Raw genomic sequence first — 72,089 nt, forward strand, 5'->3', positions numbered from 1 at the left:
TTTCTCAGACAACCACATTGGGGTCCACGCTCTACCCAGCTATTATTCTGCCCTTTCAGAAGTTTTCCAAGAGAGTCTGCATGCCAAGCTGCCGCCTCATCGGCCAGAGGACTGCACCATCGATCTGGAACCGAATGCCCTGGTTCCGTTTGGTAGAAGGTTTTCCCTCACACAGACGGAGAAACCGGTGCTGCGTAGGTACTTGGATACCAACTTGGAGAATGGTCTAATTCAGCCTTCTAAGTCCCCAGCTGGAGCCCCCTTATTTTTCATCAAGAAGAGGGGTACCAGTGATCTTAGGCCCTGTATCGATTACTGGTGTCTAAACAAGGTCCCTATACGGGACCGGAACCCGATGCCCCTGCTAACTGACATCATCGAGGTAGTGCAGGGAGCGAAGGTATTTACAAAACTCGACCTCAGGAACGCATACCATTTGCTTCAGATAGCTAAAGGAGACGAGTGGAAAACTGCCTTCTGCACCCCATTTGGCTTGTATGAGTATAAGGTGATGCCTTTCGGACTAGTGAATGCACCAGCAGCTTTCCAAAGATTCATGGACAGAATGTTCTCAGATATGCTGTCAATCTCAGTCATCATTTATCTTGATGACAATTTGGTTTTCTCCTCGAATATGAAAGAACACGTGCTACAAGTTACTCAGGTTTTGAATCGCCTTCAGGAGAACACATTGTTGGTCAAGGCCGAGAAGTGCAAATTTGAGTTCCATCTGTGCAATACCTAGGATATGTGCTATCAGAAGAGGGGATTTCCATGGATCAAGACAAGGTGCATGCCATTCTCAACTGGCCTGCTCCTACTACTGTCCAGGAGGTGCAGAGATTCCTAGGGCTCTCTAACTATTACCGAAGGTTCATTCCTAATTTCTCTGAGGTGGTTTATCCCATTACCCGACTGCTAAAAAAGGACGCTTTCCCGTTGCAAGGGTCCACCGAAACAGAGAAGAGTTTTCTTTATCTCAAAAGACTCTTCTGTTCAGCTCCGATTCTGCAATATCCGGATCAGACGCAACCCTTTATTTTGGAGACCGACGCCTCAGCCATTGCTATTGGGGCAGTGTTGCTCCAGGCAGTTAAGGGGGTGGAGCATCCTGTGGCTTACCAATCCAAGACTCTCACTCTCAGTCAACTAAACTATTCAGTTCTGGAAAAAGAGTTGCTTGCTATGAAACTTGCTTGCAAAGAATGGCGTTACCTACTCATGGGGGCCGACACCGGTTTCTGATCAGAACTGGTCAAAAAAATTTGAGGGTCTTGCAGGAGATGGAATGTTCAAACTCCAGGCAGGCAAGATGGGCCTACCTCTTCTCTCAATATGACCTCCAGATCACTTACATCCCTGGAACATCTAATCGGTTGACTCGAGCAAAGAGAAGGCCTTGTTCAGTGCCGAGCCTATGTTCCACAAGGATCGGATCCTAGCCCTGGTAGGATCTTTTCTTCAAAAGTACGAGCAGCGGTCATGCAAGAGCTGCCACAACTATCCTTGCATCCCAACTCTCTCTACCAAGAAATGGATGGCTGGGTTTTTTATTAGAAGCGCTTGTATGTTCCGGAAGGCCCTTGGCGCAAAAAGATCTTAAGCTGCTGCCATAACTCACATACCGCGGGACATAGAGGATGGAACAACACCTTGGAACTCATCTCGAGATCTTTTCTCTGGCCTACTCTAAAAGAAGAAACTCGGGAATACGTGAAAATGTTTTCGATCTGTGCAAGGACTAAATATCAGTCAGGCAAACCCGTGGGACTGTTGACTCAGGCAGACCTACCTATCTGTCCCTGGGGACTTCTCTCTACAGACTTCATCGTGGATCTTCCGGAGTCCGAATCCTGTACTTGCATAATGGTTACGGTAGACTCCTTCTCCAAACTGGCACATTTCTCCCCTCTTCCAGGTCTCCCAACAGCCATAAAAATGGCGGAAACTTTTGAACGAGACATCTTTAGATTGCATGGCCTACCTGATAAGATTGTCTCTGATCGTGGAAGTCAGTACATCTCTAAATTTTGGACAGCCTTATGTAACCGATTGGGGGTCGAAAGAGCTTTTTCCTCTGGGTTCCATCCGCAATCCGACAGCCAGACCGAAGGGTTGAATGCTATGCTTGAACAATACCTGAGGTGTTATATCACTCAACATCAGGACAATTGGGTCTCTTTGCTCCCCACAGCTCAGTTTTCCTACAATAACTCCAAACATTCTGCCACTGGTTACTCTCCATTCTACTGTACATACGGAGTTCACCCAAGTCTGTTCTGCCAAGAGTACCCAGTTTTACCAACTCCCCGGCTGTAGAGGAGGTGTTACGGAACATAACGGAAGCTCATGCCACCTCCTTACATAGCCTGGAAGCTAGTAGGAGACGTACTAAATTGGGAGCGGACAAACATTGCAGGGATTGTCCTGACTGGAGGCCGGGTGACAGGGTGTGGTTTTCCACAAGGTTCTTACCTAGGTGGACCTGTCCTTCTAAGCTATCCCCTCGTTTTCTGGGACCTTTCCCCATTCTAATCAAGGTCAATCCAGTGGCTTATCACCTTCTGCTTCCCCCCACTCTCAGTCGCATTCACCCAGTTTTTCATTCCTCTCTTCTCAAGCCATACTTTCCTGATCCACATCACAGATCTTTCCCCCGTCTTCCTTCCTTACCGAAACAGGACATGAGAGAATATGAGGTCTCAACCATTCGGGACACTAGATTTTACCGAGGCCGTCTGGAATACCTCTGGTCTTGGAAGGGTTACCCTGAGTCGGAGGACTCTTGGGAACCGGCTTCTCAGGTTCATGCCCCTCGGTTGCTTGCCAAGTTCCTTCGCTTGCATCCGGGGAAGACTGGTGTTCCGTGCACTGGTGGGGGGCATACTGTCATCCGCCGCCGCCAAGATTGGTGGTTTCTTCCGCGTTCTGGGTGGCGGCACAGGGGCAGAGTGTTTTAGTCCCCTTTCTATGGTCATGGTGCACGACTCTGTCTTTCATAGGCGGTGCCTGCCGGGAGCTTAAAGACCTCCTCATCCCTGGCAGACACACCGCGTTGCAACCCCAGTCGGATGTTTCCGCTTCTGGGTTTTTCGCTCCTGAGGCTTGGCGCTCTGTTCCTGTTACTGCTCAGCCTCTCTTCCCAGTCCCTGTCTTCGCCACTCTTGCAAAGCTTTCTTCTCCTCGTTCCTGTTTTTCTCCCGCTGTCTTCCGGCAGTTTCCTGTGCTTTCCCGGGTCTCGTCTCCTTCCCCGGCCTGACCCGCCTCTCCTTTCCTCTCCTCGGAATTCTCTGCTTTCTGCTCATTCTGCTTGACACCGGGTTTCCGGTTCTGTCTTCTTTTCATTCTCTTACATCTCTGGTTCCAGTGTTCCGCTCGGAGCCGCTGCTCTACCACACCCTCGCCGGCAGTCCTTCCGGGCGTTCCTGAACGGCAGCATTGTTCCTCCTCATCGCTTCCCTCCAGGGATCCGTGCTTTACACCATCCAGCACCATCGCCTTTCGATTCGGCCACGATATCTAATCTACGAAGAGTAGGAGGAGATTTCACGTGATACGAAGGGTTTTTTCTTCCCCATTGGGTTTTTCCCTTCCTCCGGCTTGATTCCGTAAGGGAGCCGCAGGACTGCTGTTCCCTAGCGGTCACTGTGGCTTCCTTCTGTGACAAGCACATCCACCCAAGAAAAGAGAAGGACTACTTAACCAGGCGACACTTACAGACTACAGACGATTCCAGCAGCTCACGTGAGGAGAGTCCAAAAGGAGGGGGAGAAGAGGGAACTAAGGGACCAGAATTGCCACTCTTTCTGCCATCTCCAAGTCTCATCTCAACATCTGTGAACAATGTGCCTACATCTCTAAAAGAAGAGTCTGACCATCAAAGATTAACAACTGAAAACCTACCCTTTTCCAGGCTAATAATTATAAATGGGACATTAGCTCTGCTAACCCATTTTATAACCAAAATACGCATTCAAGACATACATTGCACCTAATTTGATGTAACTAACTAAAACTAAACTGAAACAAGGCCATTTCAACTAACAAGCTATACATTGCACAGTGACACCTAACAGCCGTTCCTGAATGTTCACCCCCACCTCCGGTTCAGAGTCATTAAGCAAATCATTATGGGTATTTTACAGGGCTAGCAATAGCAACATTGTAGCTATGGTTAAGTTATTCAAGTTATTCTCCCCAAAAGAAGAACACATTTTGGGTAACCTATAACCTTTGTGCCATTTGACAAATGTGAACACAACTTTGGAAAAAAAAATATAGGTCTGTCCCTGATCATCATGGGGAAGTCTTTGGTGTCCTTTTGTCAAGGGAAGCAAAGTTATGCAGCATCCTGACATTTATTGAAATCCTGATTGACATTGAAAAATACATTCTGTTGCAACTACAGCATGAAACAATGGACAGATTTTCAGCAAACTTGATCAATGAATGGTGGTCTGGTGTTGATGGTGTGCTATTGCAAATTTGGGGTAATGCATCCAGTGGATTTTTTGAAAATTGTCAGGAAGTGTCTAAAAAACAATCAGTGATTTTACTGTCCTGTCTGCAGATTCACTTCCTGTTTCAGTGCCAGCAGATGCCTGTCAACAAATGTGAATACTGTGTGCTATTCGCTGTTATTGCGAATGTGTGCTAATTGGTTAAGAACATGAGCAACTTCACAAATGTTGAAAGCAACTTCTTGTTGAATCCACAAATAGATCAATGTGATTGTACACATCACTTTGAAAAATGTAACAGAAACATAATGTTCGAGGGAGTATGTTTACAGTACAAGTTCAGGGTGTGAGGTGAGGTCACTATTTGGTGGTGTATGTTTACAATGGCTTGTATGAAGAAATGAATTTTGTGACAGTGTTCGCAGAATGTACCGCTAGACCACGGACAACACTCGATTCACATTGGGCAATTACATCTTTAGAACAGTATTATTATGTATTAGACTGTCAGGGAGAGTGAAGACTACTTACTGTGTGTCTGTAGAAGTGGCAAAAAGGAACAAAATATGCATTAATTATCTCTCGCGTTGTCTGAAATTATCTCTTGTGTCAGTGGACTGACAAACTGCAGTCGAATCAGGCCAGTTTTGAGGTGGAACATAATGAAGACGTGGTTAGTTGTTTTCAAGATAATTGAGGAGCTATCTTTGTGGATATATGAGGTAAAGTGGGCTCAGGGCAATTGATGATATGGGCAAATAATGAAGCTCTGTTTGTTGGCTGTGAAAATGTTGAGGTTTCAGACCTTTTTACTGGTACTAATGATGCATTGATTGGTGTGTGTTTACCTTTGAGAAGTAGCCCTTGGTTCTGGCAAAGGCCATGCCCGAGTTCCACTTTTCCCTAGCACTGATGTTGCATTTCTTATCCATGGACCTATTGGGGAAAGAATATACATCAATGTAAATGTGCTATTCTGGGCACAGGACACTTATGATGTAGATTATGATGATGCTGCAGTTAGTGGTTGGTAAATTGGTGTGCCCCTACATTTTGATTGTCCAAGACCAATGTTGTTAGGCATTGATTACAGTGATGAAATGCATCAACTTCTTGAATCTGTGCCTCTTAAATTGGTTGGGCCTTGCTACGATCTGAATGCTCTATGTAAGACATTTGTTATGTCAAAGCTATTAAGCTTTTACGAAAGGATTTTTTCAGATATAATGTCAACCCCGATTTATTTTTCTCAGATTTGGTGGGGTTGTGATATATCTTGCAATTGAATTTGAATTGTCTGTGTCAAATTGACCACCTACATTATCATTCCACATGGATGTAATTATTTGATTGTAATCAACAGAGCACTTGCAATCTTCATCGCTTTTGAATTTCTATGCATTCTTGCAAGACTGTGCTTAACAGTAGGCATTAAACTATTTACCTGTCCTTTGGTACATACAGGTCTGAAAAAACTAGCTAATGTGGACTTTTGACCAAGAATGAGGATTTCCGTCTTGTCCCCGTTGAGGCAGAGACCTTTGTGGCCATTGACCTTGGATGGTGGAGTAGATTTGCTGTAAAGTAGTAGCGTCTTGGTGATAGATCCCTGTCAGAGGAAGGAGCACCTGGGTATCATCCGCTAAGTTTGTATATGTGATCCCAAGTGCATCCAGTTCATCAAAGAGTGGCTTAGTAAAAAGATTGTAAAGGGTGGGTGCAGTACAGGATCCCAGAGGGACACCACAATTAATGATAGTGGACTCTGCATTTGCAATATTGGAGAACACTTTCATCGCTCTACCTTTGAGGAAGGAGGTGACCCAAGTCGCTGCTTGATTGGAGAAGTGCACAGCATGCATAAATAATAATAATAATAATAATAATAATAATAATAAGGCATTTATATAGCGCTACGAACCCTCAGGTATCTGAGCGCTGCTTATTATTACCCATTTATCGACCTCGGAAGGATGAAAGGCTGAGTTTGGCCCTGCCGGGATTCGACCTGCATTTGCACAGATGTCAAAGCGAGCACTCCTACTCGCTGTGCCATTTGACCGGCATGAGATGGTTGGTGAGGGTGTTGTGATCAACCAAGTTGAACGCTGCTTAGAGGTCTAAGAGGAGCAGGAGGGCAGGCTTGCCCTTGTTGAGGATGAGTGATTTGGTTCTTTAAATCTAGTAGGGCGGTTTCAGTACTGTGCCCTTTGTGAAAGCCTGACTGTCTCTTTCCTAAGATAGAGTTAGTTTCAAGGTACAGTTGGACCTGCCTGTGGGCTGCCATATCTAGAATTTTAAGGAGAAATGGGACTGTTGTAAAGGGTCAGTAGTTATTAGGTTGAGTAGGGTCTAGCTTAGGTTTTTTTAAGAGCGGGCACACCCACGCCTCCTAAGGCTGTTAGGGACTGAGCCTGTCTTGACTGAAGTGTTGATGAATGCGGTAAGGAGAGGAGCGAGAGGCTCTGCACATTCCTTAATGATTTTGGGGAGGCATACATCGCCTTTGCATTGTGATGGTTTGAGATGTTTGTGCATGTCTATGACATCTGCTTCAGTGATTTCAGTGACTTTGAATTTGGGAGTGTTGCTGTTTATGGAATTAGGCTGGGTCTGGGTCGGGTCGTTCTGCAGGGCCTTGTAATGTTCTGAGATTTAGTTTCGGAGAAGGTCTATTTTTTTAGCATAGCTGATTGTATTCTGGTGCACCAAGCTACATCTTTAACACTCTCGCTGGTGCAGATAGGAAGAATAGTATGCTCTTTAAAGATAACTGAGTTCTTTTGTTTGGGAGTTAGCCTCATTGATACGATGATTGTAAGCTTCGGATTTAGCCTTGAAGATGTAGTCTTTGTATTTTTTGCAATGGCTTGGAAATTTTCTTTAGTTGTGTCACAGGGGTTAAGATGTTAGGGTCTGGAGCGAATGGTGGTGCTAAGCAAGGAAGGTCAAGAAAGGCACAAATGTTATCAGCAGTTAGTTTTATTGCACTTCGAGCTAAGGTAGCAGGTGCAGTTGTAGTCTTTTTAGTCCACGGAGTTAATGGGACAGTGAATTGTAGGCATTTGTGGTCTGTCCATGGGAGGACCGTGTTAGAAATGATGGCTGAGTCACAATTATGGTCTATGAACCAATCTAGGATACGTCCTTTGGAGTGAATAGGAGATGTGATTTTCTGAGAGAAGCCTAGGTCGAGGAGGTCTTTGGTGAGAGAGGTGGCAGTTTTATCATTCTGATCGTTGAATCCCAAATTAATGTCACCTAGGGCAGTGTTTTGGTCGTTTTTTTTAAATATTGTTTCTGAGGAGGTGGGTGATTCTTTCCTTGGTGAGGTATGGGTCTAGTAGATATGGTTTCTTTGAAGATTAGAGCCACCCCTCCTCCCGTTTTGGATAGCCTGTCTTGTCTAAGGATTGAGTAGCCTTCAGGTAGGGTTAATATAATGGTCGGGCCGGAGGCCTCATGAAGCCATGTTTCCGTGATGCCTATTATATCTAGGTCCTGACTGGTGATTACATGTTTTACTTCTATCGCATGAGAATTAAGCGAGCATACATTGAGTAGGGCGCATTTGAGGTACAGAGGCTGATGGTTCTTTTTTTTTTGGGGTGGGACGCCTGTTATGGGTGAGGAGGTATGCTGTTTAGTGGTGTTGATGCTAGGCAATAAGTGGAACAGCTTGGTATTGGTGAGTTTGTGGGCAGTAGAGTAGTGGTGACTGGTGTTTGTGTGAGTGTGTGAACCCAAGTGGGTGTTTCTGTGTGCAACCTGCGTGGGAATGGCAGAAATGTTCATGGGGTGGGTGCGTGTGCTGAGTCTGTATAGTCTGAGCTAATGGTTAGCTGCGTGTTCGAGTACATGTGTGATGTGGTGAGTGGGGTGTGTGGATGTATGCATGGAGTCCATCATGTGGGTGATGTCAGGCTCTAACCTGTGATTAAAGAGTATGCTATTATAGGTGAGCAAAGTGCCTAGTATGCATAGGTAAAATGGCAAGGTGTACATGCTGATGTAGGGGTGACAATGGGCCTCATTACGACCCAGGCGGTAAGGGGTTAACGGCAGCGTTAACAGCGCCGACCCTTATCGCCTGAGTACGAGGTCCCTTAGCGCCATGGCGCTTTTAACACCTGCTTTTAGCAGGTGTTAAAATCCATGGCGCTAAGGGACCATGGAGTTAATTACGCCACCGTAATTTACGGTGGCGTAATTAACGCCTTCCCCACTCCCATTATGCCCTATGGGGCAAAAATGGGAATGGGGAAGGGTAAATGGGGATTGGGGACTTACCGCCCCGCCAAGGTCGGAATGGGGCGGTAAGTCCGCCAACCACCATGGCGTAAGCGTAGTTTACGCCATGGTGGTAAAGTCACGGCCCAGGCGGTAACTTACCGCCTGGGTCGTAATGAGGCCCAATATAGATAGTGGCTAAACTATATAAAAGCTATGCTAGATGTTAAATTTCTCGTAAAGTGAGGCTAGCTGGTGATGAATCTAGCAGTATGAGGCAGAAACTGACTACACTGGTAGAGAGAGCTATGAGGGACCCTAATGTATGTAATTAGTAATACATGTGGTAGTAACTATGTGTGTGAAGACATAAAGACATACATGACTGTGATGGGAAGCTCAACCCTTTCCTATAAATGTGTAGAAGTTGGTACAACTTTGATTAGCATTTCTTCAATACATGGTTGTTATAAAATCATATATTTGTTACATGCGGCAACATCTGGGGGCAAACAGTGCAATCACAACTTTGGGAATAGTTAAATCATGAGCATAAAACATAGCAGTAATAACGTTTTGCATGACATATGGGGTGGTGAATACGGTTGAATTGGTGTGCATAGAAAGCAGTATGACTTTTAAAAAGGCATCTTTACATTAGGCAACCTAGCATAGTAGGCATATGTTCGTGGGCAGTCAGTTTAACTGGGTATTGGTTGAGCTTATAGTTCTACAATGGCGGCCAGCGGTTGGGCACTCTTTCTTACCTCATCTGGTCAAGCTGGTTATGGTCTGGCAACCGAGCAACCAGTGCACAGACAGGGGCCTTCTCCTACTTGGGCCTTACCTGTAAATGTAGCACTGATAAGCTACAAGTGTTGCCTAGCAAAGCAGATGCAAGATGGTGCATCGGCAAAGACCAAGTACGTAGCATACAGATTTCAGATTTATCACACTTCCGGTCTCTCTCAGCCTGGCGCAGAGCTTTTACTGATGTCGAAGACCTTCGAATGTGCAAGGCTTTTACCATAAACCTCTGTGGGACCACTTTAACTTTGCCTTCAGTTGCACTCTTATGTTATTTACCCCAGTGTCTCTTTGTCTTCATAGTTCAGTACCACAAGCACAAAAGTTCAAAGAAATCTTTCTCTTCAAGAAATCACCTTTTCACTTCCCCTTTAGACAGGGTCAATCTTGACCATTGCACATTTCAGAGTGCATTCACATTGCCGCTTTATAACAAAACATTTCACATTTCGTGGAGACATTCAAATGGGTTACTTCCTTTCGCTGGACCAATCTGCTACTCTATATCACTGGATTCACAGTTATCAGCCACATAAAAGTTCATCACTGGTTAGCTTTCTTTCACGTCGCATCAGCATGTGTGCAACCTTCACTTGTGAGATACACCGTTGTGGCTTCAATCTTTTCTTGACACAAACCAGCCTTTCATGTCTTTCACTAAATCACTGGTTCTGCATGTTCCTTTATTGTCTCTGTGGCTTTGCTTCATGAGTCAATGTTTATACCACAGGCTTGGCCTCGCCTCCCATCTCTGTCGTTCATCCGGGAGGGTTACTGGTGTCCTTGAAACACAATGCAGGTTTCCTCTTGTTAGCAATTTGGTGTTCTTCCCATTTCCTTCATGGTTTCCCGGAAGCAACAATCTTCTGCATGGATCTGCAGGGTTTCCCTAGTGTTTGCTCGAATCCCTCAATCAGTTGTCCTGCTCCAGTAGCTTTGACTTCACCCCAGAAGTTCTGCTGCTTCTTATGTTCCACCTTGCTCAGAGTGTGTCTCTATGTTCTGCCTTTTATCCATGTGGGGAGGGCTAATGGGTATCAGATGTATGTGAATAAAGTGAAGTGCCTGACTTTGCCTGACCCGATTAGCGGAACATGTCCAATGAGATATGAAAGTGTTAGCCTTTTTACTCTCAGTCAACCTCTTCCACAGCCCAGTGTTTGTGTAGAAAGTGGGTGGGGGGGTTGGGACGTTGGAGGATCCATAAACTAGGATGAAGCATGAGTACGGGAAAGAGGGGAATACTGCATCTTTTTAGGGAGAATTCTCCAGAATGGCTAATTTCCCTTACCTACTGAGTACCTCAGCAGCTTTGCTGGATTTCTAGGATTATTTGTTTTCACCTGGTAAGAGTGTGAGCCTTTGTTTCCCACTATTACATGTGTTTTGCTGTGTGTTTAACATTTTTGTGTTCATAGACTGTGGAGCCTCACCTACTCCATAGGCATCATCTGTTTACTGTGTGTCACACTGCACCTTTAGTGCAGTGACACAGGGGTGTCTTTGTCAGACTTCCCACTTTAAACTCCATTTTCTGGGACTGACTACTGTCTCCCAGAACATGTAATTTTGCCATTGACTGTATTAGTCTTTTTAAATTCACAGACCCAGTACAAACTATCTTACATAAATTACTAGAAAGGGTTAATAGTTATCCCTTTTTGTCTGTCTCTCATGGAACATTATTTTGTTCCCCTTTAAGATTTGGCTGGTGGCAGTGGTATCTACCATATTTTCCCTACCGCTGTCTATTAAAATAGCCCTGGTACTGTTTTAGGCTATGTTGTCCCGGGAGGATAGCTCCGCGGCAACGTGCTCGCCTTGGAAGCAAGATGACACGGAGCAACACGGGTTCGATCCCCGGGTCCGCGCTTAGAAACCTCTGGGTATTAAGCGCGTTATAAATAACCTATCATATCATATCATATCATGTTAGTAGCCTCGAACTTTAAACCGCTGGACCCCATTTACTTTTATTTGGTTCTGCTTGGTTTATTCGCCATTTCTTTTTGTAAAGGTCTTTCTCCTGTTTTACTCTGCGCGACAACCAGGTTTGGCTCCTTTGTTCACTGTCCTTCGGCGGGCTTCAGCACAGAAGCCCTCCTTAAGTGCCTGAGAGTCTAGGTAGACAGGATGTGAGGGAGGGGTTTTAGGACCCCTGCACACGGTCTCCTTGGAGACCCAAGTCACACTGTTGTTTGATTGGCTAGGTGACTGTTCTGCCAGGACAGCCACCCTGCTATATGATTGACAGCCAGGCTGTGTGAATGGGGGACAGCTGCATAGAAAGCAGGTCTCTGGGACTTGGAAGGCAGAGTCACCACTGGATCGAGAGAACTGAAGAGAAGCTGAAGGAAGAGGACTGCTGCAACTACTGAACTTCCCGGTGAAGCCCTGCTGCGGGTTCGAATCTCCTAAACTTTGACGACAGAGAAGATCAGTTAGGAATCTTCTTCCGTTGAACTGGTGGGACCAACCAGTTCGCCAAACACCAAGCAAGGCCTCCCTCCCCTGGTTGAATTTGATGTGCATCGCTGCAGTGAACCGGATAGCCAGGAGGACTGGACCCTGTTTGGGTTTTAAGGAGCGCACCTTTTATTCGTGCATTGCTCTGCTGCTGTTTTCTTCCCTGGGCAGTGCAAGACCCTCCAGTCTTCCTCCTTTGCGTCAGTCCGATATTCGCTTCAGGAACCTTGAGCCTGCAGGACCGGCCAGGAACTTCTGCCTCAGCTACAGCATTCTTCTTCTTCTAAGGTACTGTTCAAACCCGGTTGTTTGTTCAGTCCGACCACGGTGAACGTGTTTTGCCAATCCGAGGGCTTGTCCTTCCCTACTCTTTTAAATAATGTTTCCTTCGACCAACTTCGTTTCAAACTCTTGGCAAAGACTTAACCGCAAACTACTCTGAACTGTGGAAACCTCTGCAAAGACTCTCAACCATTAACATTGGCCCAGGTCTATTGATTTGAATCCTCATTGTAGCAAGCCTTTTCTAGATTTCCCTGCCTTCTTACTTGTTGGTGCTGTTTGATTTTGTATAAGCTTGTCTTTCCCTCCCTTTTTAAATTGTTGGAGTGCAATATTGCTCACACTTCATTTTGAGCTTAACTTGTCCAGAATTGATTGGGTGTTGTGTAGTATATTAAGATTGTGATTTTTCTGCTGCTTTACTTAGTGAACTGTTTTGCAATGAATGTGTAAATAAATGTATATTCTTTTACTCATAAATCTTGAGTCAGTGTTTCTTTGAACCATAGCAATTGCTGTCCTTTGTGTAACTTCTGATACTGCTCACTTTACCCTTGAGATAAGTCTGGCTGCTCAGCCATCGCTACCACTTTACTGCGTAGTACAGGCTTATACCAAGGTGAATTTGTACTGTCACTTGTAGAGTGTGGTGTTCCAAAAGGGTACTGCATATGATTCCGCCTAACACATCTCACCATCAGTTGCCTCACCCCCAGTCCCAGAAGACCACTCACCCAGGTGATCCTCCCACACTGGTCCATGCCCATGGTCTGTAGCCCAAGGCGATGGCCATGCCCTGGCCACCTGCAAGAGAGATACCTGGGGACTAGACACCCTTTGGCTTTTCATAGCTCTAGAAAATGGCTGCCGACATCGGTCCTGGAATATGTTGACTCATTTGACTATTTAGGCCTATTGGTGCGCAGCAATAGTGAATAACCATGATACAAAGGGGAAGAAAGAAGAGGTGAGGGCAGTTGCTATGGTGATGAAACTCTCTCCCATGCATTAGCATTTTATAATATCCTGACTCTTACAGCTGCTCTCTATGGGTATGAGCAGTGGATCAACCTTGGCAACCTTGTAACTGGAAAAAGCAAAATAATAAAATAATTGGTGGGCTTTCTCTAGAGTGCCTTTTCTGTCAAATTGGAATTTGGATCAACAATAATTGATTATAAAGCCAGGCTGTAACCTCTTATGTACTCAGACTACCTCCTTCTCCAGTGTTTCACCAGTTCTTAGGCCCACGACACTGACAAACAGTTGTGTCAAGAGGCATAAACACGACTCAACACCTTTTAGATCTTACAAAAGAAAGATCTACACTCAGCATCTGGCATCTGAATTTTCGATCAACGGCACCAGCCCACAGTCTTCCGGAGTTCTGGACAGTCCCTAGACTGAGACGGATGAAAAATGACAAGAAGAAGCCCTGTCGCTCTGATGTGCCCAGTGACATTAGGAACTCTGCAAAGACTGAGAGTTCAAAATATTGGCCTGACTAAGCGGCTCTGAAATAAGAACATTGTCCCTCTACCTGTCTACTAAACAAGAGTGCTCAAAATAAAGGGTTAGGACATTAAAGGTTTACTAATGGCACTACTATCTGTCCTGACGAAGGCCTCTCAAACCATCGTGGAAACCTAATGAGGATGGGGTTTATCCCGCTATTATAGGCCGAAACTCTGTGCGTGACATATAACCTTGATGAACATCTAGCCCAAACAAAAACTTGTGGAAGTAACGGACATTCAGTACTTCATATAGACGAGGAAAAGCAGTTAAGAGATAGGGGTACAAGATAGAACATGGGCAAGGTGCCTTATATCGGAACATTAAAACCATGTGATAAATAGAGACTATTGATGCAAAAAAGTCCTGTTGAATAAGAAATCACATTGTGAAAGTTCTCTACTGTATCTAAGTTTTTCAAATCGCTCTGTTACAAGGTGTTTAATAACTAACGCAAACTTCTAAAAAAAAATGTTTTCTGTTGTTGTAGAATTTATGACTAGATGGCATTATAGAGATGGCAGTCTTTCTTGTATAATAAACCATGTCGAATGATTTATGATTGTCTTTTGTACTTGTGAATATTATGTTGTAATTTATGTCTTTTAACACTATATCTTGCAATAAGGAAACTACTTTGTGAAATAAATGTATTTAGAGTGTCTTTTGTAAGATCTGAAAGGTTTTGAGTCTTGTTTATGTCTGTTGACACACGTCAATTGTTTTTCACTGTCTTGGGCCTAAACACTGGTGAAACACAGGAGAAGGAGGTAGTCTGTGATTCCTACATATTTCACGTTGTCCTCATCGTATTATATCACAGACCCCTCAACAACAACATTTCTGGGGTGTGACCTGTTGTATAACCTATTATGTACTTACTTAGCCAGTACCGAAGATCTGCATTGCTACCAGGCAGTTCTTCTAGATGTCCAGATGATTTTGGAAGCCAGAAATCTTTAAAAAAGTTTGCCATATTTGCGAATCGTTTAAGGCTTTAAAGCTTCTTTTTCCTTGGGATGACCCATGCAAATATCACAAATCTTATGAAACAGTCTTAATCCCAGCCTGTAATGATTGGGTGACCAAGAAGCATCTGGACATGTCTTTGAGAAAAAATTCCCTTCAAACTATTTGAGAGCTAAAGGTTCATTAGAAACAGAGAAATAGTAGTTTGCAGGTCGATAAAGATCTGAAAGTCGCATTTGCGAAATTTCACATAGGTATTCTCCCTCTCAATATGTACTCTAGCCACTGGAGAAAGGGGTCATTCACAAAGTGTCCTTTTTGTGGTATTTGGGACAAAGACAAAAACAATTTTTGTTTTCGTGCCCCCTAAATGATCTCAGTGGTATGTACTTGTTTCAAACCTTCTGATTCACTTAATATATTTCAACATCATTTATATCAAAAGCAAGGACAGTAAGACAAATCTATTTTGATTTTGTTAATTGTGTCAATTATCATGTATACGTTTAAGGATTATAGCCAGAATAACGCTAAAATGAAATTGAATGAATGGGTGCAATTTGGGGTTTGAGCTGTTTGACAATTTGTAGACTGGACCTAAAGCATGGACATGATAGGATTGGGGTAAATAATTGTTAGGTGAGGTTTTTTGGTCAAATGTTTAATCTCATAATATTTCTTTTGACTACCTCATAGCCTTCACCATGTTTATTTAATCCAACTGTGGATTTTCTTTCTTGGTTCTATTCTTCTTGATTATTGAAAGGTTTTGTGTTGGTAGATTGATAACATTCGCCCTCATAAGTGTTGCAAAAGTTATTTAGTTTGACATTGCACATTTTCTCATTTTAGGTTCTACTGTGTTCACCAATTTTGTTAATGGTTTAATTCTATTTAAACTTACCATAAATCATTCATTTTTTTCAGTTTGAATATTCTGCCAATCATTGCTCCCCAAACAAGTTTGCGTTTCAAAGTTTTTAAGTAAACGTGACTTGTCAGATATTTGCATAATTGCCCTGCCATTTGGGGAAATGGGTTCCCTGGCTGTTTTGGGTGATAGTCTGTTGAAATTGTTTTGGATACTAATTGTATGAATTTCTTTTTTTTGGGAGGTAATGGAAAAAGGGCTATTGTGAAGTTTGCCATATTTCTATGCCATCTCTACTCTTGTTTACACATTTCTTAGGAATTGTTTCAGTGTCGAGTGAGGGCCACACCCTTTTTTGCCCTGCATGTTGATGTTTTATTTATTTTCTTTTCATTTCAGTTTTTGTGGGCATTTGTTTTTTATCTGTTGAAAAAGAAGAATTTCTAAATGTGGTTTAATGAAAGTATGTGTTTCTTAGTGCCAACGGGGAGATGTTGAGGCACCTCGTATCTAATTCGAGTGCTTGGAAGGTGGCCTGTTCCTCAGGGTAGTGACTGCCTTTCAAGCTCCATGAGCAGTAGGAGTCTGCCATCTCGTCTCCCAGGGCACAGACACTTATGTTTGTGCCTGCATGTGGGTCTTTGTCATTCCCTCCTCTTCATTTGCAAACTTATTCGTTCTCTCTAAAATGGAGAAGGACCTACTAACACTTGCCATATTCATGTTCTTTGACAGCCATTTCTTTTTGCTGTTTTTTTCTTTAAAATTGAGAAACTGTCACTATGGCATTTCCTAACTTAAAAGTAGGTTATGGCACCCTTAAAATGTTGCATATCGTTTTATCTTCATTGATGGGGAGGCATTATTGGTCGCTCTGTGGAAAGAATCCAAAGAATTATGTTCAGAAACTGGAAAATCCCTGGCATAATGTGAAGAAAGTTGTCACTGCATTTCTTGGTAACTACATTGTGGTATCTTTTGAAATGACATCATTCGGCAGGATGAAATGAATATTATTTTTTTAAATGTGAGAGTACATTTCACTTATCACAGGCATTATCTGTTTACAGTTAATATTCCAAGGGCAGTCCATCTGTTTTTTTTTTTTTTTTTAAAAGAGATAGTGAAGATGCCTTTTTAGAGGCTCCACTTTTGGTTTTAAAAATAGTGTTTGGATTTATATTAGTGGTGATTACATCCTCCTTTTTTTTAAATCATCCAGCCCGCAGTAATTTGGCCTGTCTGCGACATTCATAAGAGGAGCGCACATGGAGGCGAGTTTGGATTATTCAATTTTATTTTTAACAGAAAAAGGTGATTCTGAAAATGACCTAATTTATTCAATTTTCTGTTATTTTATTTGTTTGCATTTTTTTAAACCACCCATATCACAGAAAGGCTAAGGAATGAAGGGTGATACTGGGTTACATTTGATCAAAAAATACAGAGGGATTCCTTTCATGTGCCTTTACTGCAACCGAAAAGGTACTTTGTTCCCCCTGGCAAAAACACATTTCACAACATTTAAAAGACAACTGTTTTCCTTTCAAAATATGGATCAACTCCCTCCTGCCTATACTGTGTAGTGTCAGGTGGACATCCTAATCCAAAAGTGATGTTTCTAGTGTGGGCATAGATGTAATAAGAGGATGGGGTGGAGGAATTTTGTGGACATATTCTGAAATGAATGGCCTTCCTTAAGGCAGGCGCATGAAAGGTGTGGGTGTGGCAGACAGGGAATTAGTACCAAATGATTACTGCACTTGTTTGCCGTGACTGAGGGTGGAACATTAATAAAACCTCCACTTTTGGCAAGTTCTCAATTGTGGTACACCTTCAATTGCTTTCAGCTACTGGATGTCGCTGGAACTCCTTCCAAATCATCCTCTTCATCTTTTGGCTGATTTGCCTGTGAGCCCCTGTTATCCCCTTCTCATTTGTGTCCTCCAGGTTGTGGACTGGTGGTGGGAGTGTCCCCTGTAGGGAAGCTGCTGTCATGGCATCTACAATGTTTCCAGTTCTTGTTGCAGAGAAATTAAAAGCGTTGCTGCTCTGAAGTTTTTTTGGAAATAAGGGAGAATACATGGGTGGGTCCACTGGGTGTGCACTGTGCGCAGAGCTGGTCTGATTCAGATCTGCTGAATTATGAGGCTGAAAATGGGCAGGCAAAGTTGAAAAATGTGACTAAACTGATAGAAACGGTTATTGCACGTGTTCAGGGCAAGCGATTGTAATGTAAAGTTGGAAGGATGTGAATGACTTTACATGTGTTTGTGAACTTCGGGTACCAATAGCAGACTACGTAGTCACATCAGATGTGCCTGGCTGCATTCTGACATCCACAACCATCTGTGATCATGTTATGTCATTCATGAATGCCAGTGTGCCCAAAATGTCATTGACGGGATGTGTAAATGTGACTGTAGTGGCACACATCTGTCTGTGCACAATATATAAGAGTACCACCGGAACATTGCCATTGGTGCATATTAGCAACCATGCTTGGAGTGGCCAGGCAAGTTCATAGTCATGGATAATGAAACATTAAGAGGGATTGGAATACTGCAGTTTTATAGTGATACTTCACAAAAGTTATGTAGTAAGATGTGGGTTGAAAGTGCAATTTATTTGAGTGTTATTGTGTATGTGTGTTAGAGAGAACTCCCAGGCAAGTAGAGTGGGTTGGGGACTCCGAACTCATGGAAGGCCTAACTCCTTCCCCTTTCCAAAAAGGAACACAAGTCCAGATAGGTAGCAATTTCAACTGTGGTTTATTACAGCCAACAAACCATCAGGAATTCGCACACGGGTAAAAGTCCAAGCACTCTCTCAGTGAACACTGGCTCTCAGGCCAGTTTTCAGGCAGATCTATGTCATAATGACATTACAACCTGGGCTATTCTCCAGCAAACCTATTGCCATTCAGGATTGGGTGTTGAGGTGTAGTCCCCATATAGCAGACCCTATAGAGATTAGCTTACTGGCTCTCCCATGTCAGTGTGTGGACCCAATGATTGGTTGGTCACCCCCACTTTCACCCCTAGGTCCATGAATTGTGATTGGTTGAGCTCCTACACCCCAGGCCTGGGACCCAAGTTGGTTCTCACCTCACAGTGTACCTGTTCAAGGTAGCATGTGTAACTATGTGTCTGCGTTATACCCGTCTGTGAACCACCATCAAATATGAGAGTGCTCTTTTCCCATCGTGTAACTTCAGCTCTCGTTGTAACAACTTTGTTGCCAGCTGCTTTCTAGCTCATGAGATCTCTGCTCTTCTCAGCCATCAATTCTTGGCTCATCGTCAGCTCTGCCAGACCACGTGTCCAGAGACCGCGTTTGTGAGCCTCTGGAGCTCTGGATTAGTTTGAATTTAGGAGAATGATTTGGGTCTGCCGCACTGGTGTTAATTCAGTTTAGGAGAAAGAATGTCATTCGTTACAATGTGACCTTGGGAATGGTCTTGTTCCACGCATGGCAGTTCTTTGGTTCACTCTGTTTTCAGCTCAGCCTTAGCTTTCTGAGATTGTTGTGGCCTACTGTGACTTCCTGAGCCATAGTCTGGTTTCTACTGTGTGTGCCTTTCCATAGTATCCATAGGTTAGTTGACCCCAGTGTTACTGGGTCCCTGGAGTGTTCCTGTGCTCTGTAGGGTTATTTGCATGTGGGCATCTGCAAGCATTTACACAATGTTGTCTTTGCTACTTGCAGTTTCTGCGTTGCTGCGATAATGAGAAAATAATAAACGTGCAGGCATTATGTACATGTTACTGTCCTCTAACTTATAGAACTGTACGCTTGTGTTCTTCACGATTTTGGGTGCGTGATGATGTCCCGATGTGCGGATGGCACATATGCTTTATGTCTAATGGTACTATGTTTTGTTGTCTCTAACTACTAGATGCATGACTTCTTGGAGCTTGTCTTTGGTTTCATCCTGTGGGTCTTTTTCCACCTTGCGTAATTTTCACACTCCTCTTGTGTTGTAAGGTTGGCTATGAAGGTATCTTTCATTGCACTTGTCCATCGGAGGTGCAGTGGGGAGTCGGTACGAGCTCTTGCGATCGGTGGCAATATTGTATTTGGTTTTTCTTCCAGTTCAAGGGGTTTGCTTGTGGGGGAACAGTGCCTGATTTCGACCTTCACTCTTCATGCGTGCAATAATAAAGTAAATGATGATATTTTATTCAACATATTTATAATCGTTTCTGTCTGAATTTGCTGTTGCGGATTTTTACCAAAATCTAAAAAAAAGTATGGATGTAGATGTCGGTCTATGTGCATATAAATATTGATATATATCGATATATAGCTTATGTATACATATTATGGTATGTCAGAAGAAGGAGTAGTGGCATTTCAAACTCAAGGTTTTATTCAAATAATATGAACATTACTAATCTTTCCCTAGACCTAGAAGGTTTGCCCTACCTAACTGAATTCTAACGTGGGTCCTCGTAACCGTGGTGGTTGTCAAACTAAAGAATCAGTCCTCTGTCCACAAATATCCTACTCTGACCCTTCCACTAACCAAAGGTAATCAGCAAACAGACATGTTTTTCTGGTCCAACTGATTCAGCCTTAAGGGATGATTTCTGATAGTCTCTTTGTACAGTTCTGATAAGCCTTTATAATTCCTCCAGGGACTTCTTTGGGCTTGGTTAAATATCCCAAAAATGTTTCTATCTCAGTGTTTATTTATGTATCTATTTTTTATTTATTTATTGTATTTGTTGGTAGCGCCCAGACCCTTAGGTATCATGGCGCTAGGAGGCAGTACATAATATGTTACAAAATGGTTAGAAGCAGTAGGGTTACATATCGACAGAGGCAGTATTCAACATTGTAGATAGGCTGTGGCGTTACACATATTTGTTAAAAAGTAAATTTTTTCTTGCTTTCAAAAGAGTGTGTAGGATGGTTTGTTCTATATAGTGTTATATATACCTTCCCGGGCTTTCCTTCTCTTCCTGTCTATTGCAACAAGGGAGACCACTCCTGTAATGTCCTTGGCTTTTTCCGCAGTTTCCACAAGATGAGGGAGACTACTTCCATATCAATCTTTATCCTTGATATCTCTCTTGTAGTTATTGTGATGAGGGAGATTACTCCCGAAGCACTCCTTACTTCTTTCCTGTAATTACTGTGATGAGGGACATTACTTCTGAGACATTCTTCACTCTTTCCCACAATCCTGTTACCTTTTTTCTGGTGGGGGTATGTCACTGGCTCGTTCCGGCGTGTTGCTCTTGCTTGCGCTTGTCAAATGCTCTTTGTTTCTCTCTCTCTCCGCTTTCCATTGCCCCCGCGCTGGATCCACAGGTTTCTGGCCTCTCGGTATTGGCATAGTTGAAGGACCCCATGGTCCAACTCTTCAGACCACTGTCAGCCTCTCCCCAGCTTCTGCAGAGGTCGGTCTCCATCTGACTACAAAGTGCTCCACCGACCACTGCAAGGTGTCCCCATGACCGAGGATCAGCTTCTTCTGCTCACTTCCTGGTTCCCAGGTTTGAATCTCCCAGGGCTCACAGGCTTCATGCCAGATTATCTCTTCATTGAGTCCCTTCTTGGTTTTTATGTCCTGTAGCTGGGCCCTCACCAGCATAGTATCATAGTCTTTCTTTTGTATCAATGGGGTATTCTTTGTGCCTCCTTGGGGCCATCTGTTCTCAGTACTGTCTAGACTTGGAAAAGGAGACATTTGTATGGATCCTTCATTTATTATTTTCCCCCTCTCATCTTGGTATAAAGTCTTAAGTGAGGAAAGGAGGGAATATTGCTGTAACAAACAGTAGTGGTTTCAGCTTGGTTCTCGATGGACCTCAAGGATTTCATGGTCTCAAAGTCTAAGGAGTTAAGGAGTTCTATCATGGAACGGGAGTACCTAGCACCATGAGGGGAGTCTCTCCATGTGAGTTCTCACTTTCCGCCACCCCCAGGGGGATGGTTGCATAGTGGGTTCACCTCCCTAGCCTCTCTGCGGAGAAGTGGTGAGAGCCTCTGGATCATCATGTTATACAGACATAAATAAATCAGACAGACTATGTTGATCAGAAGTTATAATGTGCCATGTTCTATTCCTCCCAAAACATGTTCATTAAACTTATGATCATCATAGTTTTTACTACTGTGAAAAGGAAGGTAAATTGGCAATAAACATGTAGTCTGAACTATTACAGTTACAGTAATGTATTTCAGATACTAACACTACATATATTTTTATTATAACATGTTTTACAACTGAAACAAAGAAGGAGAAGCACTGTGAGTCACAAAAACAGAAGATTAGGGAAGAATAATGGGTTCATGAAGAGTGGAAGAAGGGATGGACAAGTTGTCAAATCTTTGATCGCATGCGTCTTCTGTAAATGATTGCAGAAATTGTTGGCACCATTGTTCACATGTGCACGTTTCACAATGAAACTCAATTTTTCTTTGAAATAATTGTTCATGTCCTCACATAATAAGGGACTGTTGGACTGGCCATTGGCAACAAGGTTTTTCTTCCAGTCTCTCGCCTTCATACTCTCTCTCTTTCTGCTAAGTCTCTATCTCTACCTGTATCTCTATCACCAGTCTCCTCCCTCTGTGATCGTCATCGTCTAACCCCTCCCTACCTCTACCTCATTCATTCTCCTCTCACTTAAATCCCTTTCGATCCCCAATGGGAGGATCTCTCCCAACAGGATGCAAAGAGTCTGCATTCAGAAGATTCACGTGATACCATGAATGTATCATTACCTAGAGAGTCAGACAATTGCAGGGGTTCCACAGAGGTGAAGATCAAACCCTTTTTGCTACAGCAGGAATATCACATTTAGGAGGATGAATTCCCCTCCCCAAAGGAAATAGCACAGAACAGGTATTTCATCATACAGCAAAGGCCCAAAGAAAAAGAAGATTTGGCCTCCCAATCAGCAGTGAGAGGATTGCAGAATACATGCAATGTCTTGTGTGAGGGCCCAATTGAAAATCAGTGCCTTCTTCCAGGATACCAGGAGCTAGATGCTACCCTCTTACTGAAACCAGAAACATAGGAAAAAAGGGGCTTCCAAGGGACATTGCCACCTTTCCTGTCTGCGTGTCTAAAGTGACCTGCTAGATGAAACCTTCTGGGTGTCATTGCAGAACAGGGGAAACACAGTCGGGGTATATTTAGATGTGGACAGCACCAGCAACACCATATGGCTGAGGCTCCTACCCCCACATTATTTCTGTACATGGAACAACGTGGCCACTTGTTGCAACCACAGGACACAATGTTGTACAGCATGGCAAGGGACACAGTCTAGGTAGGAGCCTTTGTAAAGTATTCTGCCAACATTCAAGCATTTGGAAGCACTGAGTGTAGTGGTTTGTAGTTCTTCTAGTGAATTGTGGAAAGCTTGAGTTGGATGTTGCTTAGCTACCTTTCATATTTGGAAGAGTGTGATGGAGTGTGTCATCTGTGTGGACCGGCTGCTGGTGAGTCTGTCTATCCTGTTTACTGTCGCTGCAGTGATCGACTTCCTTTAAAACACCAGATCGTCGCAGAGTGTGATGGAGAGTGTTCTCTGTGTGGACCAGATGCTGGAGAGTCGGTCTACCCTTTTTACTGTTACTGCAGTGATCAACTTTCTTTAAAACACCATAGCCGGATGTGGAGCATCACAGTGTGTAGTGTAGTGTGTTCTCTGTGTTCTCCTGTTTCTCCATGTTTCGTCTTGTACAATCTACTCAGAACGGCCATACTAAGGTGCGAATTACTATCTTTGTGAATTGGACCGTAAGAGGTCTTCGGGGTGGTCATTTTTTAACTGTTTACTTGCATCAGACATAAAATAATTTGCATTGTACCCATTTTATAATGCAGTGTTGCCCGAAGACTCTGTTGCGAGGCCTGCAAATGACCAGCAAGGATCACATGCTGCCATGGCCATGACCAGTGTGGGCCAGATAATCAATTATTTCAAAACAAAGCCCATCAATGTGAGGCAGGAAGCTCATGCAGGCCCTTCCTTGGAGATATCCAAGAATCCTGTGGGGGAGTTTATGCCTCCAGCTGACCTCAATGGAATATTCAGTGACATAGAAAATACACTGCCAACCCCCCAAGTGGTGCCACAACTTTGGGACCGGCAATAACTAATGCTGGGCCTATCAGTGATGTGAGTCGTTACCCACCTCACAACCAAGTCTGTTGACCATTCAGCCTCTTGATCCTAGAATTTTCACAATTGAGAAGAAGGTGTGGAAGGGCTGTACGAGTCACATCAATAGAAGCAAACAGTTGAGAACATGTGGGAAAATACCATATTTACGCATTCTCAGCTCATGTGAATTTGACTTTATGGAACCAGTGAAGCATGGGTCAGGGGCTGTGCACGGGTTCATTGTTCCTAACCTGTAACAGCCTCTTTAATTAGAGCCCAGTGTGAATCTCTTGACTTCCTTGGCTGTGATTTGGAAAAGGTTATGTTACCCCTGGAAATCGAGGTCTGCCGTAATCATTGTGCAACCGCACTAAAAAATAAGGCTCCTACAAAATCAACGTTAACTGATTCTGTTGCTTTGGTTAACAAATATGCTAATAGGGATTGATGGTAAGGCAAGGTGAGAATTAACACTGGCCTCTTGGAATACCAGAGGTCACTCCCACGTTCTGCAGAAGGGTCCCTCTAGTGACTTCTTGCTGGGTCACTTGGTGTTTATGTTGCAGGAAACCTGGTTAACCTCACACTTTTTAGTGGATGGGTTTGCTATACAACAGGCAACGGCAAAGAAGGGTACCATGGAGCACCTGTATAGAGTGTTGCTCATTGGGGTCAAACTCGAATATAAATTGAGCATAGTGCTACCCACTGACCCTGATGACAATGTTCTAGCTGTTGAAGTCCTACTGGGGGGGTGCATCCAGAGTAAAACGGTTCCTACTGATTAATATCTATGACCATCCTAGGGGCAGGTGAACTGGTGACATATTTAATTATGTTGATGAGTTGATTACAAAATGGATAAGTGTACCCACAGAAGATGGTATTATTCTGGAGGGTGACCTTAATGCTCAATGCGGGGGAACATTTAATTCTGGGTAAATCTCGAACTCTAGGGGGAACTAGTAAATTGATAATGAAAGTGGCAAATGCCAGAGGTAAAAGATGGTTGCGGTTCCTGATGGACTGGGAACTGGCGATCTTAAATGGGAGAACTAATGGCGACATCCCTGGGCCACCTAGCTGGTATGAAGGAAATAAATGGGCAATCTTGGATTATGTATGTTGTAATAATGTACTGACTGAGAGAGTGCACACATTAAACATATGTTGGAAACCAGTGAATTACCATGCTGGTCTTAGCCTTGAATGGCGATTGGAGTCATACTAGCAGGGTACCTGGGGCCCGGCCAACCTGCTTCCCTCCAATGGAGAAAACAGGTTGGCTTGGACGGAAAGAAATGTTCACAGGGCATATTAAGAATTGTGGAGTGAAATGGAAGCGATGTACCTCAAGTTAAAATATTATTCTGTAAATGAAGTTGAATTATGTTTAAAGAAGCTAGCGCACAGAACAGGAATAAGGAAGGGTAAAAAGAGCATGGTCTCTGGTAAACAGGTGGTACACCCTTATGACCCTGATGTGAATAAAGCAAAGAGGTGCTACAGAAGCAAAAGAGACATTTAAAAAGTCTTCTAGCTCTCCACACTCATTGGCAATATATTCACATAGGCTCAACAATAACTATAGACATTGGTATGGCAAGAGACAGAGGGATGGCTTAATGCAAAATTGTCAAGGGATGGTTGAGGCCTTGCAGAGCGGCAAAGCCAGTAACATGTGGAGGTTTCTGTCCTCAGCCAGAGGGATCCCTGAATGTTCTATCTTAAACCCTAGAACAGAAGAGTCCCGGACCTCCTACATAGAAGGAAGAATGTTGGACTTCATAGAGTCTGGGAGTTTGAGTACCCGGGAGTGGCCCATTGTCTTTACCATTGTAATCTGTGTGAACACCTGACAAAGCTTAGAAATTCCATCGCTACAGGGTTTTGTGTCCATTATTTCAAAAAGGGTGTGCTGCAAGGCAGATACCCGACTCTCAGAAAAAATCAATACTGGTCCTGTTTTCAAATCAGTGGCTCGACTATCCTCCGTAAATTATAGGTTACTATCCCTATTAGATATCATTGGTAAAGTGTTTGCCACTTATGTACTAGAACATCTACAGACATGGGTTGGCAGTAAAAACATACTCCGACCGTTCCAGGCGGGTTTCCAACCAGGGTTTTGTATTACACATAACATCCGGGCATTGAATACACTTATTATCCAGGCAAATCAGCCTAACAGTCCCTCTTTATATAGTGCATTTCTGAACTTACGTCCACATTTGATCAAGTGAACCACAACATTCTATGGATGAAAATGAGAATATGGGGCTGTCCATGCTGGTATCTCGAAGTAATTGCTGCACTTCACTCCGTCACCACAGCCTAGATTTGGCTGTCTAAATAGATGAGAATGAGCAGGGGATTAAAGCAGGGAGGCATGCTTGCTCCCCAGCTGTTTAACATCTACATTTCTGATCTGTTGGGATGCCTGACAGGGAATGTCGGCTGTTCTTCAAAGAATGGAAGAAATCCAATGTTTGCCATGTTATGCGTACATGATAATATTTTATCGCCTCTTGACAGGGTTGAAGTCCATGCTAAATAAACTGAAGCCGTATGCGGTTGAAAACCAGGAATTGATAAATTTAAGCAAATCGAAGGTTAAGCTGATTTCGGCAAAGAAGATCAATAGATGCAAGCTAAACGTAACGTTAGAGTGGGGCATATTGAACACATTGACTCATATATATATTTGGGCCGCAAGATCTTGGGACCTACTAGGTATGACTAAATAGTGGGACCAAATCCAGGTGGGCAAAACAAATCACATCTCTGGCCAGAAAGTTTACAGTTAATCGTGTTGGTTCCTCATTGAAGGGAGTGTTGGTGTTGTACAAATAGTGGCTTTCACATTCAATCTTGTATGGCATGGAGGCTCTGGTGATGAGGGACCTAAAATAGTTACGCGTGTTAGATGCCCTTTTCTATAGGGGGTTTTGGGTCTAACCAGGTCTGCTTCTGTAAAATATATACGACTACAGTGGGGGTTACTCTCATTAAAGGCGCAACTGCTGAAGCACAGAGATTTACTTTTTTAGGGCACTTCTGTCTCCCACTTGCCGGCTGCTGTCTAAAAAAGGTGAGAGTTTGGCATGGACTTGGATTTTGCGTCAAAAGATCCTTTTGTGCCATGCTTCAAAGACTTGTGTGACCTGGTTGGATTGCATCCCAATCTAAAACGGTGCTCAGTCTTTGGTACATTAAAGGGAGTATTATCCCGTAGAATAGAGAAATGGGATTGGCATTTTAACTGTGGCCATCTTGAAGAGTTAAAGAGTACATGGATATTATCCAGGTTATCCATAGGTATTTGAAACCCTAACTCTACCTACTGCTCTGCCCTGATCCGTTGGATCAGGGGAGAAAGAATGTGAAGGAGATTGTATCCTTCATTAACCATCCGAGGCCAATCCAATAGCCTGCAATTGAGATTCCTTTGTGATTCTGGGTTTGTAGTAATTTTTAGTTTGGATATTAGGTGGTGTTTTAGCAGTACCTATATGTCGAAATGATTGCATTAGTGTATATACTGGGAGAATTGGCATATGAGAAGGGACACACAACCTGTATGTGTTGTTTGTTTATTTGCCCACCCATTGACTACCCATGGCCATGCTAATCCCCATTGCCATTTCCACCCAGTACCTGCCCCTCCCAACCCAAAACACTTCCTCATGGGAACTCTTCGTGCTAACATTAATCAAGGCTTATGATCAAACTTTATACTCGTAGCGCTTGCCAGTATTTATTCAAAACAGTCATCACACTACAAGTGCAATAAAAGTGTCTTAATCAGGTCTACCATCCAACACTCCATGTATAAGCCCTGTGTGACCTTCACTGAAGACCTGTTAAAAACAAATGATGTTGCCTTGTGTATACTTATTGGACGAATGCCAAGCACTGCTTTTAGATAAAGGCACGTGTACCATTTTGAACCTCCTACAAATAATGACCAGTTAATACCACTATGGCAGTGCCTGGCAAGTGTCTTTCTCATATCTACACAAAAGCCAAACTGTTGGAATTGCCAGAGCTAGTTAGGATTAGCTACTATCCGCGTTGATAATTATTTCTCTGTGGGGGCATCCGCCTTTTGTCTTGTAATGCTCAATTAGTTGTTTAACGCATGTGTCACTGCCTCTAGTTAGCCTGAAATCATATAGGCTATTGTTTGGTATTCTTTTGTTTTGTTTCTTTATTTGTATCCTTGTGTACTGTTTGGTCATCATGTCATAAATTTCCACATTCTAATTCATGTTTGTAAAGGGCTTTGATGTAAGGCACAAGTTATAGTTTGTTTCCCCAACGGCACTTGTAATTACGTTATATCTGTTTCTGTTTTCGTGGAATGAACATACTACACTGTGTATTTCCATGCTTGCACTGTTTGTGGTTTATTCCTTTGACATGTTGATGTCCAGGGACCCCTACTAATTTCATGCGATTATCAACTTCAAACGCATAAAGGTGTCTTACTTATACACCATACAATCTGTCAGACTTTAATTATGCCACAGAAAGAAATTAGCCAGGAAATTGGTTGCACAGTCAAGAGTTACACTTACAGAAGCGTATATGTCTTTCCAACTAGAGCATTGGTATTGTATATTAAAAAAGGAGAGTGGCCTAGAGCGTTTGAACCTCCATGGCAGCCGTTTATGTTTTGTTTAATGTGAAATACTGTACCTTAAAATGGCATTAAATCAAAATGTGTTTTTTTAATGTTCGGGTCCATATCTCTCTGCCAGGTGTCATGAGTTTTTTTTTTTTCATTAAGGATGGGCCCCATGGTGTGAGTGATGTCTTTCTTCTCAAGCTCTATTTTAATACCCTGTGTCATGTCCTGTAGACATGGAATCATGTGTTAACCTCTTGCAAAGGGTGAGGTACTTTACCTCTGTCAAGGTGAGGATCTGTACCTTTCAAATGGTGAGTTCTATCCAAGTGGTTTTCAAAAGTCTAGTGGCCTTGATTACTGAGGCACATCCAACTCCAGTTTTACAAGTCTCTGTTGATCCCCTTTTAACGACTTTTTTAGTATCACGTTCATTCTTTGTGCATTGGAGCCTGTTAGCTACATAACCATGCTGCAATTCCCTGTTTTCTGGTGCGGCCCGATAACTAAAATGATTTTGACAGAGATAATCAACGTGATGGAAGACCTTTCAGGTGCTAGGTATCATTTGAAGAGATCCAGAAATATTCAAACCGAGCAATGGCTCTTGGCTCTCACACATTCCAGCATAGTGTCTGCCTTATATTAACAGCCATAGAAGGTAATAATTAAGCATAAAATGAGAAATGTATGTATGGTGCTCTATGAGGGCTAAAGTTGTAATGCACAGTACATGAGACATGCATCTTGTGTGGATCTGAAAACTAACATTTCCGTACATTTTGCTTTATTATTAGTTTAGGTAGTTGTACGAGATCATCAATTCTTCGAGCATTTTATTACAAAACTTTATTTCAATTGAATTCTCTGCGGCCTTCAATCAAAGGATTTGAGTCAGTTGCAACATGCTCCTCACGCTGTGGGTAGGAAATCATGTATAGCAATGTAGGACAGGCTTTACAGTGTATTGGTGTCCAAAAGCTTAACAATCCACCTGGTGCTCTGACGTGTTCTCAAATGGTGGACAGTGCTGTTGTATTTGTACAGTATTGTGCAGTATGTCATTCTGTTTCTTTCTTTGTGCCATTTTCCATGAAAGCATAAAGAAATTAAATGTGCAATGTGAGAGGTGTGTCATTTAGAAATATAGGGCCTCATTACGAGAAGGGAGGTAAGAGATTACCGGCACCGCTAAAGGCACCGGTGCCGGTAATCCCTTACCTCCCTACTATGAGTTCCCTTTGTGGGTCCTTCCTTAACGCCTGGTTTTTGCAGGTGTTAAGGACGGGACTCGCAAAGGGACTGTAGAGCCAATAAAGGTACCGCAATTTGCGCTACCATTATTATTATTAGCGCCTTCCCCATTCCCATTGAGCCCCACAGGGGCTCAATGGGAATGGGGAATGGTCCTGGTGAATGGGGAATTACCGGTCCCTCCGACCTCGGAATGGACCGGCAATTGCTCCATTCACCAGGGCGGAGTCGGAAGGGTTTTGGAGGCAGCCATGGAGCTAATAGCTCCATGGCTACCTCCAACCTCGTAATGAGGCCTATAGTATGGAATGTGGGCATGTGGGCATTGGGTGTATCTTGCAATACAAAATGTTTATAAGGGTTGAAGAAGGGCCTGCAACATGCAGAGTGGAATGGTTACGTGGTGCAGATAAGTACACTAATTGTACGGGTTTTGTATGTTTTATAGTAACTGTTGCATGTAAAAAAACTGCATCAAAACTGACAACGACTTGGCAGAAATGCTTTTAGCTGGCAAAACATCCATTGCACTTGAATACTTAAAAACCATTTGGGCCTGATTCACAGAGCATTTTCCTATGGAATTTCACCATTATAAAATACTCCTTTGAATCAGGCCCTATGTTGTTTTGCAAGATATGACACTGCCTAGTAAGCTGCATCCAAAACATCCAGTGAATTTTTCAAATCTGTGGAGGCAGCTCAAAGTATATCGCGGGATCTATCTTTGAAGAGACATTGATAACGCTTTCAAAAGATTAAAAAAATTAAATTGCAGCTCTGAAAATAAAATATAGGAACTGGATCCATGGGCAAAAACGCTCTATATTTAGTGCACATTGGCAGTTAATGTATAGAGTCTTAAAAAGTGATGATAACGTGAAATCTTAAAGGATTACAAACAATGATCAGAAGCATCATACTGGGCAGTCGTCAAATCGGATAAACAAATGGGAATGGCGAACCCATTTGAAAAGTATGTATCATGTGAAAACGAGTTCAGCTTCCTTCGCAGTCTTGGGGAATCCAGTATATAACGTATATGCCTTTTAAGTAGAGGATATTAGTCAGTGTAATAAGGCCTTAGATGCTTCATGGACACCGGGCCCAGATGGTTTATCTAATAAAGTCTTAAAATACAATCCGGATGCCTGGGCAGGATTACTACATAAACTACTTAAGCAGGTCTATGAATCTGTCATAATTCCTGACGCATGGAAGATATCAAATATAATTCCAATATTAAAAAAAAATGTCAGGACAGATTCTAGTAATTATAAACTGCTTGCTATGTAAGATGTTGTAAGAAATTCTTTTAGAAGCATGATACTTCGTGAAATATTGCTGTGGGTATATGAGAGCCAAATATTACCCCCAAATCAATCAGGCTCTAGGGCTGGGTATGCCAACCTCCATAATATAGGGATGCTGCAATTTCCAATCAATAAATCGAAAAGTAATGCTAAAGTGACTGTATTTAGCATTCATAGACTACAAGGTGGCTTGCAATACATACAGTCAATAGATTTTTTGGATGAAATTAGAGGCATGGGGTATACCTGTTTATTTATTATCATTTATTTGACAGTTGTATGAGGGCACTAGCATACAGATCTGCTTAAACGACCAAGGGGATATTTCAGACAGTATAACAACCAATAAGGGTTTAAAACAGGGGTGGGTGTTGGAACCCTTATTGTTTAATTTGTACATCTTCCTGGATGGGCAGATCAAGGAAGCTAATAATCATCCCTGAAGAATGAATAACAATCTGGTACTATGGTTGGGGTATGCAGATGATATTGCAATACTGGATATGATCAACGTAGGTTAACAAAAGTCCCTGATTCACCGGTTGTGGTTATTTTAAGCTTAATAGTCTTACAACAAACTTGACTCAGATGTGTTTTGGAGGGGACATTTAAAATCTAATTGATTTATATGGAAGATTGACAATAATGCACTGCAGCAGGTAGTATGTTTTAATACTATATGGGCTCAGTTTGTGCTCTTAAAAATGTACTAGACTTTTGGAAGATTGTGTGATGAAGAAATGTAACACAAATGTATTGGTGCACTACCGTTTCATACAATTGGCAGGTGGTAACTCTCTGTATGTATTTATACAATTTCAAACAACTTGCATTGTGCCTACCACAATCTATGTGTCAGAAGTATATACAGAGAAAGATGTGTGTAAGCTAATGGCGTTAGAGTCTAACTTGTGGTGCAGTATTTTGGGATTGAGTAACGAAGTTCCTGTGGAGGCTAAAAAACTGGAGTTGGTGTAACCTTCATTACATATCCATTACAAAATTAAACAAAACCCATGGCTCCTAAAAACGACGACCACTGAGGAAAAGACTGTATTGGGAGTCTTTCATGTTTTATTGGGGAATTATCCTTTTAGAGCAGTTAAGGGCTTGAATGATATAGTTATATCTTGCAGGGAATTCCATCAGCAGATAAAGTGGTTCCCTAATTTACCAACCAACTATTGGTTACATTAAAAGGAGCTATGTAAAACGCTCATTAATGGGCCTGGTTCCAAAACATTGATCACTTAACTACACTAAAAACCTTCTCTGAAAATGGAAGGCAATCATTGAAATTTTTATTGACACAGAATTATGTAAAAATTACACAGAATAGAGATTAAGGATGGTTGATAATGCAGTTGAGATTCAATTGTCTCCCGTCATTGGTGAAAACGGGTATGGCATGGAATTCCACATCATTTGAGAATATTTAGACTATGTTTGAGCTACGTAGCAACAAGACATCATTTATTGACATTGAGTTGCACTCTGGATGCGACATATGGGGTGCAGTATAGGAAACATGTCCACATCATAAGATCAATTAAGGAGAGCCAGTGCTCGTCTTGTGTCTGCTCTGGACAATTGATAGTGTTATCCAATGCTGATTATAAAATATGGAAAGAAGTGATGAGAACATAACTTGAACATATTTACATGTTCTAAGGAAATTGTTTATGAATAGCAAATTTGTCATTTTAACCATACCTTTTTATTGAGAAAGTTTTGATATTGCGATTTTAATACTTAATCATGGGAACTTTTATCATCACTAATGTAAGTGATTAATTATGTGTTGTGTTTTGTATTGTGTTTAAAGTTGTAAGTCAATCTCATGACACCCAAATAAAAAAAAAATTCAAAAAATATAATACATCTTCCTTCAGGAAGATTTGGGGATATGGTTGTCAGGAGGCACACGGAGAACCCTGCAGAGTTTTGGGAAAATCTAAGCTTATTTCGAAGTGAGAGACAAGCACATGCAGCAGGTGGGTTAACAAGGAGGAAGAAGATGGAAGGTAACTAAGAACAATGGAACAAGAGCAAAACACAAGTCACAATGGTGAACAGGAAGGGATGGCAACCACATCCTGGACAAACAATGTGATATCCCGCATGAGGCTATGCGGGTCGGACTTGACAATGCCCAGCAAAATAATGAAAGCTCAATTACTCTGTGCAGATACCCATACTTCAAGGCCATGGAAGAGGGACAGCAAGATTCATTTCCGTGCGTGGACCCAAGGACACAAACAAGGACATCACACGAGACAAGCTGATGTTGGTCTAGACAGAATATACAGTGGGTGCCTTCTCTGGGAACAGGAAATCAACATGCTATTACATGAAAGACACTATAGACTACATGTATGATGAGACAAAGACAGGGGCAGAGATAGCCTCCTATCATTTAGGAGCCAAGCTCTGCACAGAGGAATACATAGGTGTTAACTCTATAGGACACATAACAAACACTAAGTTCTGAAAAGTGAAACAAGAATTCTGAATAGGAATGCAGGAACTAAGAATACACACAACTGTAGCAATGTTTTAGAACTAGATTACTGAAGCAGGAGACTAACATGAGATTACTGTTGCAAGGTAACTCTAGCAATGTAATGGAATATGGTTGCTCTAGCAAGCTGTAAACTGAACTGCGAAAATACAAGTGATAGAAATTAGGGGCATGGTGCTTATAACTAGTATTAAATTCACTCTGATTTTGAAGGCCACTCTTGTAAGAGGTTGATATAATCCTTATTAATCAGTAGTGACAACTTCAAATAAGCAGCTGACCGCACAAACCCTAACCTACAACATCATGTAGATTGTGTCTCTTTCATTGTAACAGTCTATTAAAAGGCAGGAGATGGTGTTGTAAATACCAGGTGTAATCAAAACATAGATTTCATTATAAATTAACAATAACAGGTACATCAAATCATGTGTTTATTACTGATCATGGGCACTAGATAGTTGGCTATTCCTTCAGAACGGTTTGTCCGATGTGAAATATAAAAATAGATCTATATTCAGCAAAACATGGAGATCACATGAATGTATTTTATGTTATTGTTTATAGCACCTACCTGGCCCGTGGGCAGCAGAGCACTTTACAGAGTTGAGGGGAAGCCAGAAGCTAGCATTGAGCTAGAGCTTCTTACTGTAATGCAGTACTCTGGTGGATTGTTAGGGTTTCAGCCCTTGGGGAGGAAGCAATTAAAGAGCTTCACAATTTTGCAGAACTGCATGATGGAAGGGAGAATATGAGCCTCCAGGTGGGAGAGAGTTCCAGAGGAATGGGCAAAGCAGGAAAAGGACAACTTTCAAGTCCTTTCCTTATGGGTAAGCGTGTTTTCTAACCATTTGATGGTCAAGCTACTGGAGGTGTTGGAACCTCCGGAGATACAGAGCTTGGCTGCCATGCAAGATGAGGTCCATTGGAGACTGTTTTGTATGTGTGGCACACAGTTTTAAAGAGATTTCTAGAGGGAGGGTGAGCCAGTGGAGATCACGCAGTATGGGAGTGATGTGTTCAAATCTGTGGGCTCCCACGATAAAATGGGCTGCGCCATGGTGGCCAGCTTTGAGGGGAGTCAGTTACATGGCTGGGAGCATGGTGAGAAGGGCGTTATCCCATCAATGTGTGAGATGACCAGTGCCTGTACTATTGTACAGAAATTAGCAGGTGGATGAAGGGATTGATTTTCATAAGTGTTGAGATTTGGAGCCAGGTGGTTTGGGCTTTCTTGGACACATGTTTTTGGAGAGACCACTATTGACAATGAAGCCTAGGGATTTGTCTGAGTCAGCTTGGGGGTGAATCCATCTAGGTTCATGTTGTCAAGCCCGTTTTGGATGATCTGTTGTTTGGTGGGCGGGTGGGCAATAAGGAGGAACTCAGTTTTGGTGCGGTTGAATTTTAGGTAGGTGGATGACATACGTGTCTGGATGGTGTCCAAGCAGCAGAGACGATAGATGTTTTGAAGGCCACTAACCTTAAGGTCATCAGTGTACTGGTGAATGGAGATGATTTGGTCATTTAAGATGTTCCCCAGGGGCTCCATGTAAAGGTTGATGATAATGGGTGAGAGAATGGAGCCCTGCAGCACGTCGCAAGATACCTGTAGAAGATTGGACCTGAACTTCCCCATTTGGACAACTTGGTAGAGGAGAACCCATTCTGTGAGGCCCATTCTGGCGGCAAGGATTGAGATGAGCAGAGGGTGGTCGACTGTGCTGAACACTGCTGTAAGGTCAAGGAGGACGAAGAGGCAGGAGTCACCTCTGTCCGTAAGATGAAGAGTGTCATTGATCACCTTTCCATGCTACATTTGGGGCAGAACCCTGATTGGCAGTCGCAGAGGCCGAGGTGGTTACTTTTAGCCAGCAATTTTAATGTAATGTAATGGGTCATTTATAATGCTCTTAATACCCAAAGGTTTCTAAGCATGGACCCGGGGATCGAACCTGTGTTGCTCAGCGTTGTCTTGCTTCCAAGATGAGCACGTTACCCCTGAGCTATCCTCCTGAGAGTATTGATTGGCTGTGACCTTTTTAATGAGTTTCCCTATGAAAGGGAGCCTCATGATGGGTCTGTAGTTTGCTAGGTCATCAGAATCTAGTGAAGGCTTTTTTAAGAGAGGCAAAGCAGCCCTGTTTCTAGAGGTTTGGTAAAGGAGCCTTCAGCAAGAGAGGCATTGAAGATATTAAGGAGTGTGTTGATGGTACAGCCTTGTAGCTGTTTGATGATGGAGGCCGGGAGGAGATTGTCTGAGTAGGCTGTGGGCTTGAAGGATGCAAGGGTTGGAGTCAATAAAGTCCCTGATGTTGGCAATTTTGTCAAGGAAGAAGCTGTTAAAGCTATTGTATTTCTACTGCGGAGCTGGAACCTCGGGTTCCGGAGTAGGCCTGACAATCACCAAAGTGTTCTGCTCCTGTTAGGGGCTCCCACAATCGCAGTGGCATAACAAGCTGATTTCACATCAATAATCAGCTTTCTGCATAAGGTTCACAGAGTTGAGGAGAGATCTTCTGGATGCAATGTTTACGACACCCTTTTTTCCACTAGCCCCATTGCCCTTTTGCTGGCCCTGAGGTCTGGAGTCTATCAGCGGGTGGATAGTCTGGCCTTGATCCGTGTGGTTTTTATCATGGCGTGTGTGTTAACCAGGTCAGTGGCAGCAAGTGAGAAGGCTTCAAGGCTATCCAAAGCATGTCTGGTGAAGATTATGGTGGCCAGAGCTGGCGCAAAGAAGACCACAGTGAAGTGTTTGAAGGAAAGGAAGGTGATCACAGGGCTTTTAGCCTGTCCCCTATGGGGATGGTCATAGTGTTGCAGGGTCAGGGGGATTGCCAGGTGGTCTGACCAATCGAGTGGGTTAGGTTCGGCACGAGAGAGGAGAGCTAGAGGGGTGAAGACGAGGTCAAGCGTGTGCCCTCCTGTATGGATCTGAGAGAGGGTGATTTATTGCAGGTTGCACGAGTGGGCTAGTGTTTTGAGCGGGTCGCATAGGTGTTTAGTGAATGGTGTCTCCGGGATGTTGAAGTCCATGATGAGGAGGTTGCTGGCATGTGTCATTGATGCTGAAGGGATGAGGTTGGTGAGGTCCTCTATGATTAACTTGTTCCCTTGAGGTGGGCGGTATATGAGATGGAATGCGGTTGAGACCTTGTGAGACAGGGGGAATCGACATGGCGGCGATTCAATGAGGGGGAGGGTGTGGATGGCACGAATGCAGGACCAGTCTGACTTATGGATGACAGCGACCCTGCCACCTGTCTTTCCTTGCCTGTCATTATGTTGAATTGTGTATCCTGGTGATAGGAGTACATCGAGGATGTGCTGAGAGGAGGGGATGAACCATTTTTCCGTGATGATGTTTCACCTCAATGTTACTCTTGGTGATTATATCAGCAATCATGGGCTATGGCCGACTGGGCGTTTACCAGCATGATGGGCCGGGAGTGCATGATGTGAAGGTGTTGTTGTGGGAGGCACGATACAGCGTTGTGGTTGGATATGGTAGCCACAAGTGGCTGCCTAATGTGCATTGGAGCACAGACCTTGGAGATCATGAGGATATGCTGCAGATGGACAAGACACATGGTGATGTCTATTGAAGGATTTGAGGGGCAGCATGGTTGGCCGTGGGCCCTGCCCGGCCTTAACAGGAACTAACAGGCAGTGTCTTTGTACATCCTTTGCCAAGGACTCTCGGTGCTGAGGACACCTAGGTGAGACTGATGCTATAGAAGGGAGCATAGGGGCCATAACCTGGAAGCCCTGCTCAAGTAGAAAACAAGTGGGAACAAAAGAGTCAAACCAGAAGCTTACCAGTGACTGACAGGTGGTTGGAGACCTAACCCCTTGCCCCAGCTGCAACGAAGGAGGTTAGAAGGCCTGCTGAAGTAGGAAAAAGAGTGGAAAAAAGAGTGGCAAAACCAGAAGCTTACCAGTGATTGACAGGTTGGAGGAGACCTAATCCCCTTGCACCAGCTGCAAAGAAGGAGGCTGGAAGGCCTGCTTAAGTACAATCAGCTCATGCATTCACATATTTTAAGAACTCTTTGATATGCAAATTAAACAAGAGTTTGTTCTATGGACTTTCTTCCACTTAGGAAGGTCTACAGCCACATTTTAGGTCACTGCACCCTTCAGAGAGGAGAAATAACAATTTGCAAATCAGCCTGGTCCCATTCACATAGGCAGTCCACGGCTGAAATGCTAGGCAACAGTCCTCTGAACAAGAGTACCATCAGCAACCCCGGACACATGTTTTGGCTTTGATGGAGTGATTGAAACCTATTTCCTAATGAAAACATTGAACTGGAGTGTTGAGACAATGGATTTCATTCCAAGAGAGCAGTGAGGGAAGGAAAGAGAATCCTGAACCCAAGCCTTTAAAATAATTTTAACCAAGTCAACCCCACAAACTCATTTTCATATTTATGCCCATGTATATATGTGTCACAGATAGGGTTCAACATTTTAGATGTGACTCCAAACAAGAGACCAAATGCTGATCCAGCATTTTTTCCCATATGCCAACACAATATTTTCATAGACAACTAAATGTATTGAATGTTAAGGCTACACCTTTAACATCGTGATTTAATATTTTTAGTTTATATTATAACCAGGATTTTTCATGTCCAAGTTTTTGGAGTGGGATTGTTATGATAGCGGGTCACGCATATGTCTCAGTAATTAATCAATTATTAGAATCCATACATAGAAGCCATTCAAAATGCTGACAACTGTGTAACTAGAGGGATAAATTGATCCCTACACAGCAACGCTGCAGTGTTGTCATCAACAGAAGTCCCTCTTCAATGTTCATGACACATGTCATGAACATTGAAGAGGGACTGCGAGAAGGTAGCACTGCTTGGTGCCAGGCCGCTCCACAAAGGTTTGTTTATTTATTTTTTGGAGGGGAAAACCTCTTAGCATCTGTGTAGGGAACTACGCGGGTGGTAAGAGCTGAGGGGGATGGAGGAGCGGGCAACAGAAAGGGGCATCAGCTGCCCAGGCAGCTCGGAATGCAGGCTTCTACCATACGTATCATATGTGCCGCCCAAAATGCCATAGTCCTACTATTAGCTACGCACTCAATGCATATGTACCTTTGCTAGTCACTCTTTGTTCTGCCCAGTCTATGCCACTAAAAAAGTGTATGCCTACCCCATCTCAAAAAAAATCAGCCTTCATTCCATAGTGTGCCCATACAAATTCGAATTTAGCCATTTTGATGTGATACTCTGCCATTCGAATCTAGCCATTTTGATGTGATACTCTGCCATTCGAATCTAGCCATTTTGATGTGATACTCTGCCATTCGAATCTAGCCATTTTGATGTGATACTCTGCCATTCGAATCTAGCCATTTTGATGTGATACTCTGCCATTCGAATCTAGCCATTTTGATGTGATACTCTGCCATTCGAATCTAGCCATTTTGATGTGATACTCTGCCATTCGAATCTAGCCATTTTGATGTGATACCCTGCCATTCGATTCTAGCCTGCCCTTAGCGGCCTTGATCTACTGTGTTAACTGCCTGCCCCTAGCGGCCCTGACCTACTGTATCTACAAATGCAGCCCCTTGGCACACACCCCAAAGCGCCTACACACCTCCCTTCCTCTTTATCCATCTTCTTCACATCCCTCTCCCTTCTGGCCATCTGCAGCATGCCGCTTGCGCACCCAGACCTGCATGCCCACCCATGCCTTACCCCACCATCTGACCTCATACACAGCACAGCGTCGTCTGCACTCCATTCCACACTCAACCACCACACCAACCCGATCGGACATCACCCACTCCACCTCAGGCTCCGTAGACTAAGAACACGCACCAAACACCTCCTAACTCTCCGCAGCACTCCTCACTCCACACTCCTTAGGAACAACAGACTCAGCTCTCGCACCCATACATCAGCCGCCCAGACTTACCTCTCTGACCACACTCACTACCCTAGCACCCATCACGCTGCATCTATCACGCCCCAGCCTCACTCACCCAAATACGCATCGCCCACCCCCAACACCACCAACGCCAACACACACACTCTACGACCAGACTTAAGATGCGCTCTCATCAATGCACGCTCTGTCCATGCCCATGCCATTGAAATCAATGACCTTATCACCACCCACAATCTTGACCTACTTGCCATATCCGAAACCTGGCTCCATGAAGCTTCCAGTCCATCCATCCACCTCGCTCTCCCTCAAAACTATACCATTCTCAGACAGGACCGTAAAAACTCCAAAGGTGGTGGCGGCGTCGCCCTCATCTTTAAAGACACCCTCTCCATAAGAATGTGTAATCAACAATGGGACAACAACGCTGATCTCCTCACTGCTAAACTAGCCCTCTCACCTAACTGCACCATAAACTTCTTTATCACCTACAGACCACCAGGATCACCCTTCGACTACCAAAAGCAACTCCTCCAAAACATAGGCAACAACCTCAAAAGCACCACCAAAAGCATCCTTCTAGGGGACATTAACCTTGGTTTAACTGACCCAAAGGACAAAGCAGCCGCAAATTTAGCCAAAGAACTATCAAACTTGGGGTTCGAACACAAAATTACTGCGCCCACTCATAACAAAGGCAGATCCATTGACTGGCTAGCTGATCACAACTGCTCATCTGCAATTACCTCCATCTCTGCCCTCCCATGGACAGACCATTACCTCATTCAATTCTCCATTCCTACCACGCCCACTCATAAAACCTTAATTCATGCCCCACCCGCTAAAGTAAGAAGCTCCAAAAAACTCACTGCTTCCAACCTCGCCCCTCTCCTCGATATCCCTGAACTCAAGCCTCCTTTCATCCATGACCCTACCTCTCTAGCCAACATCTACTCCAGCACGCTCACTCAAGCCATCGATCTCATTGCCCCTCTAGAAGAAAAAAAAGGGAAAAAATCAATGCACTGCAACTCCTGGTTCACTGAAGAACTATCTGACCTTCGCACCAAGAAACGCAAAGCCCTATCCAGATGGCAAGCAGCGCCTAATCAATCCTCGCTTAAAGATTTTAAAGAGATCTCTTTGACCTACAAAAAAGCCATATTCCACGCCAAATCCGAATCCTACAATCAGAGAATTACAAATGCCAGCTCCAAATCAAGAGAAATATTCTCCATATTCAAAGAACTCACCACACCTGCCCCCGGCCCAGTTGAAATCATCAAAGATGAAGCCTGGTGCACAGGCATCCAGGCTGCCCTCCTCAACAAAGTTAAAACTCTCCAAGACAAAATAGCCTCACAACGCAAAGCTCTCAACACCCCTACTTGCTCGCCCACACCTTCCACCAACAACTCTCTCTCACAAACACCCCTTTTTGCTTTTAGAGAAGTCTCAGAGACGGAAGTCAAGGACCTCCTCAAAAAAATCAAACCTTCCACCTGCAAAGGGGATATCTGCCCACCCTCATTAATCAAAGAGTGCTCAGAATCCCTCACCCCCATCATTATAGCTTTCATCAATGCCTCCTTCGCATCTGGAACTGTACCACAATGCCTAAAAGAAGCCTGGGTCCGCCCGCTCCTAAAAAAACCCTCTCTCGATCCTTCCTCCCCTAACAACTATCGCCCCATCACCACCGTCCCCTTTCTCCTAAAAATCCTAGACAAAGCCGCACACAATCAAATCCAACACTACCTGGAAACCAACACCATCCTAGGCAAAAGACAATCAGGCTTCCGCAAAGGCCATGGGACTGAAACTGCCCTTCTAGATTTAAAAAATCAAATTACCAAAATAATGGACACAGGCAAACCTGCTCTCCTCCTCCTGCTCGACCTCTCTGCAGCATTTGACCTGGTCGACCACAGCATTCTCACATCTCACCTCTTCAATGCTGCACACTTCTCTCACAAGGCTACCACCTGGATCACATCCTTCCTTGAAGGTAGGGCCATGAAAGTGTACTCCGACCAGGACAGCGCCCCCCCCACCACTATAAATTGTGGAGTCCCACAAGGGTCCTGCACTGCACCAACCCTTTACAACCTATTCACCAAACCCCTCTTTGACTTACTGGACTCCCTCAACATAGCGTACACAAACTACGCAGATGACACGCAAGTTCTCCTCCCCCTCTCCGGAGACTACGACCTAGACTCAGAAGCCCTCTTCAAAATCTACTCGACAATCCAAACTTGGATGGCTATCAATGGTCTCTGCCTAAACGGAGACAAAACCGAAATCATCATCCTAGCCCCCAACGAAACACTAACCAAACTCAGCCCCAACTATTCTCACATGATCATCGACAGTATTAGCATACCTGTCTCCTCTGCCGTCAAGACCTTAGGAGTCTACATTGACGCCACACTCTCAATGACTAGACAAACCAGCGCCATCGCCTCAGCGTCTGCTCTGACCACCAAACTCATTTACGCCATCAAACCTTACCTCACCACGCCTAACTGCCTCTCCATAGCTAGAGCTACTATAGGAGCCAGATTGGACTACTGCAACGCCCTCCTGGCAGGCACATCGTCTAAAAACCTAAGCAGGCTCCAAATAGTGCAAAACAATGCCCTCCGCGCTGCACTACACATCCCCAAAACTGACCATATTTCACAGGCCAGAAGACTTGTCCACTGGCTCCCAGTCAAGGAAAGAATCAACTTTAAAATCCTCACTCTCACACACAAGTGCATCAATCACACAGCACCCCCCTACCTATCTGAAACTATAACTAAGAACTCTTCCATCCGTCCCAGAAGAAGCCATCACGCCAACCAACTCAGAGTACCCACTGTAAAAAGAGCCAAAGCCGGCGGCATAGGCTTCCCACACATAGCTCCTAAGCTCTGGAATGCCCTCCCTAACTCACTCAGAGCAGAACCTTCTCTGTACTCCTTTCGCAAATCTCTCAAAACCACTCTATTCAACTAACTCCATCCTTCCTTCACCCACACCAGCTCGCATACGTCTGTTACGAAATGTGCCATGTAATGAAAACTGCTTTGTAACCATCTTCCTTCCACGGTAACCAGATTATGTATGTCCTCATGTAACAGCGCCACGATGCCCCCGGGCTGACGTGCGCTTTAAATAAATCTGAATAAATAAATAAATAAATAAATAAAAACAGTACAGTCCACGTTCCGGACTGCCTAATTGGCCTGCACCCACATGCAGGGTGATAATGAAGCGCATAAACTGATTCAAACAGCCTTTATTATTATTTAGATGCAAGGATTTAATGGAAGCAACTCCATCATTGCATTGGGTTTCAATAACTGCCTGCAGATAATGTTACCTTTCAATGCAGAGAATCTTTACCAGATCTCAGGTTAAGGAAGAATTTGCACATGATCACTTTCCAATGCACTGACATGAAGTACCTCAGTACATGCAGTGTAGCATTTATACTTTTAACATATATCCTATATCTCATTTAAAAGCTGTACTACTGAAGAAACCCATTTTCTATCAGACAGATTATTTTCTTTTTGCAGTTATGAATTCAGCCTATGTTAGTTTACCTTAAAGGCGGGAATACCCACCTTCAAGAACAGTCATTGTTGTCTATTTGGTATGCTATACACAGCCAAAGTACCCTGGATGTTTTCTGTGGGAGTGGGGTTGAGGAGACCCATGTAATGTAATGTAAGTGGTTGTGCATAGTGCCATTCTTCCACTATAGGTGGCCTCACTGTGCATGACTCTGAAAAAATAAGGAGGCTGGTGGGGGTCATATGTGGGACAGTGGAAGAGGCAGATGTGAAACTGGTGGTGTTGGTGGGTGAAGATCAGAAATATCTGGTTCCTGTGTGCCAATCCTTCTATACATTTAGCAGAGAAACTTGGGTGAATTTTATCCATAGGGAAGAACTCCAGAGCTGATGGATTACAATGTTTTGGGTCTGGTTCACCGCTGATGTGGGAGAGTGTGGTTGGGCTTAAGAGGAGAGCATAGTTGTGGCTCAGAGTTGTGTTGATGTGTTCATGGCTAGGCCTGTGTAGGCTCTCTGTGAGGGGTGTGTTTGTGTCATGTAAGCTGCTAGTACATCTTAGCAGGAAGTCAGTTAGTCTGGGGAAAGGGGGAGTATATTTTTCAAGGTAAGAAACCTACGTTTATGGCATGGGGCAGTCATACCCCTGGCCATTTGCAGGCAGGTCCCAGTTCTTTAGCTCACAATGCTACTTGTCAATTCCCTCTCACATTCGCTATCAGTGTCTTGGTCACTGTCTCAAATAGATAAATTGTATACCATGAGAAACAAAAACAAGCATTTGCGAGTTGGCAAAAGAGGAAAATGGGCAATCTGGAAACTCCAGATATTACCATGAGCTACCTACTAAGGGTTACAAGATCAAACAACTTTTAGTTTAGAGGAATGGCTTTTTCAGGTGTGTGGGCTGCAATTACCATTTCATCCTTTTTATATGTTGGTTGGCAGGCTGAGAAATGCCACGAGACCCACTTTAGCATGCTAAAATGGCACACACAGTGGCCTGCTGAGACCTTTGCCTGTCAAGGGAGGGGCAGGCATTCATCGGCATTGGTCGGAGTAGGGTCTAGAATCCCTTCTCGTTTCTCACAAATTCTCCCATGCTGTCTTTCACAAGACTCAAACATTTCTGACATGGCCAAAATGAACGGTTCTCCCCACCCAAAACAGTCACAACTCACCAGGTGTTGAAGCACTACCAAGACTTTGGTTTCGAATTGATGCTTCAAATCTGCTGGGGGTTCTTCATGATGAAAATGAAGAGCAGAAAAAAGTTTGGGCCGGGGGTGCAGCAGCTCCAGCATAGTGAATAGGAACATGTTGGCAGTGTCAAAAAGGTGTTTTTGGAATTTTGAAAAACAATGCAATCTCCAGTTTGCAGTATCTCTGGACCCTTGCTGGGTAAGGGTCTCATGGGGATTTCCTAACAGCTGTGTGCCACACTCAAATGACAAAACCAGGGCAAAAAGGCAAACAAAAACATCCATAGATTGTACTGCATATATCCGGGTAAAGGAAGATTTAAAATCAAGAGATTGAAGAGTTACATGATCTAGTAGAAGCAACAACCCATAACATTAAATCTTACATTTACGCACAGGCAAAAAGAAAATTCTTTCCATTCTGGAGATGCTTGTTCAGAAAACAAATGCTGGAGTGTTACAGGCTCCACCATTATTATTCCTGCACTTCCAAGTTTCGGAATACAAAGAAAAACCGTGGCCAATCATGACCTGAAACATAATTGGAATATATCGGAAAAGTTAAAAAATGTAAGGCATAAAGAATTATTATAATCATTAATGGGGTGGACAATTAGTAATATGAGATCAATGGTGGGGAGTATTGAACGAAGAGCTTATCCCTTCCCAAGCAATTGTTTTAACCTGCAGTCTGCCAACACTCTGACAACAAAGAAGAAAAAAAGTCATACATTGTTCTAAAATAAGGTATTTTAGTGCAATATTGTCAACAATTTACTGAACTTGGAATGACAATTAAGTGGACCTCTGCATCTTTTGGGTTGAACAACAAGTAATTTTGTTAAAACTGCTTGAAATTCTAATGGGATTTAGAGGCTGTTTCCGTAATAAACATAGTTGCATGCAGTTTCACAAACCTTTGTAATATTGACAAAACATAATGCAATCTTTGCTCAGTTACAACTAAGCACGTTTGCCTCAATGAGTGACCTCTTTTGGACTGATTTCTTTTCTTTTCATTGCCAATAGGGATACAAAGTTAATGCCAGCTCCTTTACACCGTTTCCTCTGTGTGATGCTAGATAGGAACTTCACTGGCTATGATTAAGGCCAAGTACATGGTGACATATCGTGACATTCCTGGCTGGTTTAATGCTTATATAGTCCTCTTATGCACTTGCGGTTATGGCATTGCTTGTGTAGTGGTTTAAATGCTCGACTCTGCAAAGGGAACATCCATGGGATCAAAGTAATTATCCTTATTTATTTAATTTCATTTTATTTTTGGCTTTTGTATACCTATTGAACAATACAAAAACCTACACAAACAATAAAGGGTCAAAGTATATCTATTTTTAGAGGAACAATTAGTATCAGATCTTGGTGGTAAAGGGGGTCTGCCATGGCATGTGCAATGACACTGGCAGCTTTAGATAATCCATCCATTAAACAAGCCTCTTGACATCCAATGCCATTTTAGTTCACTCTCTACAAACAGTCCTATTTTTTAACTATTACAGACTTATTTATTTTTTAACCTGCAGCTTTATTGAAATGTTTGCTATTTTGTAGTTCACTATTGTTTTTATTTCTTTCATTTGAATATTGTTTTGTGTTTCTTTGTGCTACCTTTTGCAAAATTGTTGTACATTTCCACATGGCAGTTTCTGTCTCAAAGCGCCCTGATTAAAGCAACATTAATTGATGGCTGTACACAACACAGTGATCTATTAAACATTTTAGCTCCACACTTTAGCATGCCTTGTGTACTCTTCCTCCTCCTCCCACCAAACTCCATTGAAACGATTACCTTTTGAAGAACACCGTCCAGTTATTTGCCGTGAATTCCATCTTTTCTTGGACTACACAATACCCAAAATTATAGTCCCATAGAAGGGCACCAGGACAGGAAATTTCTTGGCTCTATTCTATTACAAAATGACCCTAATATCTACACATTTTTCACATGCTCTCTTCTATATAATACCACCCCAGCAGAAAAGTGCTTTTGCAAAAATGAGAATGTCGACATGAGGCCGTATTATGGGGTGTTTTATTGATATGGGGGTGAGGGGGTTACAATTTATACTGTAGTCGGTGGCTTGCAAATACATGCCACTAAACTCATTTTAGGAGTGGAACATCCTGAAGCTTGAGACAAAGAATGTTGATCATTTTCATATATTGTTCCTTTCTACCTTCTCCTCTAGCAAAATATTATTCCTTCTGACACAATGTGCACAATCAGTTCCTTCTCACAATCACCATTCTGGTTAGCCTAAAACAATGGCATATATTGTGTTGCTGATTCTTATAGGAAGTACAATGTCTTGTGTGGTTTTTGTGTGGTTCTGAAAAGTAACATTCCCTTCTTTTAGATAGGTGTGACACCATTGCAATGTGCGACCACAAGACCAGCTTCCTGGAGCTATAGCTCAGCTTTTCCCATCCCACCAAAACCTATTAGGTACATGTTTGTTTCTCACTGCCCACATCCCACAACACTAACCTTCCCTAACATTAGTTTGCTGCGGTACTATTAGGTGTCCAGGTGAGATTGTTGACTCCCTGAGTATAGAAATTGATGAGAATACTCTGACAGAGGTAACATTTTTGCTGTTCTCTCATCACAGGACTCAAGTAAAGAATGTAGTCATCTATTGTGCTCATTTAGCTTTGGGTTGAAAATGGCTGATTGTGATGTAAGTCAGACTTTAAAATGTCTGTGGCTGAAGAGGGCTGTGGGGTACGGCTAGCATGCGTTCAAAGGTGTTTCTATATTACAGTATGGAATGCATCTCAAGCCAAACTCATTTGGTTGGAGCACATTGGGATCATCCTGAGTGGATAACCAACCATTTGCACTCTGGAAAGGGTACACACCAATCATGTAGCTGGAAATGAGAGCAGGGACTGCCATTGTACCCCCATGTTTTTACAGTCACTGTAGGCCCTTCCGCGGGTGTCCACCATTTGTTGTCGGAGCGCTATGTCGCTCCTCCGAGTCCATCTCCCAGCCTCCATCACAGGCACCCCTTTACCCCCAATTCACACTCAAATCCCCCACCCCAGCCTTCCTCTCAACTTACCTGCAGGCCCTAATTGTCCCTGTGCATTTTCCCCTGTCTTAATGGGCCAAATCAATGAAAATAGATATTATGTTTGCAGCCATGTTTCTCTTTTTTTAATATTCACAAGAGATTGGGCTTGCTGAGCCTGACTGCCGTACAAATAAAACAATTTAAAATATTCGTACCCCGGTCGGTGCCTTGGGGTGCAAATAGCTATCACCCCCTTGTTGGGTAGGCCAACCAGGACTGGGAATGGCCCTGATCCCTTGCCAGGGCCCTTGTAGGACTTTACCTGCCCGGGCACACACTGCAATGTGGGTGGGATTGCTGTATAAAAGAAGATGGTTGTTTTTCTTTGTCACTTTAGTTTTTTTTTACAACAGTAGCTAATTTTGTATCACGTGGGTTACCCCTTAAATGAGTTGGGAATCCAGAATATGAATCCCTTGTTCTCATTGCTTAGAGTGGCAGTTTCACCACACTGCTAACAACCCTTGAGCAGTGGCGTAACACAAAATGTGGGGGCCCCCCTGCAAGCCCTGCCAAGGGGGTCGCCACCACACACTGGCCCCCCTGCGGGGCATCGGCAGCCTGGGGCTCCCCGCACAGCAGGGTCTGTGGGGGCCCCGTTATGCCAGTGCCCTTGAGGAAGAAACAGGTGTAAGGCTTTGACTTTTGTACTTTTGCTCAGAAGTGATGTGTTCATCTTTTCTGGCTGGAATGGCCTTATTTGTGATATCTGGCTGATATGCAAATGAATATTCTTCTTTGGTAAAACACAGATGGATGAGGCACCAGACACCTGCACATACATGTCGCAGTTAGAGTCTGTAAACACCTTAGATAATGTAAAGCATGTCAACCAAAACAAGCAGTGCTCGTGATCATGGAGGGAGTGGCTGACATCCATGATTTGATCAAGAACTATGAAAAAGTTAACCAATCTTACTTTTTGCACTTTTATCTGGCTAATCAGAATGTAATGGAAAAAAAAACAGAACAAAAACATAAATCGAAACAATGTGGGTACAATAAGGAGCATATTATATTGCTTTCTATTTTTATGAATCCGATTTCGCGTTTGATAAAGTTGCTCATGGAAAGTTTCCTGATGTTTTCCAATAGTTGAACATTATGTCAGTGGGAAGCACGTTCCACATTAAGGAGCTATTTTTATTTTGCATGGCAGCTGCTGAACATAAATTATACCTTGGGCATACTTGCAAAATACAGCTTCAAGATTTAGAAATGAACGTGTGTTCATTAAAATTCACATTCCGAAAAAAAAAAATACAGACTTTGTAATCACTATCCACCATTTCCAATTTGTAATTCATTCATGTTATATTCTTGTTATATCCCAAAAGCAACTTTTTTAATAATAAGTAGTGAATATGTGCAGAGATCAACATGAGAAATGTTCCACATATATGAATGCATATTACATATGTAAATTATGTTAGGGACAGCAATTAAGGGAGGGGAAGTGGGGGGGTGGGGGGGTTCTGTAAACTGTGACATATTTCAGAATAAGAAGCAGAGGTCACGTACAATAATACCAGCAAGGGTGTGCACTGGGATAAGAAATACACTGATCAAGTTAAGGCTTGAGAACAGCCAGTTGTTGTGAAGTGGACATGACTGCACTTTCTGCTTCCCCTCGCTCGTCAGTGTCATCAGTCACAGCCAGAGAGACTCTAGGTGGTGAAGGATACGTGTCTTCCTACATTTAGTTCTATTTAGTGTTTCTTGGCCTTGGCATTAATAGTCATGTCCATTGATTTCATACCATGATAATGTGACCTGTAGCTCTTAACAAAATAATTCTGATGCAAAGGTTGTATGAAAATCCATGCAGGCCACTTTTAGAATCTAGGTTTCGTGAGTCTTGTTTTTTTTTTTGCTGCAGGGAATTTAGTTTGGATCCATCAGCCCTCGTTGCTTGCAGGGGAAACCTCTGTAGTCTCAGGTGCCCTCCCCTCACCACTACCGCATACCCCCACACTTCCCTTGTGTGGGAAGCTTCCATGCAACCCCCAATCCCTGTGGTAGGGCTCCAATTCTGTTCCTTGAATATGCCCCCTGGACCCATATTCTCCAACACCTGAACACCCACATCCCCATCCCCCATCCCATTCCTCTCCTTACCTCATACATTTTCTTCATCCATCTTCCTACCTGTAACCCGTTTAGCAGTGATTCCTGACAGGGTGCGGTTCAACAAAGCAGCCTCTTCGGAGTCAGCCCTCAGTGATAGAGGGTTAACCCGATGCTAACCCTATTAGGGCAGAACCGCTACTTCAATATAGAAGGCTGCCAAAAGTCCAGTACCCCTGGGGGTGAAGACATCTTTGCAATATGGGAGGTCTACCCAGTCACCAAATGTTTGAAAAGCATACATTGGCATCCGGTGCTGCCAAGAAAAATGCTTAAAATGTGATGACGTGTTTAGAAGGCCACACATCATACGACCTACTAGAAAAGAGTTAATAATTATGGCTTTGCAAAATTCCAGTTGCAGGAATTCTGCCTTAAAAAAATGTGTGTTTGGATTCCCTTTTACTACACACACTTACCCTCTGAGTGATAAACATCAATATATTCATGACATTTTATTTCTTATCACCTGTGTTTGGCTGTCAAGTCACTGATTGTCACATGACCGTCACCATTCTAAACCTCCTCCTCTGCATGCTGTAATTAAATCATTGGGCCTCATTACAAGTGTAGTGTTAAGGAGTTAACAGCGCCGGTAAAGGTGCCGGCGCCATTAATCCCGTACCGCCTCATTACGAGGAACCCTCGCGGGACCCTCTCTGGAAGACCAGACGTCCTTTGGGGTCCCGCCAGGGGACCAGCATGCTAACAACGGGCCCGTCATTAACAGGCCCGTTGTTAACATGCTCCCCATTCCCATTGAGCCCTATGGGGGCTCAAATGGGGATGGTCCGGGTCCGGGTTCTGGTCCGCGTTCCCTGAATGGGGAAATACCGGGCCCTCCAAAGTCGGAATGGCCTGGTATTTTCCCATTCAGGGACCACGGACCCTGACCCGAGTTTGGAGGCAGCCATGCCCTTATTAAGGACATAGCTGCCTCCAAACTCGTAATGAGGCCCAAGTGTTCTCCATAGCCAAATGTAGGCAGAACAGTTCCAATTGCATATGCAAGTGTGCCTCCATTCTCAATCCTCAAGATCTGTTGCTAGTAGATAATCCCACTGTCTATGCTCTATGTGCTCTTATCTAAGAAAAGATGACAGTTGTTCTCTTAACATCCATTCTATTGCTCACTTTTGATCTCTCTGAATTTTTTCTTCATTTAGTTCCTCAATGGAGTTGCTAAGGTCCCCACTGGCGAGGCCTGTTCAATGGATCCATCTGTTCCCCTGATGTACAAGGTTATTTACTAAAAGAAAAAATATTTTGCATAGGTTTTCCACCACTGTTCTGGGAGTGACATGTGCACATTTCGCTCATTACTTATTGGCCAAATCATCATTCTGACTTCCTAATTTCACTGCCAATTTTACCCCAGATTATCTCTGCTAACCACTGGGCACAACTTTCCAACATGCTGTTAATAATGTTGCCCCTAGATGGCTCTTTGTCTTTCATAGCTGAAGCACCCATGCTTGGCCATAAACAGAGAGGGATACACTGTGAGGTTGGTAAGAATGTGATGTTATCCTCCTTTTTATTGCATAGGTGTTTCTGCAGCATGATGTTGATGAACCTAAGCTTGAAATCTGCCTGCTGTACCACCAATCGATTGAGAATCAGGGTGTGATCCTTCTGATTCCCTCAGTTAATGGGGCGCTTCGAAGCATTGCCATCGGGCAGGGATGCAAATGCCCTCAATTTTATTTTTAATAATGTCATGCAGTAAATCCTTCTCAGAAAGGGAATTCTACTAACCTGACCACCTCTTTCAACTCATTGTCAAAAACCCTGCAGCAACAGTATCCTGATCTGCAGTACCTGCTCTCCATTGGCACCAAGCAGGTTAAAACATCACAGATATCCTGTCCGTTAGATGTGGTGGCAGTAAATTCACTTTAGCACAGAAGCTGCAATTACAATCTTCATCGCTGGTCAAATACTATATGATTATGATGAACTATCAGACTGGTGGCAATTTAATCTGTAAACATACGCTATAACTGAGTTGGGATATGATGGCTGGGAATTCAAATAATTAATAAAGACAACTCTGATCTGTGTCATGCAAATCTCAACATTGTGTACACTCGAAAGCCATGGACAGGCTATGTGTAATGTCCCTAGATTAGCTATCTCTGCTGCAGCCAGTAGAAAAATAGCCAGTGGGAGTTGCCTTGTGTTTGATGCTTTGTGAGGTCGGGTAACAGTTCTCTCCAACAGGACTGGCATCAGCAGGCACCGTCCTGGGAAACAGGGATCAAAGGGAAACCATAAACAAAGGAAAAACCTCACACCAGGGTGTGGCAAACCAAAAAGAATGTGATGGTATGGCTCAAGAATGGGGCAGAGTTTAGTTGGAATTGGATTTTTACATTTTTGTTTATGTAACGTGAGACTAAGATCATTTAAATGTTACCAAGGTTGTAAATCTTATAAATTGATTTTATTTGTTGAAATATGTTACAAACAATGTTTATTATGTTATAATCCTTTTTTGTATGCTTAGTGTATGTTTTATGTTAATATCTACTGTATGTTGTATTTTATGTTATGTTTATTGTTATTGAAGTATAGATTTGTAATTGTAATTGTAAAATGTAAAATGTAATCATTACAGTTTTTGTAATGCTAGTTATAGCATTCACACATGTATGTATATATTGCATTTTTATTAATTTGTTAACAATTTTACATTCTCCCCAAGATCCACAAATCCCTAAATAGATCACCAGGGAGACCCATAGTTTGTGGGATTGGCTCAGTGTTGGAGCCCCTGTCTAAGTTTTCAGATTTCTATTTTCTGACCAAAAGTATGGAGCTATGAGAAAATGAGAGGCCAGCTTAACAGATGAGCTGGAGAGTGATTATTTTACATCACAAAGTCGCGAAATAGAAGACCATCCTGTAGAAAGAAGCATCTCTAACAGAGGAGTAGAGTATCTTCGCAGCCCTGTGATGTGCAGCAACTTGTAACAATTACAGATTTAAGTAACACACAGGCACAGGATAGAAGGAACACATGTAGTAGAAACAATTGTAACACCTCACAATAAAAAGACAGAAATCTGACTTGAGTTAACAAGAAAGTCTAATTAGAAAATGAGTCAAGTGTGAAGCTGGCAGAATAAACAATTCGATCCACTGTGTTTTTTATTTGAGTAATTCACCTGAAGCTATGGTGCCAAAACATATGAATATACTGACAGTACTCAGCAACCTTGACAACAACAAACAATAGAAAAGAGATGGAGTAAAGGACCTTCAGAACATGTGATGATGAAACGTGATGATGCAAAGGAGATAGCCAGTGATAATAAAGTGAAACAACGCGGTGCAACGTGAAGCTGTGCGTCGAAGAGAGGAAATCCCAAGAGGATATGAACAGAAGCCCACGTTCCGAATGAAGGACGCACAGCAAAAGCGTAAGGAGGCACACAGGCGGCCCGGTAACTCATCTACCACTTATGGGAAGCTACCTAACACAGGAATTACACCTGGCAGTTAGAAGAGAGAAAAGCTGCTCACTGACATATATATCAAAGGGTTTCCGGCATGTGTTTTTTATCTGAAAGACAAAAGAAATATCGAGGCTTAGTACCACAAAATGAAATCACATGTCAAAAAGATACAAATATCTTTAATTCAGTACAGTATCAAAGCAAACAGATAGAAATCTGGCTCCCAACACTTTGCAGTGTGTACCAGCAGACACAGTGAGGGGTGAGAGTACTGGACATCTTAACATCTACACTTTTATACAGTTCTTCAAACATTGCCCAGCCCCTCTCCGAACTAATAAGTTACATGCTAGGGTTCGTACCCAGTTCACACGTCAAATATTACAATTTGTACAACAAGTTTGCCCGTCCATGAAGCTACAATGGTGGCGTTGGTTCTCTGACCACAGTAAGCATTGTTTCAAGAATCGCTACAATGCAGTTCAGCAAAAACACAAGATCTGAGTTTGTTCTACATTGTCTCGTTGTTTATATGAGGATGAGGCTTGTGAGCACAGACAACACTTGGATTCCAGTTCATACAAGACACAAACAGTCTGCTCTCTGTCAGTCTAAATGTTGACACAACTCAAAGGTTGTTCGGCTCGGCTGCAAGTTGAAAACACAGTCCACCATTTTAGAACACAAGACAAGAGTTGAAATCAGAATGGCGGATGATTCTTAAAATGGTGAAGTTGATAAAATATGGAAACATTTCAGACGCAGTTTTACATGCAACGTGAATGGGCTTAGGCCAAAATTCATAACAAGGTGCTATTATGTAAATACAGTTTAACAAATCCGCCTTTAGTGTGTAAGAAATCCTCGACAATAGAGGGAGCGAAACAGATTGAAGCATTTAAAGGGGGAACACCTCGAGTCAGGATGAGGAAGAATGTCACACGAAAAAAAGATATACTAGCTAATGACCATGAATCAAGGTAAATAATAATGCTGCAATAAGTAGATGGATAGACAGAGAAATGCCCCGTAATGTTTGCCACACAAGGGTGTTTAACTACGTAATTCTCCTTTTTTCTGATCTAGTACCTTCCAGTGTACGTGTTGAAAATAGAGGACTGGATAAGGAAGTAGCCTTACTGGTTTACATAACAAATAGGCCACCCCAGTTAGAATGGAGAATATGCACTGATAGAGACATTGTTTGTTGACTGCTAGTAATGTATGGTTACTAAGGGGCCACCTAGACGGTTGAGAGGAACATTGCAAAAATATATGTCCCTGGAAATATAAGACCTGAATAAAATAAACATACCAACACACAATTTGTCATGGCTACACTGGCTTAAGACAGAAATAACAACACAAGACAAGGCAATGGAATGAGGTAGTATTTCCACTTCCCTGTAATTGAGTTACAGCCTTAATTTTGTAATTGAGATACAAGTAGATGGGTTAAAACTAAACCAATTGTTAATTGTTTGCTCTACTTATTATTTACCTTGTACTTTGCATTGCATTGCATAACACCACAGCCCTTGAAGAAGAGCAGAACTCGAAACATGTGTCTGCTTGCTAAAATAAAATCTATCATGTGCTGTATTGTTGGCTAGTTATATTTGGACATATGCTCCATGTGACTGTGTCATTTAGTTGTGTTATTATTTGACTATTGGAGACTTCAGCAGAGGCTCCACTACTGGAAACAGTCACTGCAGCTTGTCCATTATACCAATAGTTGAATTTGAATTCCAGTGTTTAAGAGGTGTGGCTTTCAGGTCTTATCTGCTCTTGTGATACAAACTTTTCTTGTTAGCCTCGTCCTCTTTCAATCATTTCTCTCATTTCCTGTCTTTTTTATCTTGCTCGTCTTTATCTTGCCCTTGCCTTACTTCCTCGATGTTCTTCCCATCATGTTTGAGCAATATCTGTCCACCCATCCATTTGTTCTGTATGAGCGCTGTCTCATCAGCTTTTTCTTTTGCTCCATTACATCTCTAATTTTCCTGTTCTATATCTAGAGTCATATTCAGTCGTTTACGTCTCTCTTTGTTCCGTGGGACTTTAGAGATCACATCCCTTTACGATGTTTTTCAAGACTTTCGTCACTGCTATACGCAGGCAGCTCATGCATCAGATTATTATATCATGCCACTGCTTTAAACTCTCTTAATAGTTATACGCCTTCATCTTTTGTACTATTATCCTTTTCTTCAGGCATGGTGGTGGGAGCAAGAGGCTCGACACCACCTCTTTACATTGGTTAAGCATGCAGTCTTCAGAAGGTCCAGTCTTCAGAAGCATCCAGTCCTCAGTCTGTTCCTTCTGGTACATCTTCCAAAACTCTAGGCTAGCTAACCTTATTTCTAACTTCTTGCGTGTGTACGCTGTGTGCAAGTAGGTGGTCAAGTGTTGAAAAAATGCTTTCGCAAGTGATTCCCCATGTGGCCATGGCATGAAAACTTTTTATGCCATGCCCTTAACCCATTCTGCACTATATTGTTTAAGCTTTAGTGTGTGTTTTTGCAACTTTTTGAACAGGTGCATGAGTGGAGTAACATCTTCCATCATGACAAGTCCCAATTAACTGTCAATACTTACCGTAGATTTACACAGAAAATACTTTTCAGAAAAATAATACAATTTGAGCATGCACCAATTGTTGCAGCTCCAATCCTCTACGTCTCTAATTTACTTCAGTCTACCTATTCACTTAATACGTTTGTCAATTAAATAAATAAATACTCTATTCTCAGTCTTTTACCACAATCTATAGGTTGCCGCTCTTCGACATTTCATCATTTCTTTATCACGTATAAATCATACAATATTCAGACAGACACACTGACCGGTGCACACATACTTTTGCCAACACTCCTTGTGGCTTCTCTAGCCCCTAATAAATGACTCCGATCAGAGCTTGAGTGTGAGTTGTTCTCATTTGTGAGTATCCATCTGTTTGTCTCCTATCATACATTATGGATTTTAAAACAACTCCTTCTAGAAGTCCTTGACGTAGGATTTCTGGGCTTATCTTTTATGGATCGCTCCTCATCCACAACCAAATAATTCTACTCAATGCTCTTCGTCATTAACTCAAATACCCAACCAACCCTCCATTACTCTTTCTCCATTTAATACACAATTATGCTTTTGCCAGCTCTCTCAATATACTCACCATTTGCTTTTCAGGCCCTGACCCTCGGGATCGTTTCATCCTCAACCAGCCACTTCATCCTTCGGTCCGCTCAGTTGCCTGTAGAAACTGGGAGGGGAATACCATGAAAGAGGGACCCATCCCACCTATCTTTTAGTGACTTGCACATTTTTACTACTGGCCGCTATCTGCAGGGAGCTTCATGTTCCTCCAGCTAAATGATAGAGGACATCTGATATTTCCATGACCTTTAAAAGTCTACTGGGTCAACGGACCTCGAACCATCATCTCTCTGCTACTACATGAACCCATTGACCTAGGACCCTTTAAAAAGAGGTACCAATACTTTCAGATGGCTGGGGATGCATAAGTTACTCAAACATCAATAATAAAACCTCAGGAAGTTGGCAAAATGGTGCTGTTTTATTTGCAATTGTTTAAAACAGGGAATTACAACAGATATCAATGGGCATTTGCTCAATTTCTCTCCGAGCATTTCATAAAAAACAAAACCTTTGAATAAAAACTTGTCATAAGTGATGTCACACTACATGGCAAACTACAAAAACCTACTTGGGGATGTAATTGGATTACAGGGAACATCTAAGTATACGTTTCATACTAACGGGAGAAGTGACTGGGTCTCTACTGTCAGGTGGGCAACTAAGCCCATCCCAAGTGGAAATCATCTTTTGTGTCACTACAATACTCAACAATTCATTGGTTATACAAACTATGGGGCTCTCTGATACGTGGCCACCTACCATTGGTTTTGCAACTTTGTACCCCTCAGGAATATTCCACACACTAGCAGTATGCAGGCTACCACACCAGGTGCATGGAAGGTTGACGTGATCATGCCTCCCCTTACAATTAGCCCCACATCTATCATCACCATTCCAGTCTGCCAGTCAATTAGGCTTTGACCTTAGCCTTGAAGTGGCTCTCTGTGTCTGAGAAATAAAGGGAGTATCTTATTGGTTTCGGTGTAGCTCGACCAAATGTCTATTTCGATTTACTAGGAGGCCGCATTTTTAAGCCTTTTGCAGCATTTAATTCTTATTAAATTATGAACACTTGTCGTCTTCAGTGTTTTTCCATTCCACCTTAAACAGAAATTGTTTCTTTCTCACGTTCATTGTAACTACTGGATGGACACCCAAACTCACAGTGGCCTTGTTTTCTTGGTGCTGGGCCAGCCAAGCCTTTCATGAATTTCTCTCTCACCATCAGTCATTTTCCAACTACGCCACACTGGAAACTCTTTCCAATCACAGGTTTCAGCCTTGCTTTAAATTGCACTGTGGAATATCCAGGTTCTATACATTCCTATGTATTATACATTGGCTCATCGGCGCACAACTATTCACTACGTAGCCAGCCTTAAGATCACATTGTCTACTTGCAGTAGTGCCTCTGTACAAGTGTAAACTGATTTACATATTCTTCAGCTTTTCTGTAGCATGAGCATCTTCATCTTGAGCCTGAAATGTTGCTCATCTTTAGCATCTTCTCTTCAGAGCTTATAGAATGTCTATTTTCTTCTGCCTCATGCATCTTTTCTAGGTGTGTCAGCTTCTACTCCACATGACATCGACACTCTTCTTTCTTGTTCAAATGTACACTTCCTCTGGCACTTTATCCAAAAGAACACTATGGGCCTCATTACGACCTTGGAGGTAAGTAACCATGCTGCTTTTTGAGGCATGGCTACCCCCATTCTGGGTACCGGGTCTGGGTTCCCTGAATGGGCATTCCGAACTTGGAGGGCCCGGTATTTCCCCAATCAGGGAACCCGGACCCGGTACAACCCCATTCCCATTTGTGCCCCCATAGGGGTCAATGGAAATGGGGAGGATGCAAACAACGGGCCTGTTAATGACGGGCCCGTTGTTTGCATCCTGGTCTGCTCGCGGAACCCGCTAAGGACGCCTGGTTTTACCAGGCGTCCTTAGCGGGTCCCGCAAGGAGACCTCGTAATGAGACGGTAGGGGGTTAACAAGCTGGCAGCTCTACTGGCCCGTTATCCCACTACCACCTAATGTGTAATGAGGCCCTATGTGATTGTGCATGTATGTAGGGTTTTCTCAATGGATACCTTGTTTCTGTGATTCTCTGTGGTACAAGCATCCTTACTGGCACTGCACATGTTGCAATTTCCGGCTCCCAACATATAGACAGCGTGGGGGTGGAGCTTTTGTTGGGGGTACTTGACTCAACCTCTACAGCACAATCTCAGGCTCCCAACATACTGGATACTGGAAGTAGGGGCGCGGGGCTTCCTGCAGAGGCATTCAGCTGCTCCTCTACAGGGTCATTAACAAAGTCAATGGCAGGGTGATGGCTTAAGGTCAGGTGGAAATCCAACACTCTGCTGGGAAGGCAGTCCAAGGATGAGAAGCAAAATAATTCAATTATAGGGCAGAAGCTTCTGGAATGCAAGAGGCAAGATCCAAAATGTTTGTGCCGCCTCTTCAGCTACGCTGTAATTTAGGATAACATCACAGAAAGGTGTTAAAAGTGTTGTTCGTGGGGCAGGAGGATGCAGAAAGTGTACATTATACTGAATCATAACATGGAGCACTGAGAAGTCATTGTCACTTCTTGGTTTAGTGCATTATCAGTTTTAGGTCAGAGAATTACAATGCATGGGGATGGATTGACTTAATTTTTACTCTTTCCAGGCTTCATCATCTCACTGCTAGTTGTGAAGCTGCGTCATCCAGCACCTCCAGTTGGAATGATCTGGGTTCAATTCCAATCTGCTCCAATTACTTCTCGAACAGTTCTCTTTTCAAAATGCATTTTGGTTCTTTTTTTCGATGTCTTAAAGCAATTACAATGCAAAATAAATAAATAACATTGATAGACAAAGAAGTGTGAAAGCAAAACAGGAAAAAATAATACAATACATACTCAATAAATTAAATAAATGTAAAATGCACACATTTATTAATCCATTAATATGTAGCAGCAATGGTGACATCTATTCAAGTGACCCAGATTATTGAGGGGTCACCCATTTCATGGGGATTTCACTTAGCTGATAAGGCTTTCAAAACTTTTGAACCTGCTCCCCAGACGGTTAAACACCGCGTGGGCCTTCCTTTGTGTAGCCACTTCTACAAAGATTGTAGGCCCTCTAAATACCTAGTCACTTGAAAGTACCCAACAACACATCCTCCTACTTGCAGTGCGCTGGTGGTCAGGGGCAGTGCATGAAGGGTCAGGTGCTGCCACCTCTTTTAGATTGCTAGGTGCCACTTAGTGGTGAAGTGATAAACAGTGTTTTAAAGGCTGTGCACAATCAATATTGAAGATAGATTGGTGCCGGACCCTCAGCAAGATCTTCAGCTGATAAAGAAGAGATAGGTTCAGAACACACCCATATGTATAGTATCAGGGCACATATTGATTCTGCCAAAATCCATAAAGGTCCCAAGCGTGCAGTCGCCTTAAGATTCAATAGGGATCATGGTCGAGTTCCCAGTAAATTACACTATGGGGATATACTACTTATGCTATCTGGTGCAAACAGCCCCTCTGTGCATTATTTTCACCATTTGAACGTATGAGGGAAGAAGGGGGTTGTAAAGTGGAGGCACACTCACCTTCACTCTTTCCTGTCAATGCCACGCTGGCTTAAATGCTGAAGTATTTGTATGGCAGGGAGGAAAGGGATGGAGAATGGTACATTGCCATACAAATGAATGCAGACATGGCATAGAGATAGATTTGTGCAAAAATCTTTACGCATGAGTTTTGCAGAACCCTATCGTGAATGTGATTCACATTGTGTTCCTCTCACATTTTTTTTTTCTTTAGTTCATTAGTTCATGTCTTGAATGGCTGATATTTATTTTCTTACAATATAAGACATTGATTTCTATTTTAGTGGGGTAGAAAAGTCATAAAAATAGTTTTCTTTTGGAGATGATGGGAGTAATCATGTTGGAGTGACTTACATTTACCGGGAGACTACAATCCCTGCAGGAAAGTCCTCTGTGTAAAAAGAATAGCAGACACAATCTTCAACTAGATTTATTTTACAAGTCTGCAAATAGAAACAAATCTTAATGAGTACATTTCGTTTTGCAATGTTAGGTGTTTGTGCTTTTGTGCCATGATTCTCTGAGATTTTGAGTCTGAAAACAATTCCTTTGTGTCACATGACAAAGTAGCATGTGGACATCTTAGATACATCCACATTGAATAACATCTTCTAAAACGTGTGTTAGAGGAAAGGAGGACGTTTGTGGAGTTCTTTGGGACATTTGATATGGATCTGCACAGGGTCAGGGTGCTCTAGTCTGGGAACCGAGCTAGATTACAGCTGAACTGCCATCATTAGTCTTATGCTCAGCATCCACAGTTTGTACCCTTAGAAGAATGTAGCCCTATCCAAACGTGTACTGCTTTCTGTTCCAAGGAAAAATGTGTTCTAGGCTTCAGATCTTCGCATATCTCTTCTTCCCGTAACCTTACACAATTATCGGACAATATATGTCACATTATGTTTTCATACATTTATCAGCAAAGTACTGTAAAAAAAGAACTTTTTTCTCCTGAAACTATAGCAGATGTACTTATCCAGTTTACTTACAGAACACTAATAAGTCCTTCAAAAATAAAATTAACATATGTTTTCCTTTTCTTTAGATTTTTAATGGGCGATCACATGTATTAAGCAAATTATTTTTTTAACCATATCTTATAATGTTTAGAACTGTGTGCATTGAATACATGCATTTTAAACTGTATACGTTAGACAGTGATGCTAATAGTGAAACTTAATTTTAGTTTGCCATTTATGAAACCTTGGTTCCATGTATGACTTAGTATTCAGAAACGATATACATTGTAGAAAAAGCAAGTGATTCATTTATTTTCTACAGTTGGCTTCATTGGAGCCAATGAAATATCAATGAATCACTGACATTAAGAAGTGTCCTCAATAAAATCATGTTACAAGCAATAAACATGAGGCCTTAACATGGGGCATGGGCCATTGCCTGGCCGGGAATACCGGCCCCACAAGTGGTGTACTGCTATTAGCACACCAGCATTCTTTCTAATAGATTTTCTTAAGTTGAAAAATAACAAAAAAACCTACAACTCAAAATCGCCACCAAGGACGTATAAAGGAGAGAACTACATGCATTCCCTTATGCAAGTGCTACAGCAGCAGGCGAGGAATGATGTGGCTGCAGGTAAGTGGGGCTGTGGTTGTACTGAGGGGGAGAAGGTGGGCGAGGCGGAAGTGATGAGGTGACAGGTGGAAGGGGGGATCAATGAATGACAACCCAGGAAGGAATCTGATGGCCTCCCACTTGTCAGGAGACTCAGAACAAAGGAAACACCATGAGGTTGGTGGTTAAAAAAAAGCAGAGCAGGGGAAGGGAGTCATACCCCCTGGTGTCTTGTGACCACTCTGCAACAGCCAATCGAAGGGAGTCATTCTATGGGCATTATAAAAAGTCTGAGACAAGGGGAAGGGAGTCATACCCCCTGGTGTCTTGTGGCGACTCTGCAACAGCCAATAGAAGGGAGCCATTCTATGGGCATTATAAGACGTCTGAGACAAGGGGAAGGGAGTCATACCCCATGGTGTCTTGTGGCGACTCTGCAACAGCCAATAGAAGGGAGACATTCTATGGGCATTATAAGAAGTCTGAGACAAGGGGAAGGGGTCATACCCCCTGGTGTCTTGTGGACACTCTGCAACAGCCAAGAGAAGGTAGTCATTCTGAAAAAGATCTGGGGAAGGGAAACATTCCCCCGGCAGTCTTGAACATTGTGAAGCTACAAGACTTTGTTGTCCTTGTACCTTGGTAGAGAGTCAGTCCAAGGAATCTTTTTGAGAATTTGTTTTGATGCTCTGCCCTTGATGAAGAACATTTTTTTCTTTAGTTGATTTAGAATTTAAAGGAAGGAAATAGATTTCTGACAGATGGCAGACAATTTACATTTCACAATACCTTCTGCCAGTATCCTTAGTTTATTTGAGGCTAGGCAACCCCTCTTAGAAATAGGGATAGTTATGGTTTTCCTTTTCTTTTGCTTTTAAATACACGTCTATAACCAACAACATGCCACCCGTGTGTCAGCCTCCTACTTCTGTACCCTTACAGCCACCATCAACAATTGTGCAGACAGGTGCAAATTAAAGAGTCCCTTGAAGTATGCTTTGTCTCATATTAGCACATGGAGGTGGGTATTTACCAATAAGAATATTGAGATTGCAGTCAATAACTACTGGTATTTACTACATTATGAACATTCAGGAGCTCATGTTGCTACAAAACGGTATTTGATGGTGGCGACCTGCTTTACACTGAGGCATAGCCAGGTCTGTGCCGCCAATTTTTTGTCATTTGCATGGCGGAGTGCAAATGTGAAGATCAGCGTGTATGCTGGGTTTTGCCCTGCACTTTTGCAATCTGCTGCGCTCATGGCAAGTGGAACTCCCAATTAAAATTAAACGCTACCCAATTTTCTTGTATGGCAGGACAGTGTTTTATTTTACCTGTGAATGCGCGCTTGATAAGCAGCATTCACAGTAACATATAAACTCTGCCTGGCATGCAAGCATGCTGGACAGCGTTTAATTGCAATTGTACATACTGCCTGCCTGGCATGCAGGCCTGGCAGGCAGCTTGTACAATTAATCCATGTGGGGTCTGCCTGCTTTATGCTGGTGCATAAAGCAGGCAGACCCCATTAGTTTCTCCAGCATTTGCGCTGGCATGATAATCCCTGCTGGCAAAATGCTGGGGAATTTGTGTGGCAGAGTGGAAGGAAGGTGGCGGAAATGTAAGTTGTGTTTTGCCCCTTCTCTCTGCCATAGAAATGATTGTAAAAGTGGTGTGGCTTGAATGGAAGGCGTTAAAGCCGTACATATGGCTTTTACAAATTACATTCATATAATGCCACAATGGAACATGAGCTTCTCTATCTTCAAAAGCACACAGAGAAGTAATGAAACAATGCAATTTCCAGACAAGATTTTTTTTTCAACAAGATGCCTTCTCTGGGATTTGTTTTTTCATTGCATCATACTATTTACCATACCAAAGAAAAACCATCTACGTTTACATAACACACAATGCAAGCTCGGGTTAAAATCGTTGTAGTTTAACCACATTTGAAAATGAAATGCTGAACTTATGAAAACAACCTTGTTATTTATTTAAATATTACGAAATAAACACTTTTCATGTAATAACTGTCTTTGTCTATTTACTTCTCACACTATTAAAATGATATTTTAACTTCCATACCAAAAACACGAAGTTCTGAAATGCATGCATAGGATGCTCCGGGAAAGGGTACAGATGCAGTAGGCAAAAAGACGGGGCTCATTCAAGCACATATTTGTGATATCTTTCCACCCCTCAGATATGCTGTTTTCCATTTCTTCTTTCTCCATACACTATGGTCTGATTAAACCCGGTGGGGAAACAGCCCTCCAATTTCTCGGACATGGTACTTCTGCTGTAAGACCACTGATTGGACAGTCTGCAAGCTTTATAACATAACATAACATATCTGTTTGAGGCAGGACACGGAAGCAGATGAGGAAATAAGGTGGCTGGAGGAAGTAAAAATAGGGTGGGAATTGCAGCCAGAAGTTAATAACATTCAGAAGAGGAGGTGCTGAGCGACCAGGAAAGAGAAGTTATAGCATAATCCAAGTAGCCAGGCAGTTACACAGAGAGCTGATAGGATATGAGTGGAGGGAAGGCAAGCACCAACATAAGAGAATTCAAGGGGAAGAAGGATTGAAGAAAAAGAGTGGAGGAGAGTTACAGCCAGTGGGGAGTGCACCCACAGTCTAAACAGATTCACGAAAAGAGGAAAGGTGTGGCCATGAAAGGGAAAGAAGGCAGTACCATTACCAGGATATGAGGAGGAGAGCAGAACATGCAAGAAGGGGTCTCACCTAGCATGCAGGTGGGCAGGCAATCAATATGCTAATGGCTTGCGAGAAGGGGGTTGCAAGTAGAGATGGAATGCAAATGCCATTAGTGATGTGAGGGGAGGGCAGCAGCATTTCCAAGGAACCTCAAAGTATCTGGAAGGAGGGAGTGGCTCCAATGCAGCAGGATCATTGCATGCAGTGTGTATGCAGTGTTCAGGTAGAGGGTAGCTAGCAGGCTTCCAGGAAACAGTACCAGATTACTGGAGGAACCGAACCTAATATCTAATTTGGCTGGTTAGAAATGTACAATACAATACCATGGTTCATTGCAAAGCCCAATATGTTTAACTGCGTAGCTCAATCCATGAAAGTCCCTTGTTAGATGTGTTATGTGTGCCAGAAAGCACCCTCTAACAAGCGTCAAACAATCCCACAATCTGAAATGATATTCTGGGTCATTAAGCGAAGTTGCCTTTTTCAACTCATTCTTTTATTTGCATTGAGGTTTTGTTTGCTACACAATAATAGCACTATTGCATTTTCTATAATGTGCCCCCATGCCACTTTCTCATTGGTCAACTTTTTCATTGGTCAACAAATCCGTTAATTCAATGAAACCGCGTTTAACTGAACACATATTTTGATTTACAAACATGTTTTCAGCGGGACTTTCCCATGTTAAAGCATTTTTTTTAAAAATCAATCCCTAAGCCTCAATTTGGTTTAACAATTTTTTTTGTAGATAACAATATTTGCAACAAATGAAAACACGATGCAAAGTCATAATGGGTGACTGGACACACCTAAAGCACAGAAGCACGTTTTGAATCTCCTAACTGGAATAAACCTGCATACATTATGTGACACTAACGTACTTAGAGCCTTATTCACAGAGCGTTCTCCAAAGGGATTGTGCCATTATAACACGCGTCTGTCAATCAGGCCCTACCTTCCTGTGTACGTCAATAGTACCTCTACTCACCGTACTCTACTCAGTGTAGTGCAGCTGCCGTTTGCTAATTGAGCAACCAATTAATTAGAACTAAAAAACAAACCAAGATCCATGTTAATTGACAGACACCCGAGGGAAAACGAAATGTTTATAATTAAAATGTCACTTGAGTTGTTTAAAGACATGAACTCGAACAGGAGGCTGTCAAAAACTAACCGCCGATCAAAACTGCCTTTACTTAGGAGGGCTGGTGGGGACATGCCCTGAAGAGCATCGCATTTCGCATAGTCTCTAACGGGCAGTGATTTGTATTTGCAATTATAAACCTGAAGACCCACATCTATTCACCAAAGAATGTTGTTATTTTTTTTAAATTTAATTCAGCAATTTGCGTTGGAATAAATAAACCAAATGAGCCTTCCACTTACAATTCTCCTGTTTGATAGTATTAGTATTGGGTATGGCTAATAGTACCAATTAATGACGTTTCTTCTTTACTTTTGTATAGCCATGTTGCAGTCTGTGACTTTCTCTTTACCTCTATTCAGAAACCACGAACATCTAGAAGTGTTCGCTTATTTTCCTTCCCTGAGATCTACTTGGACACCATTTGTGTCTGGCCAACTTACAACTACATCCGGGGTAGACAGCAGCACAAGAAAAGAAATGACACAGGCCTGGCTCCAGAATGTATCATCTAGGTGGGCCAGAGGTGTTATTGGGTGTGGGGGGCAATATCCAGTTGGTGTGAGAGTATCCTAACCCACCCAGGAGTAACATTATATAGCCTTGCAAGACTCTGGTACAAACAATACCATGGGTATGATTCTGTTTCCATAAAACACTATGGACAGTGCCCCAAACTGCATGAGCTAACGAACATCAGTACTTTATAAACAGTCCGAGCCATGACATCCACTGGCCGGGCAGTCTTCCACACTTGTTTGTTCAGAAAGCCTCCAGTAAGCCATACAACAGGAAGCACTGAAACACAGCCCAGATTCACCATCTTGCCCTAGGGGTGTGTGTGTGCATGCATGGGACGTGCATCCAGGGCATATCGAATGTCCTGAGCCAGCAGTACACTAGTCTGGTACTATCCTTGTTCTCTGTCTCTCTCTTCTGCTTTCTTCCTGCCTCCTTCATCCTTCTCTTGCTGCCTGTTTACTCTGTTCTACATCTCCCTGCCCCCTTCTTCCTGCCTTTCCTGAACCATCTGTCACTTCCTACTCATCCCTTCCCCTCTGTCCCTGTCTTCCTGACTTTTCGTTCTACTTTTTGACTGCCCATCTCCTCCCATCCTTCTCTTCCTTCATATTCATTTCACTCAGCTCTAACCCTCACGTCCTGCCTATCCCTTCTGTTTTCTCTGTCTGCCCTGTGCCTCTCCTTCCATCCTTCACTTCCTCAGTGCCTATTTGCTCTACGCTACCCCACCCCTCTATTGCTGCTTGTTAAGTATGTTATCTTCCTGCCCCAATTCATCCTTCTCTTCGTCACTGCCCCTCTCTCTGCCCCCTCATTGTGGTACTCGCTATTGCCTGGCTCATCCTTGTACTCACACATCTCTTCCCTTCATGCCTCCTTCCTGCCCATTCTATTGGCAGCCTCTTTGAATATAGGCTATGACAGCCCCAATGCCCCACAATGCAGGAACACTGGAGCGCATGGGCCTAAGGGTGAGGGGAGGGCAGGAGTGGGCATGGGGAACATTGAAGTGTGTTCCTATAATAGAAGGGATGCCCCTCTGCGCCCCTCATATCTTAAGGCCTTTTGCCTCTTATCCAACATTGTGCATCACATCTGCTGGTAGTGTGACCCCGGGACCCCTGCCCCACCTTGGATATGCATGCATCCCCCTCTACCCACATGAATAATGGGAAAAAATTGGCACAGGCAAGGTGTAGGGGGTTGGCATGACAGGGTGAACAAGAGTCCAGACAACATAGGGATGGTAGGGGTAGGAAGAAGGAAGAGCAGTGTAGAGGGGCTGGTTAGGCACCAGTAAGAGGTCACAAACATGGGCACGTGTGGGGCTGGGTAGGGTGGGGCAGGGAGAGACAAGCTCCAGTTACTAAGTGTATGAAGAGTTTGGGGAAATATCTTCCAGCCAAAAAAGAGACTAAAAGAGAGGAAGGGAAGAAAAAGTGAACGAGGCTGGAAGTAAGAGAGCGGGTGTGGGGGAGCTGCGGAAACTGAACAGGGTGATCATGCGATTATCAGAGAGAGTGCGAGTAAGGGAGAAAGCCTGAGGTCAATCCATTGCAGTGTTGCAGGGGGTTCTTGCTACTCCCCTCCTTAAATTGTAGAAGGTTCCCTCGCCCCCCCCCCAGTGTTGCAGACAGTACCTATGCCCTACTCCCAGTGTTGCAGACAGTGCCAGCTCCTTCGCTCAGGCTGTGGGCAGTGACTGCCCCCCCGACTGTGCCAGCAGAGGGTAAATCAACCTCTGTTGACATAATCAGCCTAGGCCAGGATTCACTACCATAGATACAGTGGGATGCAGTATGGGATTTTGTCAAATCCCATGCAATTAGATGAACAAGATGGAGCCCAATGGCTCAATCAGTGAGCGAGGAATTAATCAATGTCAGTACAGCTGTGTGGACATTAGCCACACCACCGTCACTGACAAATACTTAAGTTTTCCATGAGCCCAGGTCTCTTCCAGCAACCAGCTTATATTTTATGACACTACATGGAGTGTGGGGGACAGAGTGCAGTTTTATCCGCAGTTCGCCGCAGGAGAAACAGACAGAAGATGGTAAGCCTCTACTTATATTCAACTTCTCAAATCACAGTAATCAGACATTGAGGCTCAAGCATCCAGAACCAATGGCCTGAAACTACCCATTATTAGTACACCTGTCACTTCAAGTGTGCTTTCAATCAAGCAAAGTTAGCAACGTGGATAAGCAAAATGCTTCTCTTGCGATGTCACAGATAATCCAAATTCGAATGAGAACACATAAGAACAAAAGGCTCTTTTCCACTCCTCCCATGCCATGTGGGAGCAGTGAAAAAGAGTATTTTGTTCTTATGTCTTCTCATTCGAATTTGGATTATCTGCGTCATCGCAAGGGAAACATTTTCTCGGTACTTATAGAAGTGCCAGCCAATAAAAAAAAGTAAGCAAAACATCAAAATCCGGTCTGACCACTCCGGGGCTAGGGCTGACTGGCCTCTGCCTCCTCCACCTACCTGCAACTCCTACTACAGCCTCGACCAAGCTCCAAAGTAAAGTGTAGGCACTGCAGCTGGCCCTGTGACTGCATGCAGTGCAACATAGTGCGAGCAAGGGTGTTTAGGTTTGGGCTTTGCTTCTTGGCCCATGCCTGTGCATAGTGAGGGCACGTGCAGAAATTAGAAAATGTCACTGATCAATTGATGCACAGGCGTGGCCCAAGGCTGTGCAATCCAGCCTCCTTGCTGTATGTGTTGCTCTGCGTTGTCTTACTTCCATGACAAATGCATTGCACCTGAGCTATCCTATTAGTGCTGCTTATTGTTTGGTACAGCACAATGACTAAGTATGGAAGAGCTACCTTAAAGACGTCAGTAAGCGCCAAAATTGTGCACTTCCTCTGCGCCCAAAATCTACTATGCTTATTCTCATTGCAAATGCATATGCATAGCCAACTGCGATTTTCAAAAGAAAGAGAGCACATTTCATATCGAGTGCAAGACTCTCTTCAGCTCACATGTACCCTGCACCACAAGTCTCAGAGCCCTGGAAAATCATGAGCTCCTCCAAAGCGGCCGGGATGTCGCATTGTTCCGGCGACACCGTGCATGTGGGGCAAAATAAAATATGGTGACCATGTGTGCGTGGGCCGAAATAAAAATAACTACTGTGTGAGTAACTAAGTGGCCAGGCACTGCTGTAGAGGTATTAACTGGCCATCATGTGCAAAATGGCACAAGTACATTGTTATCTAATAGCACGTCTGTATACCTCCTAATTAACCCAATACTAAGCTGGTGACCATTGTGCATGCTGTCTGCAGTGTGTGTACTGTTTTCTTTTCATTTATAAACAGAACGAAAAGAAACCTGTACACAAGCAACTGTTGGTCAGAGGCCTCCTTTCTAGGGGGGGTAGAGCAGTTTCTTGCGGGGTCCTGGCCCCCCTGCTGGAGCCGGGCCTGGAATGACAACCAAGTGTTCGAAACAAATCTGACCAAATCAGCATCCAATGGAATCACAGACAGGTCTAAGGGGGAACAATGAACAATTCCAATACTCCGGATACCATCTCTGCCACCGTAAGGGCATGCTCTGAGTACATTATCTGTCATCAGAAAATAGTGTGCCCATTCAAAACATGTATTGCACAGTATGAATGCATATGTGTTACATAACGTGTGAGAAATTCTATCTTTGCCTATGTGAAACCCTATTTTAAAAATGATGTTATTTTCATGTTTACGTGTAGATTTAACTGGATTCTTTTTTAGTCCACCTGACCAATCTAACCCCAGCTCCCAGGGATACTATATAAGGCATCCTAAACATCAGACATAATGCTCCATTAGTGTAGAGTGAGCTGTTTCTAGCAAGTGGCAATGTAGGGTGTACCAGGACCAAGCTCTTTCATTGATTAAATGTGCACATGTACTCTCACAACCTGGCTTCTTGCCCACCGCATTTATGCTCTCTGCTGCAACTTTCATTGCTATGCGGATTACAGCTCATTTTCAGGCTACCTTCGGCCACCTCTTCTCCTTCTCTCATCTCTGTCTGTCTGCTATCCAGGAGTGGTGTACCACCAATGATCTGTGTCTTAATGCCAGTAAGACTGAGATTCTCATCATCAGCACACCGGCTCCTTCCTTTCCTGTCACTCTGTGGCCAGCCTCTCTTGGCCGTCTTTCTGCTCCCACCTGCAAGGCTAAAAACCCTTGGCTCATCTCCGACTCCGCACTCTCCTTCTCTCCTCACATCTCTGACATCTCTAAGAAGTCACACTACCAGCTGCACCTCCTCAGAGGTATTCTTCCTATCATCTCCTTCCCCCAGAAGCTCACTGTCTCCAGAGCTCTGGTTCTCTCCAGGCTGGACTATTGCAACAGCCTCTTTCTAAATCTGCCTGCTTCTACTCTCAGCTCTCTGCAACTCATCCTGGACTGGACTGCAAAACTTGTCCTTGGCTTCAAGCCCAGGGATTTTATCTCTCCAGGACTGAAATCTCTGCACTGGCTCCCAGTGGCTGCGAGATTAAGTGCAAAACCCTCTGCATTGTCCACAAGGCCTTCTGGGGTCTGATGTCTCAATACCTTCAACTCTCTCTTCCTAAATATCTTCCTTCTTGAGTTCTTCACTCATCCCCCTCTAACTTCCTCAGGGTCAGTCGCTTCTATACGCAACGAGTTGGTGGTAGATCTCTTTCTTCAGCTGGGGCCTCCTTCTGGAACAACCTCCCTGTCTCCCTGAAACATGAGGAGAACTATCCAGGGTTCCGGAAGCACCTCAAAACCTTCCTCTTTGCTTCTTTCTCTCTTCCTCTCCCCTACTGAATTCCTGGCTGAAACTGTACTGGTTACCTAGCCACACTCAGATCTCAGGCCCAGGTCCCCTCCCCCACCAGTTACACACCTGCACTGCCTCCCTGGCAACCCCCACACTTGGGGACTGTTTTCTGTATTCCTAGAGGCCACCACCAGCACTTGACACCTGATGTCTGCACTTGCCACTAGGTGGCCCTACCTCTCTTATTGTTTTTATTTATTCTATTATTCCTTGTACTTCACTGTCCCCACTCTCTCCCACTCGACACTTTTCCTCTTCCCCCTTTCCCGCACTTGCGTGATCTGAATGACACTTGGCCTAGTAGGATCGCTGTCTATGTCTTCCCTCTGTTCCACCTTGCTTGCCGAATCGCACCTTGAAACATTTTTATATAGGCGCGTTATAAATGCCATATCATATCATGATTTGGGTCCTACTGGGCCAAATACAAAAAAAACATAATGATTTTGAAAGAAGCATTGACAGAGACATATTTGTTAGTCAGAAGCAGACATACTTCAGGGGCAATAATGTTAAATCTCATGGATGGAACTACTAGTAACTGGGTAGTGAAGTATGGTTTTCTGTTGTGAACGGTTTCTGAAATTCTGTGTTAGAAGAAAGAATCTGGAATGAAATGTACCCGGATTTGACTACAAAACATAACTTTGCTAAAGTATGAAGAGTGACTGAACCTAAATGCACACGCCTTAAATGGTTCAGAAGAGCTGGGATACAAAGTGATTCACACCTTTTGATGTGCCATGGCTGGGAAGCACATCTCCTGGAAATGTTGCTGCTGTGGGGATCATGATGGGCCGTTTCCGGTTATCGCAGGGTGCTAGGGGAGTCCTTTGTACATGGGCAGGTCAGACCAATGCAGCAGACACATAAAACCAGCAGTGATTACCCCAGGCTGTCCAGCCCACTCCATGGGCACTCATCGAAATAAAAAATGTCCTGCATTCCTCTGAGAGTTAGCTCTTTTCAGTAACTGCAGTTGTCAGTCATCTTGGATTAGCAGTGTGCCACATGACGTGTCTTTCAAGCAACGAAATGAGGTCACAGTGTTGTAAAGGATTGACCCTGTCACAACTGCAAAATCATAATTTGGAAAGTTTTGATTTTTAGACGGAAAATAGTTTTGACTGGTATCTGCTGACCTGAGAACTTCCTGCTTTGCCTGTGGACAGCACCCAACTACGCAACTTAATCCTGGTAACAGTCGGTTATGAACTGAGTGAATACCTGCCTGCCCTGCAGGGAAAACATTGTCAATAACCTACGTAAGCTTACTATTGAGTTTCTGTGGGTGTTCTATGGGCCAGACTGTCTAGGACCAGTCACACCACCTATAAGAATCAGGACCATTGAATCAGAGCCAATGATGAACAAGTGGCAAGGAGAAACACAGGTTCGATCCCTGCATCCGCGCTTAGAAATACCTCTGGGTATTGAGCAAGTTATAAATAACCTTTCATATCATATCATTGAAGATTGTGGGAATATTTACTCATTTACAAGGGCCAGTGCATTACTTGAATGTGTGGTCATCCACAAAACATTGCTAGAATAAAATAACGACAGGAAGACCGACCCCAACCCCCTCACCTGCCTGATGAAGTTGTGACAAGTGTTTGACGATGTTTTATGGCAGGAGAAGTGATGACTGGGACCTTCCAAGAGAGAAAATGGAGAGCACCAAAGACATCCAGAAACATTGTTATCAGTAAT

The sequence above is a fragment of the Ambystoma mexicanum genome, chromosome 6p (genome assembly GCF_040938575.1).
Source record: "Ambystoma mexicanum isolate Mex_15411 chromosome 6p, UKY_AmexF1_1, whole genome shotgun sequence".
Taxonomy (NCBI): Eukaryota; Metazoa; Chordata; class Amphibia; order Caudata; family Ambystomatidae; genus Ambystoma; species Ambystoma mexicanum.